The sequence below is a fragment of the Hoplias malabaricus genome, chromosome 9, assembly GCF_029633855.1.
Source record: "Hoplias malabaricus isolate fHopMal1 chromosome 9, fHopMal1.hap1, whole genome shotgun sequence".
Lineage (NCBI taxonomy): Eukaryota > Metazoa > Chordata > Actinopteri > Characiformes > Erythrinidae > Hoplias > Hoplias malabaricus.
The window spans coordinates 13,733,887-13,805,975 of record NC_089808.1 but is presented as its reverse complement, the minus strand read 5'-3'; the positions used below and the strand labels follow the sequence as shown (position 1 = coordinate 13,805,975).

The following is a 72,089-nucleotide window of genomic DNA, read 5'->3' as shown; positions in this document are numbered from 1 at the left end:
CCTTTCCAATATCGAACCGACATGAAATTTCTTTCTTTCTCTCTCTCTACTTGTTTACTTCCTTCTCTGAATTAAACTAGCCTCTATTTCATGTTATCTTACCTGTAATTAAAAGTATTATTATATATAAAAACCTTGAAATATGATAACTTTACTGATGCAGAAACCCCATGTATGAAAATGGATTAAAAAATTCTAAAATTATCTGAAGGTAATTGCTTTTTAATATTTTGACCCGTTTCTGTTGGATAATTCTTTATGAAATTATTATGAAGGGCAGTTACTGTTTACTGTCATTCATTCATCTGTTGCAACCATTTAATTCTAATCAGGGTCATTGTGGGAATCATTTGATGCAGTTGAAATTTGTGCTTTTGATATGTGAAATTAAAGGTCAAATACAGGATTTTCTGATTACTATGATACATTGAAATATTGCATAGCATATCAGTATACATGGCTTTTAGATCAGGTATCAAATTGAAATTGCAGTACTTTTGGGAAAAAAATGGTTTTGTTGAGTTCGTATTAATATCTATCCTCAGTCTTCACTACAAAAAGTGTGAGCAAGCGACAACTAGGGCTGGGCGATATGACCAAAAATTCATATCTCGATATGCCTAAAAGAAATGGAGATATATGATACGATATGACATTATGAAAGCCATAACAAAATACAATGTCAAATTATTAGTGTTTATTTTTAGCACCAAATAGGACATGCTGCATTATCTAACTGTAATTATTAATGTAATTCACCCTTTACCTCACTCATTTGCTCTGATTACTTGCAGAAAAATAAAAATAAACATAGCACAAAAAGTAAGAAAATTTGTGTCTGGTTGATTATTTCTTTGTTGTAACAGTACTTCTTGCCAATAAACCTTATACCATTACTGTTAATTTCTCTTTTAAATGATGCTACATTTGTAAGAAACATGCTTTTGTGAGATGAGCAGTAGAGCTGAGTATGTGGATTGCGACAGTGAAAAATTTGTCAAATACTCACTGCCAGTGCCAAACAGCTTATTTTGTGTAATGGTGTGATGTGGCATCTCCTTCACTTGAAAAATGAGGTTTATCGTCATTGCAAGCAATCTCAATGCAGAAAAAGATATTGAGATGAAATTCTACAACCAGTGGCAATCCCATATCTCCACAGTCTGGGACCAAACTCTAACCTCCAAAATGACAACACTTGCCCCCACAGAGCGGTGTTTATCAGAGACTACCTCCAGAATTTGGTAGTGGAGAGGATGGAATTGGCCTGCTAGCTCCTGACCTCAACCCCAATGAACACTTGTGGGATCAGCTTGGGCGTGCTGTTCATGCCACAGTGACCAACACAACCATATGTGTGACCAGCAGTGTGTAACCAGGATGGTGACCATCATGAAGAGAAAGTCCTGGGCTGTTTTGGCTGTTTATGGTTCTTCCACACGCTACTGAAGCTCCTATTTGTTAAAAGAATACATTGTTAAATTGCCAATATGTCTTGTTTCTTCAAACTTCAGTCAGCCAGTCACAACTCACCAAACGAGTCAATGGCAGAATAAACTCTTTGGCATTGGCAGAGAGGATTGGGCTAATGTTTCATTGGCACAACCCACATACTCATTTCTACTGCTCATCCCACAAATGCATGTTCCTTATAAATGTGGCACCATTTCAAAGGGAAATTAACATGATTCCAACAGTATAAGATTTATTGCCAAGAAACATTGTTACAACAAAGATATAATCTACCAAACAAAAATATCCTTATTTTTGTGCTATGTTTAGTTTTAAAAAATGTCTTGCCCATGATGTCATCTGATCTTCCCCTTACTGTATCCTCTTGTGTACAAAATTTTTATTGCAACTTTTTTGTACTTTTATTTCCACATGCTATGTTACTAACTGTGGATTTTTTATTTTTATAGACGCCTTATTGGTAAAAATTCCCAGGGGTGGTAAACGTAGAGAGCAACCAAGAAGTCCTGGACCATGCATCTGTGTGTATCCTTGCTTTAAAGAAACTGATGGACTTTGAATTAAATTTTATTTACAAACCGGATTCCAAAAAAGTTGGGCCACTAAACAAATTGTGAATAAAGACTGAATGCAATGATGTGGAGATGGCAAATGTCAATATTTTATTTTTAATAGAACACAGATGACAGATCAAAAGTTTAATCTGAGTAAATGTAACATTTAAAAAAAATATATGTTCATTCAAAATTTCACAGTGTCAACAAATCCCAACAAAGTTGGGACAAGTAGCAATAAGTGGCAAAAAGGAGGAAATTGAGCATATAACGAACAGCTGGAAGACCAATTAACAATAATTAGGTCAATTGACAACCTGATTGGGTATAAAAAGAGCTTCTCATGGTGTCAGTGTCTCTCTGAAGCCAAGATGGTAAGAGGATCACCAATTCCACCATTGTTGCGCAGAAAGATGTTTGCTGTGCAGCGATACCAGAATGGTGTTACCCAGTGTAAAAAAGCAAAGATTTTTAAGTTATCATCAACCGTGCATAACATCATCAAAAGATTCAGAGAATCTGGAACAATTGCTGTGCATAAGGGTCAAGGCCGTAAAACTCTACTAGATGCTTGTGATCTCCGGGCCCTTAAACATCACTGCACCTTGAACAGGAATGCCACTGTCAAGGAAATAAAAGAATGGGCTCAGAAATACTTCCAGAGAGCATTGTCAGTGAACACAATCCACCGTGCCATCCGCCGTTGCCAGCTGAAACTCTACAGTGCAAAGAGGAAGCCATTTCTAAGCAAGCTCCACAAGCTCAGACATTTGCACTGGGCCAGGGGTCTTTTAAAATGGAGTGTGGCAAAATGGAAGACTGTTCTGTGGTCAGATGAGTCACGATTTGAAGTTCTTTATGGAACACTGGGACGCCATGTCATCCGGACCAGAGGACAGGATAACCCAAGTTGTTATCAACGCTCCGTTCAGAAGCCTGCATCACTGATGGTATGGGGTTGCATGAGTGCTTGTGGCATGGGCAGCTTGCGTGTCTGAAAAGGCACCATTAATGCAGAGAACTATGTTCAGGTTCAAAACATATGCTCAAAACATATGCTCCCATCTAGACGTCATCTCTTTCAGGGAAGACCCTGCATTTTTCAACAAGATAATGCCAGACCACATTCTGCAGCAATCACATCATCATGGCTACGTAGGAGAAGGATCCGGGTACTGAAATGGCCAGCCTGCAGTCCAGATCTTTCACCTATAGAGAGCATTTGGCGCATCATAAAGAGGAAGGTGTGACAAAGAAGGCCCAAGAGGCCTGTATTAGACATGAATGGGAGAGCATTCCTATTTCTAAACTTGAGAAACTGGTCTCCTCTGTCCCCAGACATCTTTTGAGTGTTGTAAGAAGAAGGGGGGATGCCACACAGTGGTAAAAAATGGCCTTGTCCCAACTTTTTTGGGATTTGTTGATGCCATGAAATTTTGAAACAACACATTTTTCCCTTACAAATGATACATTATCTCAGTTTAAACTTTTGATCTGTGATTTGTGTTATATTCTGAATAAAATATTAGATGTTGGCACCTCCAAATCATTGCATTCAGTTTTTATTCACAATTTGTTTAGTGTCCCAACTTTTTTGGAATCCAGTTTGTATTTAAAGGGTCATGTTCAACACAAAACTGACTCTAAGTCAGTAACATGTTGGGTTCACTGATGATATTTGAAATACAAATTTTAGCAATCCAGATTACATATTTTTTATTACATTTTTCATGATGTTTTACGGTCACTATTTGTGTTGTCTGGTAAGATCAAAATTCATGTGATATAACGTTATGTTTTACTATAAAGATTTGGGCACCTTTCTTGTAATTCATCAAGGCAATAATGTAATTGGATATTGTGAAGTATTTTTGGTTAGAAAAAAAAGCAAATATCATAAGGGGCAAAAATATTAAGTTCAAGTAAAAACATAAATGATTTGAACATGTTATGTAGTACTTGAAATTTGTCCACATTTTGCATATATTCAGTTTTAATAAAGCGTGTTACTGATTTTAATTCTGAATGTAGATTTGGACTTCTTTTGTGTATGTTATGGTTATAGTATTTTTAAAGTATTCATGCTTGGCAGACTTGATTTTTTTTTATTTAATAGTAACACTAATCTTAATACAAAAATATTACGTGCTGGTATTGTTCAGTATATATAAAGAATTGAATGTAATTTAGATACTGTTTGTAATTAGTGTTCCTCTGTAAAAAGGTATTGTTTCTGAAAAAGGCAGTAAATGGCTGGCAATTCTGCTGAAAATATTACTGTACATTTAAATATTTAGAGTAAAACATTGTATTATGCAATTACAGTAGTATTCTGTAAATTTTAAATACAATCTTGTTCCTGTACAAATGCAGTAATTGGCTGGAAACTCTGTTGCCAGGTGTTTACTGTAAATCCCAATATTTACAGTTAAGTTTTATTCATTTACAGTAGTATTTTGTAAAGTTGAAATACATTAATGTTCCTGTAAATATACAGTAATTGTCTGGGAGCTCAGCTGACAGTTATTTACTGTAAATCAGTTTTTACAGTAAAGTATTGTATTATTTAATTACAGTAGTATGCTGTAAATGTGAAATACGGTAGTGTTGAGGCTCTATGTCACACCAGTGTTGGGTTTAGACGTCGACCCGATTTTCATTACAACTAAAACAACATTGGAGCTTGACGTCACCCGAATGTTAATTTTTGAGTAATATCTTACTTTGATTACTAACCATAATTCAATGTCTAAACTACATTGAGTCTTGATGTCACACCAATGTTGGGATTTGACGTCAACCCAAATTTTCATTTCCAACTAAAAATCAACATCTATACAACATTGGAGCATGACATCATCCTGACGTTAAATTTTGAGTAATATCTGACTTTGATTACTAACCATACTTCAACGTCTAACCAATGTTGGTTCTTGATGTCACATCAATGTTGGGTTTAGATGTCAACCCGTGTTTCATTTCCAACTAAAAATCAACATCTACACAACATTGGAGTTTGACGTCATCCTGACGTTAATTTTTGAGTAATATCTGACTTTGATTACTAACCATATTTCAACGTCTAACCAACGTTGAGTCTTGACGTCACATCAATGTTGGGTTTAGACGTCAACCCGATTTTCATTTCCAACTAGAAATCAACATCTACACAACGTTGGAGTTTGACGTCATCCTGACGTTAATTTTTGAGTAATATCTGACTTTGATTACTAACCATATTTCAACGTCTAACCAACGTTGAGTCTTGACGTCACATCAATGTTGGGTTTAGACGTCAACCCGATTTTCATTTCCAACTAAAAATCAACATCTACACAACGTTGGAGTTTGACGTCATCCTGACGTTAATTTTTGAGTAATATCTGACTTTGATTACTAACCATATTTCAACGTCTAACCAACGTTGAGTCTTGACGTCACATCAATGTTGGGTTTAGACGTCAACCCGATTTTCATTTCCAACTAAAAATCAACATCTACACAACGTTGGAGTTTGACGTCATCCTGACGTTAATTTTTGAGTAATATCTGACTTTGATTACTAACCATATTTCAACGTCTAACCAACGTTGAGTCTTGACGTCACATCAATGTTGGGTTTAGACGTCAACCCGATTTTCATTTCCAACTAAAAATCAACATCTACACAACGTTGGAGTTTGACGTCATCCTGACGTTAATTTTTGAGTAATATCTGACTTTGATTTCTAACTATATTTCAACGTCTAACCAACGTTGAGTCTTGACGTCACATCAATGTTGGGTTTAGACGTCAACCCGATTTTCATTTCCAACTAAAAATCAACATCTACACAACGTTGGAGTTTGACGTCATCCTGACGTTAATTTTTGAGTAATATCTGACTTTGATTACTAACCATATTTCAACGTCTAACCAACGTTGAGTCTTGACGTCACATTAATGTTGAGTTTAGACGTCAACCCGATTTTCATTTCCAACTAAAAATCAACATCTACACAACGTTGGAGTTTGACGTCATCCTGACGTTAATTTTTGAGTAATATCTGACTTTGATTACTAACCATATTTCAACGTCTAACCAACGTTGAGTCTTGACGTCACATTAATGTTGAGTTTAGACGTCAACCCGATTTTCATTTCCAACTAAAAATCAACGTCTGTCCAACGTTGAAAATTGTTGTCAAGGCAACATCGGGCTATGACGTCAACCCGATTTCATTTCCAACAAAAATTCAACGTCTGTCCAACGTTGAAGCTTGTTGTCAAGGCAACGTTGGGTTTAGACGTCAACCCGATTTTCATTTCCAACTAAAACTCAACGTCTGTCCAACGTTAGAGACCAACGCCTTTCTGACGTCAAATTGACGTCCTGTGCCTGCTGGCATTATGCATTCCTCGCGAGAGCCCTCCACCTCTGTGCACCTCATGTTGGTAGGTGGATTGGCGACTCAAAAGTGTCCGTAGGTGTGAGTGTGTGAGTGAATGTGTGTGTGTGTCTGTGTTGCCCTGTGAAGGACTGGCGCCCCCTCCAGGGTGTATTCCCGCCTTGCGCCCAATGATTCCAGGTAGGCTCTGGACCCACCGCGACCCTGAATTGGATAAGCGGTTACAGATAATTACACACACCCCGCTCTGAGTCAGGGGGAATATTTGTATTCCAATAAGATAATATTGCCTACATTCATTCATTCATTCATTCATTATCTGTAACCACTTATCCAATTCAGGGTCGCGGTGGGTCCAGAGCCTACCTGGAATCATTGGGCGCAAGGCGGGAATACACCCTGGAGGGGGCGCCAGTCCTTCACAAGGCATATTGGCTACATAATAAAACCAATATATCTCTCATAATATACAGTGGACAGTGTATCTTTGGTGGTACTCTAACCATTATAAGCACAGCAATCAATAGAAAAGCAAGTATGACCACAATTGGTGTCTAATGCTTAAAGTGTGCTAATCTGGCTAAAGTTAGCAGGTGCTAGCACTCGCCTTTGTTCATCAGTAATTCTTGAAACCTGGTTAAAACACTGTCCTCAACAAAGCTTGGGGTCTTACAACACAAAGTGTAAATCTAGTGATTTAATTCACACACAATTCTAGCCGCACAACCCTGGCTCACTGCTCAGTAATGCTCAAAACATGATTATAACATGTTTTGTGAGTGAGTGGAAGAATTTTGAACTGAATGCGTTGGGAAACAGAAAGCCAATGGAGTTTCTGAAAATCAGGTGTTATGTGTTTGCGTGGGCTAGTGTGAGTATGGAGATGAGCAGCTGAGTTCTGAATATACTGAAGTTTATTTAGGATTTTGTCAATTTTGGGTGTAATGAATACATGGATCAAAGTTTCCACCACGATTTTGGATGTCTATGAATGGAAGCACCTTGTCATGACAAATGGTGAGTTGAAAATTTTTTGTGGATTTTGTAAGGGATTTTGGACCATCAATGATCATGTCAGATTTTGCAAAATTTAATTTGAGAATGTGTGTGTGTGTGTGTATGTATAATAGAAAGATAGACAGAAAATGCTTATGCTTGTACCCTCAAAGTCTGTATTAATCCATAGCTTTTATAACACCTGTTATACATGCTGATGTGCACTCTGTCTCTCTCACTGTGTATGTGTGTGAATGCATAGTAAAAGTGATCAAGAAGAGGAGGGCTTTTGTTGTAAGGTCACTGGTTCAATCTCCACAATCAGCAGGAATAGCCATGACTGATCTGCCCTTGAGCAAGTAAACTAACGCCCAAAATGGTCACAGAGGTGTGTATTGTTTGTGTGTTCAGTGCCAGGAATGGGTTAAATTCAGAGGTCAAATTTCATTGACTGTTGTTCAATGGCCAAAACCCAAGATTACTTATTACACAATGTGTGAACAACTAACCATATATGAGCAGAATATAAATGTCAAATATAAACAATTGTTATGTGTTACAATTTTTATGGCCAATGTTCAACTATAATTAGTTAATTCTGACGTTTAATAATGATTAACAGTCCAGTTAAATAATTGCACTCTTCCAACATTTCACACACTATTTTCTACCTACGATCTCTGAAATCTATCTTATATCTGACATTTTTTTTTTAGCATAGAACCACAGGGTTGATGGAACCCAAACACTGCAGCTGAAACTGGACTTCTGAATCTTCTAACCACATCAAAGACGAGGCTTAACCAGACTTTTTAACAGCTTCTCAAGAATTAACAGTCCCTCTTCACTCTTTACAATATGTCTAACAAACACCAACAGTTAATAAAAGTAATAAATAAATAAATAAATATATAGTCATGTAATAGGTAAAAGCATCTTTCTGACATTTCCCATTAAAATATCCACCTCCATTTCATATGTATTTTAAGTGTAAAGTGTAAAAAATATTTTCAGACAGCAAGCAGATAGCACTTGGCCAAGTAGAACTTGTGTCATATAGTCTGGAAGCTAGGAGAGACAAAGTATCAGTATATTTACTGACTGAATCAGTTTCATTGTCGCTTTAATGAAGAGAAGGGGACTCAATGAGTCTCTCACTTTTACAACTGTTGATCTTGTTCCACCTCTCAGTATGTTAGTAAGGCAGGTGAGAGCTCTATATACTAGCTTTAATATCATTAATGTTTGTGGGCCAGATGGAAATGTACTAATCTGCTTTTTATAAGGGTGGCACGGTGGCGTAACATGTAGTGTTGAACTCCAGGGAGCTCCCTGTGTCTGCATGGGTTTCCTCCAGATGCTTCGGTTTCATGCCACAGTTTAAAAACAGACATTGGTAGGTGGATTGGTGACTCAAAAGTGTCCGTAGGTGTGAGTGAATGTGTGAGTGTGTGTCACCCTGTGAAGGGCTGGCGCACCCTCCATGGTGTGTTCCTGCCTTGCGCCCAGTGTCCTGGCACAAAAAGCACACCCAAGCTGATCCCACAATTGTTCAATGCGGTTGAGGTCAGGACTGCCACTCCATTCTCTCCACTCTGGAGGTATTCCCTGATAAATCCTGCTCTGTGTGGAAGAGCGTTGTCATCTTGGAGGGGAAAGTTCAGTCCCAGAAGGTCAAAATATGGGATTGACACAGGTTGCAGACTTTCATCTTGATATCTCTCTGCATTGAAATTGCCTCCAGTGATGACAAGCCTGGTTTTTCCAGTGAGGGAGATGCCAATCCACACCATCACACAAAATAAGCAGTTTGTCATTGGCAGAGAGGATTTGGCAAATTTTTCATGGGCACAACCCACATACACACACACACACATATATATATATATATATATATATATATATATATATATATATATATATATATATATATATATATATATTCTTTTTTTTTTTTTTTAAATCATGCCATGGCTATGCCAAACCCTATCATGCAAATAAAACATACAAATCAGATCCAGGATCCAGCAAGTTACCTGCTGTTTGATTGGTTGAATTTGGACCCTAACACCAGATGCGGAGGAAAATTCCCTCCACACATATGCACACACACATACACACATGGATATCAGGCAAAAAAAGTTCATGTTTTTTATTAGAAAAAGGTTAAAGATTTTGTTTGTTTGAACCAGAAAGTCTAGCTTCAAAAATACATTTGTCAAGCCATTCTGATCCACAAAGAGGAAAGAGCATTTTAAGATTTAGGAAGTTAATTTTTCTTGCAGTAAATGACCTGGGAATAAACTTCAGCCAGTTTAATCATCTGTTATGTTTCATTGATGTAATTTCTGTCTGAAAATAAAAAGCTTTTTCTCACACACAGAATGCAGAAAGTGACTGAATTTAACACAAATCATCACTAACCACCTGAGCAAACTACACAATCACATACAATATAAAATGCAACATAAAGCATGACATATTTATTACAATTATATCACATATATAACTGACATAAATGAACAGGATAAAGAATGTGTAGTTTGAGACTTTAACAGAAAAGTTAGTAGATAGTGAAAATACCACCTGAGAGTCATTCAGCTCAATCTTCAACAAGTGAATCATTCAGATACATCACAGTATTCTCAAGAGTTACAAAGATAATGAACTGAACATGTGTCAGAATAAAACCTACCTTTACGACAAGAGCAGAGTAATAAAACCACAACCATGAATATGATAGTTGATGTGGCAAAAACAACAATGATTGGACCCAACACATCAATCTCTGTAAAAAAAGAAAGCAAATGTATCATCTAATCTAATTAAAATTATGTGATTCAAGAAAATGCACTATTAGTAGTTTAGATTTAAAGGGAATGTCTACAATTGTGAGGAACTTCAGTTCTCTCTGGTTTGATTACATTCAGAAGCTCTGTGTTTTTTTTAAGTGGAATCTTATGTTTGAGGAGAAAAACAACCATGTTTTGTATGCGGTTGAAGTTTAAGTTGTCTGTAAGTTTTTATTCTGTTAGAATTACCACAGAATTTCGCTTGTAACTCTGGCTGCTAACTTTCATGCAGTTAGCAATCTCTAAAATTTAGAGTGGGTTTCTACTGAATAAGTAAAATAAATTAATATTACCCGCATATGAAGCAGGAATAAAGCAACATGCTCATCTCTTTTTATCATTTTCTATGTTTGTAGGGCTCTTTTTCTGCCATGAGCAGACAGAGTAGAAGCCTAGCATGTCTGACTGAGCAAAATGTGTTTTGTTTTTTACTTTTACTAGAGCGTCATAAACACATTAGGCTAGATTCCAGCACACAATCAGATTGGAGAGCTACCCAGTTCTGAGGAAATATCTTTTGAATTATATAAGTGGTTTTTTTTTTGTTTGTTTGTTTGTTTGTTTCTTTATTACAGTCGTGAACATTGCATTTAATGCAAAGCACATATTTAAGAAAATCATATTGATATGCTTAGGGAATGCCTTTTATTTTTATTTAAAATATTCATGCTTACCTACAAAGTCCAGTTTCGTCCCGTTCCCAAACAGTATCTGTCCACACACAGCCACAGCACAGTAGTAAGTTCCAGCATCAGAGAGACTGAGGTTGGTCTTGGGGAGTTTGTAGACACAGCTCTGTGTAGGAGAATCAGTCTCAGAAGTCCTGCTACACTGACTGTTAGTGTCTCCATGAGTGTAAATGATTCCTGGAGGAGATTCTCCTGATCCATGTCTCAGCCAGTACACACTGTGTTCTCCTGCAGACGCATCTGTGAGGACTGAACACTGCAGAGTTGTGCTGCCTCCCACTTCAACAGAGTCTAATACAGGAGTCTGGAGAACAGTGTAGAGACTTGAAGATGAACCTGAAGAGAAAATATTAACTGATCACTGAATGAGATTGAAATTTAGATTTTTAAAATGTATTTATTTTTTTAAATAAAAAGACTATATTAGACCAGCACCTACCTTTAAGAACTACAACAGTGCAGTCTGACAAGGTAATGTCTCTATAACTGGCGACTGCACAGTAGTATGTAGCTGAATCAGATGGTTCTGCATTTGTGATGTTCAGAATAAAACTGTTTTCTCTTTTAAAAGCATTAAAGCGACTATTGCCAAAGCCATTATAGAACATTTGTAGAGAACCTGAAGAAACAATGGGAAGAGGTTTTTTTCCTGGAGCCTTTTTAAACCATGTGCTCCTTGTTGAACCAGTAGGTGACAAGAACAATTCAGACTCATAGTTTCTCCATAGTGGAAGAACATTGTTCCATTTAGACATTGACTCTTCACATCTGAGCTGCCCCCTACAAAATCATGAAGAGATAAAACTTATGAAGAAACATCCACAATAAAATTAAATAAATAAAATAATGAAAATGAAAGGAAGACATTAGAGTACCTAATGATGCTGAGAACAAAACAAGTGCACACAATCCAATCATCACCGAAATCTAGTGGTATGTCCTGAAAAATATATTTTATTATGTTACATACACCACACTGACAATTATTCTAAAAACAAAATCTGCTGTAACATTTGGAATAAAACCTCAGTCATGACTATTTACACTCTGCCTTAATTTCACATAAAACAGACCAATATACATATTCCACAATGACCTCAGGGTTGAATATGGTACATTTACAGAGAACACAGAAATGAGAAATTTTTAGAAGTCTAAAAAACATCAAAATAAAGGTACAAGTATTTTTTCAGACAGTGATGACATGAAGTTCTGTGTCACTGGAATGTAGATAATTGTGTGAGATCACTTACTGTTTATGAAGGACATCAATAAACATTCGAGACATAGTTAAACTGTGTGTAAAACTTCTACAACAGCAGCTTTATATCACTGTGCTGAAAGCTGATTGGTTCCCATCACATGAGGTAGAAACAGATCCAAACCATTCACAGAAACAGGAATAAAACTAGAAGTGAATATGCTAAACCCTACAGCTCTAGCGCATTAGAAGTTTTGCGATTTGAATATGAAATATATTACACTTTCTCTTCAGATCTTTCAGCCAATAAGAGCAGATCATTAATGAACTAGTAAAATTAAAATACACCCTCACATGTCTGTATTATAATCACACACATACACAACTAACAACTATATTTCCAGAATTTCTGAATTTAGCAGTAAATGAGCATCGTTTAATTTCTGTTATATCTGCTGAACAAACTGTTCTTTCCCCAGGAGCAACACGAACAGGATGAAGTCCTTTGATTCTGGGGTCTCAGATGGATAAAGGTTATTGTATTTGTACTTTTGTAAAGCTGTACCTATAAGAAAAAACATTTTCTTGAGTTATCGTCTTTATTTAACCGAGGTTATTCTCTAATGATTTTTCTTATTATTATTCATTCCTGTATTTATGGTGATGAATAATGTCACAATGTAAGAACAACTATGCGTACGATATAAATCTACAATATAAACAAAATTACTTATTAATAAGTGTTTAAATATCATTCATTAATTCTGACATTTAGTAATGTTTCGGTGTCCAGTAAAACAACTGCCCTCTTCTAACATTTCACACATTTTCTTCACATCTACCTACTTCCTGTGATCTCTATCTGATATCTCACCATTTAACAGCAGCCAGAGGGTTAATGCAACACAGACACTTTAGTTGAAGCTGGACTGAAATTTCTAACCTCATCAAAGACTTAAACAGCTTAAACAGGCCTTCAACGGCTTCTCGGGAAATAAAACTCCCCCACTCTATATAAAAAACACTAATAACTAGCAATAGTTAATTCATTCATTGTCTGAAACCAGTTATCCTGTTCAGGGTGACATTGGTTCCTGAGCCTACCCAGAAACACTGGGTGCAAGGTGGGAACACACCCCGGAGGGAGGGGTGACACACACTTACACATTCACTCACACTTATGGACACTTTTGATTCAACAGTCCAACCAACCAATGTGTTTATTTTTTGACCGTGGGAGGAAACCAGAGCATCTGGAGGAAACCCACGTGGACACAGGGAGAACACACCAAACTCCTCACAGACAGTCACCCGGAGCAGGACTTGAATCCACAACCTCCAGGTCCCTGGAGCACTACCTGCTGCACCTCCTTGCCGCCCACCAATACTTAATAAATAATAAATTAATCAACTGGAAAATAATAAGTAAAAGTGTGAATATATAATACGACCAGCTGAATTTTCTATTAAAATACATTTAAGGTAAAACATTATTTATGTTCAGTCTGTTTTGTCTTCATAATTTACACCCAGAAAAAAGGAAATGAAACCAAAAGGAAATGAGGTTTCATGGGACTTGACCCTGCACACACAGACACACACACTTTACAAAATCTCAAAATGCTTTTAGACAGACACTTAAGAAAATTACAGCATTTGGCAGACTCTTATTCAGGACGACTCACAAAAGTGCTCGGACAGAATGTGTATCCTCGCTCATACAAATATTTTATGAGCCTTATTCCCTCTGACCTCAGACCTAGGAGTCGACTTGATGGATGGCAGGTCGATTAATACCATATTTCTTAAAACTGTCAACCATTTAGTCCACTCTGTACCTAATTCAGAATTTAGTTTTTGCTCTACATGTATTGCTTCTAAATTTAGCCATAACAACAGTAAGAGATATAAAAACAAAGCTTGTCTCCATATTCCATATAAATTATCTATGTAATTTTCAGGAGCCTTGGCTAATGGTAAAGTGAGGTAGTTAAGAAAAGGATGAGTGTACACATTGTGAGTTCTCTGAACTAATCAATAGGCTATGGACCCAGCTTCTAACATACAATCTCAGGCACATATTTTACTGGCCCCAGTTGTGGGGCACACCCTTTTTTCACTACTGGTTTTACCTTCAGTGCTATTAATATCACACCACTGAAAATTGAGTACTGACTCTGGAGCGGTGGCTAAGATACCATGCAGCACCTGTGGTGGATTTAAGTGGGGTGTGGCTTCAAAACAGGCACCTCTTGCAAACATAATGTCCTTTATTCAAACTTTGAGCTGTAAAATACAGGTTGTTACACATCTAGTATCTCACAAACTTTGTGTAATAGATAGTTAATAATGTTAAATCAGTAACCAAACAAATTATATATTAGAAGTCTACATTGCATAAAAATGACAGTTGTACAGATCTCTGCCTGCCTAGTAGAGCTATGCTTATTTAGTTTTCTATTATTGTGAAGATTTTATTTACAATTAAAAACTTTAATGCAGAAGTCTGATAAATCATCTCCTTTTTTGAGCTCAGAGAGATTCACTCACACGGACAATGTATCTGTAAATTCATCTTTACTACCTTCTTGTACACACAATAGATATATGTGGAAGGTACAAATAAGCCCAAATAGTAATCAAAAATATTTCAGACATGATATAACCATTTTGTTTCCATTCTGTGTCAGCTTATCCTCCAGATTTACACCAAGAAAGTAATGGGTAAGGATCAGAAAAGGCCAATTATGGGAGAGTGGGAGATATTAACAGATATTACAGCAGACAGGTTATCAAAAACAGATTGCCTAAAAAGAACAAAGAATTAGAGTTCCAAACATATGAAGAAGGTTGATGTATAAAGCCCTACATGGGCTCTCTCCTGAATACCGGCTTATGTCCTATTATGATCCACCACAATTACTCAGACCACAGAATACTGGCTTTTTAATAGTTCCTAGAATTCAGAAGGCCTCAGCTGGGGGAAGAGCCTTTTCTTATAAAGCACCCCATCTCTGGAATGATCTTCCAGAAAAGGGACTCAGACACAGTCGCAATCTTCAAATCTAGGCTGAAAATTAATTTGTTCAGTTTAGCTTTTTGTAGTTAATGTCCCCCCTTAGATAAAGGTGGCAGATCTAGGGGTCTATGGGCACAGGGAATAATAGTAAATTGAGACGCTGGTGCTGTTGTGCCAGCGCTTGCATGCGATCACACAGGTTTATTGACGGTGGAGTGGAAGGATGCCAGTGTTTCAGACTGCTGCTGCGTCTGTGTGTCCTTCTGGTTCTCTCCTTGTAGTTAAGCCATTATAGTCAGATCTGCCGGAGATAGCCACACATTCTCTGCTTTACATACACACAAACAGAACAAAACTAATTCTGTCTCTCTACCTTTTTCAGAATAAATGATAATGTCTGGCTGGAAGCTGATGGATGACTGACTGTGGAGCTCTCCTGCTACCTACTTCAGACCAGCTGCCCATTCTCCAGCCACCACTCCTAACTTTCAAGGACTCCTATCTATTACTACTACTACTAATAAGAATATCATCATTGCTTACATTATATTTACTATGATTATGTCAGTACACATGAGCATAACAACAGACCTATGTGATGTATAGGGTCCTTTTTTGTCAATAATCTGTAGGCATATTGACCAGATGAGGCTATATCCCTCTGTGTGATCCTTGGTCTGAGGAAGTTTTTCCTTGCCACTGTTGCCCCTGGCTTGCTCACCTGAGGGGGTTTTACATTTCATGTTAAAATTTGTCTTAACTGGAATTCTGTGAAGCTGCTTTGTGACAGCATCAGTTGTATAAAATGCTGTACAAGTAAATTTGATTTGAGTTAACAGAGTTAGTTAGTTAGTTAGTTAGTGTTTATTTTGGTTTTCAAAATGTATATATATAAATAATAATAATAATTACCTAAAAAGAAGACAACAATAATGGTAACAAATATTAAATTAATAAACAAACAAACAAACAAAAAAAACAATTACAAACCAAAAAGGTATAGGCTGAAGCATTATTGTGCCTACCCTTTTAACTTAGCTAATTAACATTCCTTTTACTGCTGTATTTAGATGATACAAAACCACCACGGAAAACAAAACATTAATATATATATATATATATATATATATATATATATATATATATATTTTAACAATAATCATTCCTTGCTTTTATAAGTGCTTACCACCTTATTTTTTTTAACATTTTTTAAATGTTAACCAACGTTTTAACCAATGTTTACCAAGTGAGCTACACATTTTTAGTTCCTTATCAAACTATTCCATAAATTAACCCCCTTAATGGATATACATCTATTTTTTATATTTGTCCTTGCTCTTGTTTTTGTAAACATACCTGTTCCCCTCAGTTCATATTAGCTCTCTTTAATTTCAAACAACTTCTGAACACAGTTAGGAAGTAAATTGTATTGTGCTTTGTACATTATTTGTGCAATATTAAAGTTAACTAGATAACTGAATCAATTATCACACCCAGAAATTTGTTTTCATTTGTTTAGACTTGATTGGTCTAGTTCAGAATATTATAAACTTGGTTTTATTTAAATTCAGTGATAACTTTTTTTGTCACGCCCTGGCCTAGTCTTGTCTATTGTTTCCATGTGCTCACTTGCAACAAACATGGCTCTTTGTTGTTGTTGTCTCCGCCCTAGTCCCACCTTGGTTCCTCCTCTTTGTCAGTGTCATTTGTAATCCTGCCCCCTCGTTATCAGTTTCAGGTGTCCCTTGTCTGTGCTGTGAATATAAGTCCCTTTGTCTCTGTGTATGTTTGTCAGACATTCCACTGTCATTGTGTTGCTCCCTAGTCTGTTTGTCTTGTTTCTTCCTTGTGTCCTCTCTCTCTCTCTCTCTCTCTCTAGTCTGTCTGTCTGTCTCATTGTTCCCTTGATTTGCTTCTCTTCCCTTTGTTTGTAAGTCTGGTATGTCTGTTCCTTCCTTGTTCTTCTCACATTGTCTGTCATTACCATTTAGTCTCTGTGTTCTAGTTTAGTCTGTTTAGTTTTCCATGTTTAGTCTTTTTTAGCTCTCCCTGTTTGGATCTGTTTAGCTCTGTGTTCTAGTTTAGTTTGTTTAGCTCTCTGTATTCAAGTTTAGTCTGTCTAGGTCTCTGTTAGCTCCCTGTGTATTGTCTTTCTGTACATATCTCTCTGTTTGTCTTTTGTTTGAATAAAAAGTCACTGTGTGTCTGCCTCCGTCAGTCTGCCCCGTGATCCTGACATAGTTAATATCAAACCATTTCTTGAATACTCCCAATTCCCTTTCCACTGCCCTCAGAAGCTGTTGCAAACATTTTCCAGAGCAATATAAATTTGTGATATAAGCAAATAAAACAACCTTTAACAATTTAGACACTTTACAGATATCACTTACATAATATATAACAGAAATAATTTAGGTCCTATCACTAAACCTTGTGGGATCTCACAAGCGACCTTCAGAAGTTTTGATTTTATGTTATTTATTTGCACATAATGATATCTGTCATAAAGATAACCCTTGAGCCATGAATATGCTACTCCTCTAATACATTATCTCTCCAGTTTTTTCATTAATAGGTCATGATCAATTGTATCTAGTCTATAAACACCCCCACAGTATATTTCTATGATGACACCCATCACACTCAGGTAGATAAAAAAAAACTTTCAGACCCAGCACCCTGTGAAAATGTTTGGTGTCAACTTGGCAAAGTAAGTCTGCCATGAGTTGAACACTTGAACAAATCAGATTAAAAAAAATTATTAATTAAAAACTACCCGTGAGTTCTGCTTGCATGCAGCTGAAACTTCCCCCAAATCTGAGACATCCCCCAAAGAAGCAGACAACCACCCAGAGTGTAAACAGTGTTAAGTTAAAAAGACATGGTGCACCAAATAAAATATAATTTTTTACCTTGACAGACAGAACACAGAAAAGGGACTGTAAACTAAGAGTAGAACAATGGTTAAAAGTGGCAGTTATGTTAACGAAAGGGGGATGAGTATATTCTGAAACCACAACAAACCTGATCCAAATCTTCAGTTCACTATCAGGTTCTTTATGAGCTGAATCAAGTTTGCTGAGAGAATAACCACCGGGCACTGAGGTGGTTGGCAGTCGCCTGCTCCAGTTGTGTGTGTGTTCACTACCATGGATAGGCAAAATTTCCCTAAGGGGATCAATAAATGTGTTTCCTCTTCTTCTCAGTGGGTGAATAAATGTGTTATGAGGAAGAGGCATCATTGAGTGTATTGTCTTTTATGTTTTCAAAGTAGAAATAGCTGAGTTTAATAAATTATATCTTCACAGGTCTATACTGCTGTCCTCCTGAGCAGCCTGAATCAAGGATTACTCTGGAAGTTCTCTGGAATCACTGTTCTATACAATCATTCAATCATTATGAAATATAAAAGTGTCTAGATAACAACCTATACTTCAAAGATCAGTGAAACTACAAGTGGTAGTGGTGAATGACAACCTTCTTGCTTCTGGGATGATTTTAGTGTCAACTGGATTTAAATTTAAATTTTGCAAATTATTTGTAAATATTTACAGCACTTATCCAGTTCAGGGTCGCAGTGGGTCCATAGCCTTACCCGGAATCACTGGACACAAGGCAGGAATAAACCCTGGAGGGTGCGCCAGCCCTTCACAGGGTGACACACACACACATTTACTCACACCTGTGGTCAATTTTGAGTCACCAATCCACCTACCAACGTGTGTTTTTGGAACATGGAGGAAACCGGAACACCCGGATGAAGGCAAACATTTAGTTCAGCATGCACTTTGTACAGGAACTGGTGTGTTTGACCCTTATGTTTGAGGCTTTTTAAAGTGTTTAAACTCTTATAAAGAGCTGCAGCTCTGTCTTGCTCCAGCAGTGAGCTCTAGTCAAGTTGTTTTCAGCTAAAGATATAGTCTGGGATCAATTGCTTTATCTTACTTCCCAGATGTAGTGTTGGAGAAGTTAAAGCAGAATTTTTAGAGATTGAATTTCATTTTTTTTTTTTTTATTTATGTTTTGATGTTTGAATATTCCTGCATTAATACTCGGGTGGATGACTGTTGAGCTCCTCCTCCATGCTTCAGACCAGCTGCCCACGTTTCAGCAACCACCAAGTGCCTTGGAGCTGCCCACCCCACACTGAAGTTTTCACAGACTCTTAACTATTATTACCGGTAGATTGACCTGAGGAGGATAGATCACCCATTGTGAGCCTTGGTTCCTCCCAAGGTTTCTTCCTCAGCTGAGGGATTTTTTCCTTGCCACTGTCGCCCTTGACTTGCTCTCCTGGGGATTTTTACATCGTTTACATTCTATACATTTTTACATTTCATGTCAAAACTTTGTCTTACCAAAACTCTGTGAAGCTGCTTTGTGACAACATCAGTTGTCAAAAGCGCTATAAAAATGAATTTGATTTGATTTTATTAGATTCATACTGCATTAAAGATTCAGATCTGGACAAGAAAATTCAGAGTTAATTCATTCATTCATTGCTTGTAACCGCATATGCAGTTCAGGCTCACCATGGGTCCAGAGCCTGCCAAAAATCACTGGGCACAGGGCAGCACAATTCAGGGATGCAAAATTCAAATCTTATTGACACCAAATTCATTCCATACTTTTTTTTTTTTAATACAAATTAATTACACCATACATTCATTATATTAAGTATTGTCTTTTTCTACAATCAAGTAAAGAAACATTTATTTTACAGTACTAATGTCCTAGAAAACTGCTGTATTGTTAGACATTTGGACTGTTAAAAGTGTCTTTGGACTCCACCGAATATTAACAACAATATTCAGAAAACTCGATTTTATTTAGGAAATTTGATCTGAGAATAAACCTCTGTGTCTTTAAGCTTCTGTTGTCTTCTCACTCCTCCAGAGGATGATGGTTTATTGGCAAAACTCACAGATGCATAGTTCAACTCTTCTCCACATGGACCCTGCAGAAACACTCTGTATTGAATATGTTTCACTGGTGACAGGCTGAACAAACTCAGAATCAGAAAAAAATATTTCACAGAAGGAAATATAAACCTAACTTTATATTGTAATGCAAGATATATATCTGATTTGTTGTAGATAATTTCTGATGGTCCAGAGAAAATCTACACATTTCAATTTAGTAAAATTAAAATTCAGATTTTCTAATAACAAGCAATTCCATTTTTTTAAATATTTAATTATAAGTATGACAACACATTTACGGTTGGAGTTGGGTTTCCACTGACTTAGCTGAAAAGTTAGTAGAAAGTGAATAAATCACCTGGTTTATTTCTGCTGTTTGAACTTCAGCTGCATCTTCAAGAAAGAACATCATTTAAACATAAAAGTATTGAACAGTTTGTATAAATGAACAATACATTTTCATGTACAAAAAAAAACCTGCCAGACCTGATGCAAAACCTACCTCTATCATGACAGATGTGTAATTTTCTGCACAAAAATAAAACCACAACCATTAATATGATGTTTGACCCGGCTAAAATAATAAGGGCTGGAACCAAAAGACTGGACTTGCACTTATCTGAAATGAGCAGATGAACAGAAATGTGTATCATTATCTGACTAATCAACATGTTTACATAACAATGTTATGACTTCTCCTGACCAAATAAAAAATTGACAATCCAGACTGTGAACAGTGTAAAATTTAAAAACAGGGTGAAGGCACCAAATAAAATTTTCACTCACTTGTAGAGTCCAGTTTAGTCCCGTTCCCAAACAGTATCTGTCCACACACAGCCACAGCACAGTAGTAAGTTCCAGCGTCAGAGAGACTGAGGTTGGTCTTGGGGAGATTGTAGACACAGCTCTGTGTAGGAGAATCAGTCTCAGAACTCCTGCTACACTGACTGTTAGTGTCTCCATGAGTGTAAATGATTCCTGGAGGAGATTCTCCTGATCCATGTCTCAGCCAGTACACACTGTGTTCTCCTGCAGACGCATCTGTGAGGACTGAACACTGCAGAGTTGTGCTGCCTCCCACTTCAACAGAGTCTAATACAGGAGTCTGGAGAACAGTGTAGAAACTTGAAGATGAACCTGAAGAGAAAATATTCACTGATCATTGAATGAGATTGAAATTTAGATTTTTAAAATGTATTTATTATTTTAAATAAAAAGACTATATTAGACCAGGACCTACCTTTAAGGACTACAACAGTGCAGTCTGACAAGGTAATGTCTCTGTAACTGGCGACTGCACAGTAGTATGTAGCTGAATCAGATGGTTCTGCATTTGTGATGTTCAGAATAAAACTATTTTCTTTTTTAAAAGCATTAAAGCGACTATTGCCAAAGCCATTATAGAACGTTTGTAGAGAACCTGAAGAAACAATGGGAAGAGGTTTTTTTCCTGGAGTCTTTTTAAACCATGTGCTCCTTGTTGAACCAGTAGGTGACAAAGAACAATTCAGACTGATAGTTTCTCCATAGTGGAAGAACATTGTTCCATTTAGACATTGACTCTTCACATCTGAGCTGCCCCCTACAAAATCATGAAGAGATAAAACTTATGAAGAAACATCCAGAATAAAATTAAATAAATAAAATAATGAAAATGAAAGGAAGACATTAGAGTACCTAATGATGCTGAGAACAAAACAAGTGCACATAATCCAATCATCACCAAAATCTAGTGGTATGTCCTGAAAAATATATTTTATTATGTTACATACACCACACTGACAATTATTCTAAAAACAAAATCTGCTGTAACATTTGGAATAAAACCTCATATCTCCTATTTTGTTTTTTCAGTCATGACTATTTACACTCTGCCTTAATTTCACATAAAACAGACCAATATACATATTCCACAATGACCTCAGGGTTGAATATGGTACATTTACAGAGAACACAGAAATGAGAGAAGTTTTTCCCTTCTTCCAAAGTTCTAAAGTCTAAAAAACATCAATACAGGCACAAGTATTTATTCAGACAGCGATGACATGAAGTTCTGTGTCACTGGAATGTAGATAATTGTGTGAGATCACTTACTCTGATTTACTCTGATTAAGGCCTGAGATCTGGCAACCCGTTTGGCTGTTTCTGTACCCGTTTGGAAGCTGTTTTGATCGCTCGGGTTTTCCTGTTTACTCGTTTCCATTGTTATTTCTATATTTATATCTGTTTTTATAACCTACTAACCATCCATAGATCTATCTTTTAGATTGTCTCCGCAGGAATATTCATTACAGAGGCACTAAAACTGCCACCGGACCCTGGAGTAACGTTCTTGGTGTAAGTTACTAAAATTCACTAAAAGCGGTAAGTACCTGCAATTCCATGGCTACTACTGGCTGTTTTGCCTGCTCAGAGTGTGGCATGTTTAGTTTAACGCCCTTTTCCACCTCTAGCGATAAATATAGTGGTTGTATTTGTAGTAAGTGTCAGCTAGTTAGCTCTCTGGTGGACAAAGTGGACCAGTTAGAAGTGCGCATCCGGAGCTTATTATTGTTGAGGGATAAACAGCGAGATTCAGTGTTAGCAACTCCGGGTGCCTTAGGGAGAGTTAGCACCCCCACGACTCCGGCGTTAGAGCCCTCACAGCGGGGTGAATGGGTGACGTCTCGGCGTCATAGCCGGAAAGCTAAGGCTGATGCTAACGCTGAGGCCAAAGCTAGCCCACCGGGACACCACGCTCCTCTGATTCGCGTGTCAAACAGGTTTGCCCTGCTCAGCGAAGCACCCGCTGAGGAGCCTGTTAAGAGTGCTCTGGTTATAGGAGACTCTATTGTTCGACACGTGAAATTAGCTACTCCTTTAGGGGCGCCGGCAGTAACAGTTAGCTGTTTATCGGGAGCCAGAGCGCCGGATATTAGTGGCAACCTTAGACTGTTAGCTAATAGGAGATATTCGAGGGTAGTCATTCATGTAGGGGCCAATGATATTCGTCTGCGGCAGTCTGAGGTAACTAAGGGTAATATTAGAGAGGTGATTAAACTGGCCCAGACGATGTCCGATGCCGTAATCTGCTCTGGCCCCATACCAATGCGGCGTGGCGACGAAGCTTACAGCAGACTTTGGGCGTTAAACTGCTGGATGTCCAAGTGGTGTTCCGAAAATCAAGTGGGCTTTATAGACAATTGGTTACGTTTTGAGGGCAAGCCTGGTCTTATAGGTAGGGATGGTATCCACCCCACGCGGGAGGGTGCTGCCTTACTTTCTTGCAGTATAGCACATAGTCTTTTAGTTAGTCAGCAGAGTAGTGTAGATAGCTGCTGACAATCCAGAGCCGGGACCAGGCCGCAGACAGACAGGCTAAACCGACCGTCTGCAAACTGTCTTGAGGCGTCACCCAGGTTCAACTGTATTGAGACTGTGTCTTTCCCCCGAACTAAATGTAAAAGTAGAAAAACAAAATCAGCCTGTTTCAGCAACCTAATCAATATTAAATCATACACAACACCTAGCAGCAACACCTCAGAACTAAAATTTGGGTTACTCAACATAAGATCACTAAACTCAAAAGCACTCATCGTAAATGATATTATAAGTGATCATAAATTCAATGTTTTCTGTCTCACGGAAACGTGGGTTAAACCAAATGAATATTTAGCACTAAATGAAGCCACCCCCCTAGGCTATAATTATGCACATAGCCCAAGAATATCAGGCAAAGGAGGTGGAGTATGTGTAATTTACCAAAATACCCTAGAAATTAGTCTTAAACAATGTGACACCTTCTCTTCTTTTGAGGTTCTCTCCACTATTATTACAAATCCGGTCACAAAAAAGGACGCATTTTTATTATGCAACATTTACAGACCACCAGGGCCTTACTTAGAATTTCTGAAAGAATTCAGCGATTTTGCTACAAACCTAGCGGTGTGCAATCATAAAGTTATAATTGTAGGAGATTTCAATATCCATTTTGAGAAGGAAAGTGACCCACTAAAAAAGGCATTTACCTCAATCTTAGACTCTATTGGTATTACTCAAAATGTAACAGGGCCTACACACTACTGCAGCCACACTTTAGACTTAGTTCTGACACTAGGTCTTAACATTGACAAAATTAATATCTTACCGCAATCCTCAGCAATCTCCGATCATTACTTAATTTCATATGAGCTACGTTTTATCCATAATATATGTAAGAACCCTCGCTATTCTACAAGGCGTATAATAAAACCATCTACCGCCCTACAATTTATAGAAAACCTACCAGAACTATCGACCCCAGTTCCAACTCCATCAGACCCAATGGACCTAGATGTACTAACTGATTACCTAGAAAATACCTGTCGACCTACTTTAGAAAAGGTAGCACCACTTAAACATAAAAGTATAAGACAGAAAAAGCTCGCACCATGGTATAACGATAAGACCCGTACTTTAAAACAAACATTACGAAAACTAGAGCGGAAATGGCGATCAACCAAGCTTGAAGTGTTCCATTCTGCCTGGAAGGACAGCCTTATAGAGTATAGAAATGCCCTCACTAAAGCTCGCTCAGCATATCTGGCCTCGCTGATCTCCCATAATAAAAATAATCCGAGAGCACTGTTTAGTGTGTTTTCTAGAATTACAAAAAATCAAGCAGGTTCTGAACAACTAATTCCAGCAACTCTCACCAGTAAAGATTTTATGGACTTTTTTAATAATAAAATTGAGAATATTAGACAACAAACTCTAGCCACAGGATCAAATCCATCCTGGCTGCCACCTGATGTGAATGAAATAAAACATAATATAACTGTAAAAGAAAGACTTGAAACCTTTTACCCACTCCCACAATTAGAACTAGAGAAGATTATCACCTCCGCAAACTGTACAACTTGCACACTTGATGCAATTCCCACAAAGTTGCTCAAAGAAGTACTACCAGCTATTATTGATCCTCTTTTAACTATAGTAAACTCATCCCTTAGTCTGGGCCATGTACCCAAAGCTTTTAAACTAGCAGTTATTAAACCTATGATCAAGAAACCAAATCTTGATGCTAGTACACTGTCTAATTACAGGCCTATTTCTAATTTGCCATTTCTGTCTAAGATCTTAGAAAAAGCTGTGGCCCAACAACTTAGTTCATATCTACATAAGAATCATATATATGAAAAATTCCAATCTGGATTCAGGCAACATCATAGTACAGAGACAGCTCTAGTCAAGATAACAAATGATCTTCTTCTTGCCTCTGATCAAGGCCACGTATCCCTGTTGGAATCACAGGGACAGCCCTATTATGGTTTAAATCTTACTTAACGGAACGTTATCAATTCGTAAAAGTAAACAATCTAAATTCAAATTATTCTAAAGTAAGATTTGGAATTCCACAAGGCTCTATTTTAGGACCATTATTATTTACATTATACATGTTACCGCTAGGCACAGTTATAAGAAACCATGACATTAACTTTCACTGTTACGCAGACGACACACAATTGTATATTTCAGCCAAGCCCGATGACAAACACAGATTAAAGAAAATAGAGGACTGTGTAAAAGACGTGAAAGGCTGGATGTTGCGTAATTTCCTCCTCCTAAACAGCAACAAAACAGAGGTCCTGCTTTTGGGTCCAAAAGTGACAAGAAATAAATTATCAGACTTAATTTTAAATCTAGCTAACTTTCCAGTTAAACCTGGTTCAGCAGCAAAAAATCTTGGTGTCATAATTGACTCGGATTTATCATTTGATCAACACATAGGTAGTATCACTAGGACAGCTTTTTTACATCTTCGCAATATTGCTAAGATTAGAAATGCCTTATCCCTTCAGGACGCAGAAACATTAGTACATGCCTTTATTACTTCAAGGCTTGACTACTGTAACGCACTACTGTCAGGATGCACCAGCAGCAATTTAAGAAAACTTCAACTAGTTCAAAATGCTGCAGCTAGGGTCCTCACTAAAACTAGAAAATTTGAACATATCAGCCCAGTTTTATCATCACTTCATTGGCTGCCTGTTAAATTCCGCATTGACTACAAAATGTTGTTATTAACATATAAAGCTCTACATGGGCTTGCTCCTGAATATCTTCAAGATACAATGTCCTATTATGAGCCTCCACGTTCACTCAGATCACAGAATACTGGATTTTTAATTGTTCCCAGAATTCAGAAGGCCTCAGCTGGGGGAAGAGCCTTTTCTTATAAAGACCCCAGACTCTGGAATGATCTTCCAGAAAATGTTCGGGACTCAGACACAGTCGCAATCTTCAAATCTAGGCTAAAAACTCATTTGTTTAGTTTATCATTTGGTAGCTAATGCTCCCCCATAGATAAAGGCGGCAGATCCGGGGGGTCCATGGACACAGGGAATTATAGTAAACTGAGATGCTGGTGCTGTCGTCCCGCCGCTTCTCGCGATCACTCAGGTTTGTTGACGGTGGAGCGGAGGGATGCCAGTGTTTCAGGATGCTCCCGTGTCTGTGTGTCCTCCTGGTTCTCTCCTTTTAGTTAATGCTGTCATAGTCAGATCTGCCGGAGTCATTAGCCACACTCTGGAAATTTTCATATTTTCTACTTTACAAACACAAAACAGTTCAAAACTAATTCCATCCCTTTACATCCTTCCGAGTAAACGACTGCCCACCTGTCTGTCTGGACACTGATGGATGACTGTCGAGATCCTCCTCCACGCTTCAGACCAGCTGCCCACACTCCAGCAACCACCAAGTGCCTTGAAGCTGTCCCTACACTGAAGTTCTCATGGACTACTAACTATCATCACCAGTAGATTGACCAGAGGAGGATGGGTCACCCCTTGTGAGCCTTGGTTCCTCCCAAGGTTTCTTCCTCAGCTGGGGGAGTTTTTCCTTGCCACTGTCGCCCCTGGCTTGCTCACTTGAGGGTTTTACATTTGTCTTTACATTTCATGTCAAATCTTGTCTTACTGGAATTCTGTGAAGCTGCTTTGTGACAACATCAGTTGTGAAAAGCGCTATATAAATAAATTTGATTTGATTGATTTGATTTGACTTACTGTTTATGAAGGACGTCAGTAAACATTCGAGACAAAGTTAAACTGTGTGTAAAACTTCTACAACAGCAGCTTTATATCACTGTGCTGAAAGCTGATTGGTTCCCATCACATGAGGTAGAAATAGATCCAGACCATTCACAGAAACAGAAATAAAACTAGAAATGAATATGCTAATCACTACAGCTCTAGGCCTGGTTTGGCCAAAACAATCTCTGCACATTAAAAGTTTAGAGATTTGAATATGAAATATATTACATTTTCTCTTCAGATCTTTCAGCCAATAAGAGCAGTTCATTAATGAACTAGTAAAAGCTTATCTGCACATGAACAAGTACAATTAAAATACACCCTTACATGTCTTTATTATAATCAGTAATGAAAACACACACACACACACACACACACACACACACAGCAGCAACAACAGAAATGTTTCCAATAATTCTAAAATTTCTGAATGAAGCAGTAAGCGAGGATCCTTCAGTTTTGTTAAAGCTAAAGCAGGAGAGAATAAAGTCCTTTGATTGTGGGGTCTCAGGAAGGTTGAGGTTCGATCTTCAGAGCCGACAGGTTGTGACTGAAATGCCCTTGAACAAGGCAACTTACTATGGCGTTAAAATAGGTTCTAAAGTTTTGAGAACCAAAATACAGAATCCATAACCAATAAATGACACTTTTTAATTGAGAAAACTGTTTGTAATTGAGAGTTACAAAAACAGGTTTGTAATGAGAATATTTTTGTATATAATCGTCTACTTTGAGTTTAATATTCTTGAAGTATCCGTTTTCACTTTCATTCCGTCTTTTCTCAGTCTTGCTTTCGCCTCCAGAAGTTTCACTCTTGTGAATTTTGACGGGGGTCGGGATCTAGAAAGTCATTGGCAGCTAAAGTTAAGCAACGCCCACTCAGCCTTTTCTGCACATCCTAACCCTGATTGGAAAATTACTCTAAGCTTCTGTGACGAACTGTGCATTACTAAAAGACATAATCATTAAAAATAGTTGATGTGGCTTATCTGTGTTTGGCGGTCTTCCTTTTTTCAGTCAGGGTAAGATTGGCACGCTCTCGCTGACGTAGCGGGGAGTGCAGAATCTGCTAGGTGGGCGGGTCTTAACTTCAGCAGCCAATGACTGTCTAGATTCCGATCCCCGTCAAAAGTCAAAACCGAGGAACTTCTGCAGGCGAAAGCGAGACTGAGAGAAGCGCAACTGAGAAAAGGCAAAATGAAAGCGAAAACGTGTTCTTCAAGAATAATAAACTCAAAATAGATGATTATATACAGAAATATTCTCGTTCCAAACTGTTTTTATAACTCTCAATATTAATGACAGTTTTCTCAATTATAAAATGACATTTTTTTGTTATGGACTACTTAACGACGAACCTACTTAGACGCCATACCCAACCCCCAACTGATCGATGGGCGGCATGGCCCACCACTTCAGGCATGTGTGCTCACTGCCCCCTAGTGTTCACTATCCATCCATCCATTATCTGTAACCGCTTATCCAATTTAGGGTCGCGGGGGGTCCAGAGCCTACCTGGAATCATTGGGCGCAAGGCGGGAATACACCCTGGAGGGGACGCCAGTCCTTCACAGGGCAACACATACACATTCACTCACACACTCACGGACACTTTCGAGTCGCCAATCCACCTGCAACGTGTGTTTTTGGACTGTGGGAGGAAACCGGAGCACCCGGAGGAAACCCACGCGGACACGGGGAGAACACACCAACTCCTCACAGACAGTCACCCGGAGCGGGAATCGAACCCACAACCTCCAGGCCCCTGGAGCTGTGTGACTGCGACACTACCTGCTGCGCCACCGTGCCGCCCTTAGTGTTCACTAGTGTGTGTGTAATTGTATGTTTCACTGCACAGATTGGGTTAAATGTGGATAATAAATTCCTCTGTGTGAAAGAGGTGGCCAAGTGGTCCTGATTCTGATTAAAAAGCTGCACCTATAAGAAAGAAAACGCAAGAAAATTATTTAATTTATTTCACAGACATATTTCCCAAAAAAAACACAGATCTGATAGAGGCACAGGCCACAGATCTGTGAGACCTGTGCTGTGAGACCGCTACAGACGATCCAGAATGCTGCAGCACGCCTGGTTTTCAACCAGCCTAAAAGAGCACATGTCACACCCCTATTAGCTGAGCTGCATTGGCGACCCTTAGCTGCTCTCATCAAATTTAAATCAATAATGATGGCCTTCAGAGTATTCACTGGTTCTGCTCCCATCTACCTCAATAGACTCTTAAAACCATATGTTAGCGCCCGCCCTCTCCGTTCCTCAAAGGAGCGCCAACTAACACGGCCAACCCCCCGTACAGGTCAGTCGAGGCTATTCTCATCTCTGGTACCACGCTGGTGGAATGAGCTTCCCAGCACTATCAGAGCAACAGAAACCCTCTCCGCATTCAAGAAATCCTTGAAAACCCAGCTCTTCCAAGAGTATCTCTTGCACTGAAAGTCTTTCTTTAATGCACTTATTACTTCCTGGCTTATTGCACTCAATGTAAAGTATTTTGTATAAATTGTGCTGTAGTTTGAATGTTAGATCCTCTTTTGTAAGTCGCTTTGGATAAAAGCATCTGCCAAATGCATAAATGTAAATGTAAATGTAGAGAAACACAGGAGACTTTTGAATTAAAGAACTTTCCTGCTGCTTAGATATTTCCCCTGGGAAAAAGACGAATTTCACATCTCCTTTAGTTTAGCTGAGGTATTGATTAAATCAAAGACTGTGTCAACTCTCATCTCTCCAGTTTCATGTATCATTTTCTCTTGACTCCCAGATTTACACCCTGAAAAAAGAAATTAAACCACTGAGATAAGTTTTCTGGGACTTGACTCTGCATACACAGTCACACACACGCATGCACACACTCTTTACAAAATCTCAAAATACTTTTAGACAGGCACTTAATGAAATGCTTGCGTTTGCCATTTCACACCTCCTTTTTGTTTTCTTTGAAATGACACTTCCATGTAAGGCAAATCCAGTTCAGATTAATTCTTCATCCCCCTCAGAGACAGGCAATAACACTGACAGGGAACCCAAGGTAGCAATTCCTGCCTTGCCCATATCTCCATGTGAGAAAATACATTAATTTCCTGGGAACAGCAGATATAAAATCATAACCCAAATACTATAAACATTTGCAGCACATCATGGGTTACAAATTGTTCTGGTCTAACAGTGTACGGTAGGTAAAGCAAAGAAGCCAAAAAACCCTCCTGCACCTTCTTAAGCTTTCAGCACAGGCCTCATTGGCCTAAACACCACTTCAAACTCTGAATCGTCAGCAGACCCCATGCACAAGGAATCAGGGACCAAGATCACCAAAACTACACCAATGTCCACTCCGAGTTAGAAAAACATAGTTTTAAAAAAAAATGGATGCTATCTGTCAACCATTTATTCCACTCTGTACCTACTCCAGAATTTAGTTTTTGCTCTACAGTTTGCCTCCATATTCCATATAGATTATCCAGGTATTTTTCAGGTATTATTTTTCAGGTATAGATTATCCAGGTATTTTAACATTTTTCATGTTAAAACGAAATAGTTAAGAATAGAATGAGTGTACCCATTGTGAACCCTCTGGACTGATCAAATGGCTGTGGACCCAGCTTCTAACATACAATCTCAGGGACTGGCCCTGGTTGTGTGGGGCCCCCTTTTCTCAATACAGGTTTTACCTTCTGTGCTATTCATATTACACAGCTGAGTACAGACTGTGGAGAAGTGGCTAGAAATAGGTACATCTTGATATCTCATGCAAATATAAAACACAGGTTGTTATACAACTTGTATTTCATAAGCTTGGTGTAATAGCTCAGTAATTTGTTTATTCAATAACCAAACTACCAAAACCTCTAAAACAAACTAACAAAACCTCTCACGCTCACCATCAAACCCTCACATACTCACAATCAAACATCACACTCATCCTCAAACCTTGTCACACTCACAATCAAACCCTCACACACTCACCATCAAACCCTCTCACAGAACATCAAACCTGCACACACTCACAATCAAATGTCACACTCACAATCAAACCCTCAGACTTACCATCAAACCCTCACACACTCACAATCAAACCCTCACACACTCACAATCAAATGTCACATTCACTGGCAAACCTTCTCACTCACAATCAAACCTTCACACTCACCTTCAAACCCTCTCACACTCACCATCAAACCCTCTCAGAAGACTGATCATCACACACACACTCTCTCACACACACTATTAAACTCTCTCACACAACCCATCAGTATGAGTTTGATAGGGAATGAGAGAGACTTTCATGGTAAATGTGTAATAGTTATCGAGATATCGAGATTCTGCACCCAGTGTCAATCCCATATATCCACAGTCTGGGACTGAACTCTATCCTCCAAGATGATAACACTCGCCTCAACAGAGCGGGGTTTATCAGAGACGACCTCTGGAATTCGGGAGTGGAGAGGATGGAATGGCCTGCCAGCGTCCTGACCTCAACCCCATTGAGCACTTGTGGGATCAGCTGGAGCGTGCTGTCCATGCCAGAGTGACCAACACAACCACGTTGGCTGACTTGTGAGAAATGCTGGCTGAAGAATGGGATGCCATCCCACAGTGGCTGTTTATGGGACTTCCACACGCTACTGAGGCTCCTGTTTGTTAAATGAATAAATTGTTAAATTGTTAATCATCCAGTCACCAACCACCAAACGAGTCAATGGCAGAATAAGCTGTTTGGCATTGGCAGAGAGGATTTGGCAAATTTTTCATGGGCGCAACCCTCTACTGCTCATCCCACAAATGCATGTTCCTTACAAATGTGGCATCATTTAAAAGACACGTTAACAGACTTTCCAACGGTATAAGATTTATTGCCAAGAAGCACCATTACAATAAAGAAATAATCTACCAAACACAAATTTCCTATGCATATAAACAGCCTCATTGTTAGACATTTGGATTGTTACAAAGTGTAGTCAGCCTTCACAAAATATTAACAAAAAAGAAAAAAAAAAAGAATTCCATTAGCTTCAGAAATTTCAGTTTTATTTAGGAAATTTGATCTGAGAGTAAACCTCTGTGTCTTTAAGCTTCTGTTGTCTTCTCACTCCTCCAGAGGATGACGGTTTATTGGCAAAACTCACAGATGCATAGTTCAACTCTTCTCCACATGGACCCTGCAGAAACACTCCGTATTTAACGTGTTTCACTGATAACAGGCTGAACAAACTCAGAATCAGAAAACTATTCACAGAAATTGGGAAATATAAACCTAACTTTAAAATGTAATTTATGATATATATCTGACTTTTTGTAGATCATTTCTGTTGGACCAGAGAAAATCTAAACATTTTTTTTAGTAAAATTAAAATTCAGCTTTTTTTCTGATAACAAGCAATTCCATTTTTTTAAATATTTAATTATAAGTATGACAACACATTTACAGTTGGAGTTGGGTTTCCACTGACTTAGCTGAAAAGTTAGTAGAAAGTGAATAAATCACCTGGTTTATTTCTGCTGTTTGAACTTCAGCTGCATCTTCAAGAAAGAACATCATTTAAACATAAAAATACTGAACACTTGTATAAATGAACAATACATTTTCATGCACAAAAAAGAAAAAGCAGGCAACATTTGATACAAAACCTACCTCTATCATGACAGATGTGTAATTTTCTGCACAAAAATAAAACCACAACCATTAATATGATGTTTGACCCGGCTAAAATAATAAGGGCTGGAACCAAAAGACTGGACTTATCTGAAATGAGCAGATGGACAGAAATGTGTATCATTATCTGACTAATCAACATGTTTACATAACAATGTTATGACTTCTCCTGACCAAATAAGAAATTGACAATCCAGACTGTGAACAGTGTAAAGTTTAAAAACAGGGTGAAGGCACCAAATACAATATTCACTCACCTGCAGAGTCCAGTTTAGTCCCGTTCCCAAACAGTATCTGTCCACACACAGCCACAGCACAGTAGTAAGTTCCAGTGTCAGAGAGACTGAGGTTGGTCTTGGGGAGTTTGTAGACACAGCTCTGTGTAGGAGAATCAGTCTCAGAACTCCTGCTACACTGACTGTTAGTGTCTCCATGAGTGTAAATGATTCCTGGAGGAGATTCTCCTGACCCATGTCTCAGCCAGTACACACTGTGTTCTCCTGCAGATGCATCTGTGAGGACTGAACACTGCAGAGTTGTGCTGCCTCCCACTTCAACAGAGTCTAATACAGGAGTCTGGAGAACAGTGTAGAGACTTGAAGATGAACCTGAAGAGAACATATTCACTGGTAGTAACTGGGTTCTGGGTTTAAAACTGATGGTATTTATATAAACAGACTGCATTAGACTAGAATATACCTTTAAGAACTACAACTGTGCAGTCTGATAATGCAATGTCTGAATAACCGGCGACTGCACAGTAGTATGTAGCTGAATCAGATGGTTCTGCATTTGTGATGTTCAGAATAAAACTGTTTTCTTTTTTAAAAGCATTAAAGCGACTATTTCCAAAGCCATTATAGAATGTTTGTGGAGGACCTGAAGAAACAATAGGAAGAGGTTTTTTTCCTGGAGTCTTTTTAAACCACGTACTCCCTGTTGAACCAGTAGGTGACAAAGAACAATTCAGACTGATAGTTTCTCCATAGTGGAAGAACATTGTTCCATTTAGACATTGACTCTTCACATCTGAGCTGCCCCCTACAAAATCATGAAGAGATCAAAATTATGAAGAAACATCCACAATAAAATTAAATAAATAAAATACTAAAAAATTTAAGAAAAACTTTAGGATACCTAATGACGCTGAGAACAAAACAAGTGCACACAATCCAATCATCACCAAAATCTAGTGGTATGTCCTGTAAAAATAAATGCTCATTGTGTTACATACACCACACTGACAATTATTCTGAAAAGAAAATCCACTGTCGCATTTGGAAAAAAAAAACTCATATCCCCTTTTTACTATTTTTCTATCATGACAATTTACACTAAGCCTTAATTTCAACAGAAACTGACCAATATACATATTCCACAATGACCTCAGGATTAAAAATATGGTATGTTTAATAACAGAGAAATGTGTGGTTTTTAACTTGTTCCATAAAGGTTATTTAAAAGAGCTCAATAAAGACACAATTATTTATTCAGACAGAGATGACATGCAGTTCTGTGTCACTGGAATGTAGATAATTCTGTGAGATCACTTACTGTTTTTGAAGGACGTCAGTAAACATTTGAGACATAGTTAAACTGTGTGTAAAACTTCTACAACAGCAGCTTTATATCACTGTGCTGAAAGCTGATTGGTTCCCATCACATGAGGTAGAAATAGATGCAGACCACTCACAGAAACAGGAATAAAACTAGAAATGAATATGCTAATCACTACAGCTCTAGACCTGGTTTGGCCAAAACAATCTCCGCACATTAGAAGTTTTGAGATTTGAATATTAAATATATCACACTTTCTCTTCAGATCTTTTTTATTATTCAGACCATGTTATTAGTGAACTAGTAAAAGCTTAACCGCACATGAACAAGTAAAATGAAAATACCATCCATCCATCCATTATCTGTAACCGCTTATCCAATTCAGGGTCACGGTGGGTCCAGAGCCTACCTGGAATCATTGGGCGCAAGGCGGGAATAAATCAAATCAAATCAAATTTATTTATATAGCGCTTTTCACAACTGATGTTGTCACAAAGCAGCTTCACAGAATTCCAGTAAGACAAAGATTTGACATGAATTGTAAAAACAAATGTAAAACCCTCAAGTGAGCAAGCCAGGGGCGACAGTAGCAAGGAAAAACTCCCCCAGCTGAGGAAGAAACCTTGGGAGGAACCAAGGCTCACAAGGGGTGACCCATCCTCCTCTGGTCAATCTACTGGTGATGATAGTTAGTAGTCCATGAGAACTTCAGTGTAGGGACAGCTTCAAGGCACTTGGTGGTTGCTGGAGCGTGGGCAGCTGGTCTGAAGCGTGGAGGAGGATCTCGACAGTCATCCATCAGTGTCCAGACAGACAGGTGGGCAGTCGTTTACTCGGAAAGATGTAAAGGGATGGAATTAGTTTTGAACTGTTTTGTGTTTGTAAAGTAGAAAATATGAAAATTTCCAGAGTGTGGCTAATGACTCCGGCAGATCTGACTATGACAGCATTAACTAAAAGGAGAGAACCAGGAGGACACACAGACACGGGAGCATCCTGAAACACTGGCATCCCTCCGCTCCACCGTCAACAAACCTGAGTGATCGCGAGAAGCGGCGGGACGACAGCACCAGCGTCTCAGTTTACTATAATTCCCTGTGTCCATGGACCCCCCGGATCTGCCGCCTTTATCTATGGGGGAGCATTAGCTACCAAATAATAAACTAAACAAATGAGTTTTTAGCCTACATTTGAAGATTGTGACTGTGTCTGAGTCCCGAACATTTTCTGGAAGATCATTCCAGAGTTGGGGGGCTTTATAAGAAAAGGCTCTTCCCCCAGCTGAGGCCTTCTGAATTCTGGGAACATTTAAAAATCCAGTATTCTGTGATCTGAGTAAACGTGGAGGCTCATAATAGGAAATTGTATCTTGAAGATATTCAGGAGCAAGCCCATGTAGAGCTTTATATGTTAATAACAAAATTTTGTAGTCAATGCGGAATTTAACAGGCAGCCAATGAAGTGATGATAAAACTGGGCTGATATGTTCAAATTTTCTAGTTTTAGTGAGGACCCTAGCTGCAGCATTTTGAACTAGTTGAAGTTTTCTTAAATTGCTGCTGGTGCATCCTGACAGTAGTGCGTTACAGTAGTCAAGCCTTGAAGTAATAAAGGCATGTACTAATGTTTCTGCGTCCTGGAGGGATAAGGCATTTCTAATCTTAGCAATATTGCGAAGATGTAAAAAAGCTGTCCTAGTGATACTACCTATGTGTTGATCAAATGATAAATCCGGGTCAATTATGACACCAAGATTTTTTGCTGCTGAACCAGGTTTAACTGGAAAGTTAGCTAGATTTAAAATTAAGTCTGATAATTTATTTCTTGTCACTTTTGGACCCAAAAGCAGGACCTCTGTTTTGTTGCTGTTTAGAAGGAGGAAGTTACGCAACATCCAGCCTTTCACGTCTTTTACACAGTCCTCTATTTTCTTTAATCTGTGTTTGTCATCGGGCTTGGCTGAAATATACAATTGTGTGTCGTCTGCGTAACAGTGAAAGTTAATGTCATGGTTTCTTATAACTGTGCCTAGCGGTAACATGTATAATGTAAATAATAATGGTCCTAAAATAGAGCCTTGTGGAATTCCAAATCTTACTTTAGAATAATTTGAATTTAGATTGTTTACTTTTACGAATTGATAACGTTCCGTTAAGTAAGATTTGAACCATAATAGGGCTGTCCCTGTGATTCCAACCATGTTTTCTAACCTTTCTATGAGAATATTGTGGTCTATTGTATCGAAGGCTGCGCTTAGGTCAAGAAGCACCAACAGGGATACGTGGCCTTGATCAGAGGCAAGAAGAAGATCATTTGTTATCTTGACTAGAGCTGTCTCTGTACTATGATGTTGCCTGAATCCAGATTGGAATTTTTCATATATATGATTCTTATGTAGATATGAACTAAGTTGTTGGGCCACAGCTTTTTCTAAGATCTTAGACAGAAATGGCAAATTAGAAATAGGCCTGTAATTAGACAGTGTACTAGCATCAAGATTTGGTTTCTTGATCATAGGTTTAATAACTGCTAGTTTAAAAGCTTTGGGTACATGGCCCAGACTAAGCGATGAGTTTACTATAGTTAAAAGAGGATCAATAATAGCTGGTAGTACTTCTTTGAGCAACTTTGTGGGAATTGCATCAAGTGTGCAAGTTGTACAGTTTGCGGAGGTGATAATCTTCTCTAGTTCTAATTGTGGGAGTGGGTAAAAGGTTTCAAGTCTTTCTTTTACAGTTATATTATGTTTTATTTCATTCACATCAGGTGGCAGCCAGGATGGATTTGATCCTGTGGCTAGAGTTTGTTGTCTAATATTCTCAATTTTATTATTAAAAAAGTCCATAAAATCTTTACTGGTGAGAGTTGCTGGAATTAGTTGTTCAGAACCTGCTTGATTTTTTGTAATTCTAGAAAACACACTAAACAGTGCTCTCGGATTATTTTTATTATGGGAGATCAGCGAGGCCAGATATGCTGAGCGAGCTTTAGTGAGGGCATTTCTATACTCTATAAGGCTGTCCTTCCAGGCAGAATGGAACACTTCAAGCTTGGTTGATCGCCATTTCCGCTCTAGTTTTCGTAATGTTTGTTTTAAAGTACGGGTCTTATCATTATACCATGGTGCGAGCTTTTTCTGTCTTATACTTTTATGTTTAAGTGGTGCTACCTTTTCTAAAGTAGATCGACAGGTATTTTCTAGGTAATCAGTTAGTACATCTAGGTCTATTGGGTCTGATGGAGTTGGAACTGGGGTCGATAGTTCTGGTAGGTTTTCTATAAATTGTAGGGCGGTAGATGGTTTTATTATACGCCTTGTAGAATAGCGAGGGTTCTTACATATATTATGGATAAAACGTAGCTCATATGAAATTAAGTAATGATCGGAGATTGCTGAGGATTGCGGTAAGATATTAATTTTGTCAATGTTAAGACCTAGTGTCAGAACTAAGTCTAAAGTGTGGCTGCAGTAGTGTGTAGGCCCTGTTACATTTTGAGTAATACCAATAGAGTCTAAGATTGAGGTAAATGCCTTTTTTAGTGGGTCACTTTCCTTCTCAAAATGGATATTGAAATCTCCTACAATTATAACTTTATGATTGCACACCGCTAGGTTTGTAGCAAAATCGCTGAATTCTTTCAGAAATTCTAAGTAAGGCCCTGGTGGTCTGTAAATGTTGCATAATAAAAATGCGTCCTTTTTTGTGACCGGATTTGTAATAATAGTGGAGAGAACCTCAAAAGAAGAGAAGGTGTCACATTGTTTAAGACTAATTTCTAGGGTATTTTGGTAAATTACACATACTCCACCTCCTTTGCCTGATATTCTTGGGCTATGTGCATAATTATAGCCTAGGGGGGTGGCTTCATTTAGTGCTAAATATTCATTTGGTTTAACCCATGTTTCCGTGAGACAGAAAACATTGAATTTATGATCACTTATAATATAATTTACGATGAGTGCTTTTGAGTTTAGTGATCTTATGTTGAGTAACCCAAATTTTAGTTCTGAGGTGTTGCTGCTAGGTGTTGTGTATGATTTAATATTGATTAGGTTGCTGAAACAGGCTGATTTTGTTTTTCTACTTTTACATTTAGTTCGGGGGAAAGACACAGTCTCAATACAGTTGAACCTGGGTGACGTCTCAAGACAGTTCGCAGACGGTCGGTTTAGCCTGTCTGTCTGCGGCCTGGTCCCGGCTCTGGATTGTCAGCAGCTATCTACACTACTCTGCTGACTAACTAAAAGACTATGTGCTATACTGCAAGAAAGTAAGGCAGCACCCTCCCGCGTGGGGTGGATACCATCCCTACCTATAAGACCAGGCTTGCCCTCAAAACATAGCCAATTGTCTATAAAGCCCACAGGAATACACCCTGGAGGGGACGCCAGTCCTTCACAGGGCAACACACACACTCACACATACGGACACTTTTGAGTCGCCAATCAACCTACCAATGTGTGTTTTTTGGACTGTGGGAGGAAACCAGAGCACCCAGAGGAAACCCCCGCGGACACAGTGAGAACACACCAACTGCTCACAGACAGTCATCCGGAGCGGGAATCGAACCCACAACCTGTGTGACTGCGACACTACCTGCTGCGCCACCGTGCCGCCCAAAATGAAAATACCCTCTCTCATAAAATACCACCCCCTCTTTACTGTGATCTGCTTGAAGTGAACAAACACATGCCCCCATTTCCATAGCTCCTGAATGAAGCAGTATATGAACATTTCAGGAGATAACTGGCTCTGTGTGTGTAGAGTATATAAGTGTGTGGTTAGAGAATGCTGCTTTTGTTAAACCTATAGGTCTGACAAAGAGGAGAAAATCCTTTTGTGGTCTCAGGCAGATAAAAGGTATTCTATTTGGGATTATTCATTCATCATCTGTAACCATTTATCCCCAATAGGGAGACACGAGAGTGCAGCAGGTAGTGTTGCAGTCACACAGCTCCAGGGACCTGGAGGTTGTGGGTTCATGTCCCACAGTCCGGGTGACTGTCTGTGAGGAGTGTGGTGTGTTCTCTCTGTGTCTGTGTGGGTTTCCTCCGGGTGACTGTCTGTGATTGTGAGGTAAATGAAATCAAAGTCTGTGCCAACCATCATCTCTCCTTTATCTCTTGTTTTATTTTCTCTAGTGATTTCTTTATCTTAAGTTTCTTTAATTTATTCTGACATTTATTAGTGATTCAAATTAAGTAGAATACAACATTTCACACATTTTTTCTACCTATTTCCTCTGAACTCTATCTTATATGTGACGGTTAATTTAGCAAAAAAAAAACAAAACACTGTGGTGATGGAGCATGGACAGTTCAGTCAAAGCTGGACTTCTGAATCTTCTAACCACATCAAATATGAGGCTTAAACAGCCCTTTGGGAGGTCATCATGACAAACACTCACTCCTCATTCTATACAAACATCTACCATGAGTTACTGAATCAACTAAATGAATCAACAATCACACAGCAGTTAATGGTGTGCATATTTAACCACAACCAACTCAAAGCATCTTTTATTAACATGTTCCATTCAAATATTCACTTGTATATAACTTTGTGTATATGCTAGTGTTAGATATTTACTAAAAGTGTTTAAAAAGTGATAGTGTGGAACAGTGGGCCGATCTCTGTCTGACTAATAGAGCTATTGTTGTTTAGCTTTCTGCCTTGAATGCCTGGAAAAGGAAAGGTTAAGTGTTGTTATTAACTAAGGAACTGAATCAGTTTCATGCTCACTTTGATTAAGAGAAGGGGACTCCATAAGTGTCCCACTGTAACAGAGCTGTTCATCAGTGTCCAGCTATTAGGTTGCTCATGGGGTGTGGGGGTATGAAAGCTATATTTGCTCCACTTAGGCCATGTATAACTTGTGGGCCTGTTGAACTCAAAGCTAAAGACATTAAGGAGTGCAGTACTAAGATGTCATTAAGGTTTTGAGATGTTTGACCAGTCTATAACTGTCCCTCTAGTGAAAAATCATGTTGCCAGAGTTGTCTGCATGCCATTTAGCAGTAGGTGGCCATGTGCCATTTACTCAATAATTTTGCCCTTGTCAATCTGCTTTAAAACTAGCTGTAACTGTATCCTTAGACTTTGTAATAAAAAATGTCAGACTGAAATCAGACCACTGTGTGAGATGGAATATACAAATTTCACACATTCCACGATATAACTTTTGGAGGAGGGTAGGGAAACCAGTCCCCCCTTAACTTTTCCATGAGTGCTACTAGCTTATCCCCAACTTAAAACAAGCTGGTAGTCTAAACAAGGAAACAGATCTCCACAATGTGATTGTGTAAACAGATAGACATTCCAGTCCCAAGCCTGTTTGTCTAAACTTTAGGCCACAGCTGCCACCACATTTCCTTGAATAGCAGGTTACAGGTCAGCTTTTCAGGGTGAACCCTTGGGTAATTTTCAAATTTCCATTCTGAAATTTCTGTCAGATTGAGATCTGGACTGTTTGCTTTCTAACAAGAGTTAGAACTCCTTGTTCGTTGACAAAAGGCAATATCCTCCTGAAAATGATGCCTTCACATAAACAACAAACCCCATTTTCAGGTAAATAAAATTAAAATGAAATGATGTGCAAATAGCGTGGCACAGTGGCACAGCAGGTAGTGTCGCAGTCACACAGCTCCAGGGACCTGGAGGTTGTGGGTTCGATTCCCTCTCCGGGTGACTGTGTCTGTGAGGAGTTGCTGTGTTCTCCCCGTGTCTGCGTGGGTTTCCTCCAGGTGCTCCGGTTTCCTCCCACAGTCCAAAAACACACGTTGGTAGGTGGATCGGCGACTCAAAAAATTGTCCGTAGGTGTGAATGTGTGTGTGTTGCCCTGTGAAGGACTGGCACCCCCTCCAGGGTGTATTCCTGCCTTGCACCCAATGATTCCAGGTAGGCTCTGGACCTACCATGACCCTGAACTGGATAAGCGCTTACAGATAATGAATGATGTGCAAATAGGTTAAACCCTATATTTAATCTTGGACAGTGGGTAGGTGAAGACCCTGGTTGTGGATTATGAACAGGGGTTGGCTTGCTAAAGCATATTCTATCAGTTTGTAAGGTTAGTTTGTCCCGGGGTCAGTATACATGGAAACATAATGAGGTGCTTAGGGTTTTAGCATGTTTGTTGGACAGGAAAGGCCTAGAGATTAATGCATTGACGAGTATGTAAATATGCTGTAGTAATAAAATGGTTAGGTATGTGTGTGAGGGGGGATGTTTTGTAGAGATGCTGCTGTGGTTGTTGGTGATGTAACACAAAGTTCACATGGAACTGGTGGTACTGGGCATGCTTTAACTGTGCCAGTGGGGCTATGTACAGCCTTAGTCACCAGGGAGATCCAATGTGGATTTATGGATGTTGATGGTAAAGGGTAAGGTAGGACTATAAAGCTGGCTTGGAGGGGGGTGGGTCTGGGATGCCAGACTTCACTGTTGAGACTTCTGGAAGTGTTGTGGGCTTAATTCAGCGAAATACTAACGAGTGGAGGTGCCTATCTGATGAACCCAGTGAAGCTAATGATGCAGTGGGTGGTTTTGGGTGTTTTTTTATTTTCTAAAAACTCTCTGAAGTATCCATTTTATACCCAATGTTTTTTTATAGCATTACACAATTATACAAGCCTTTTGGTTGCCCAGCCAATATCTCTTAGATTCAATATTTGAAATATTGTCTTTGTAATATTAATTAAATATAGGATTAAAATAATTAGCACATCATTGCATTTTGTTTTTATTTATATTTGCCACAGTGTCCCAACTTTTCTGGAAACAGGGTATGAACTGTTGGATGGGAAAGATATTTTATAAATAATATTCATATTTCATGTTAATATCTATGTTGCTGTAAAGTAAATTTGTTTTTTATTGTCATTGTACAATGTACCTCAACATTTACCAGATCAGTGGCAGTGAAAGCACACATGTACACACACACACACACACATATATACACTAACACTAGGGTCAATTAGCACACTTATACCTAGAGCTTCAGTCAGCCAGCTTAAAAAATTTTCCCTTACTTTTGGTATGAAAACTAGGCATTCTCCTGGACTCAAACATCTTTATTACACTTCTGTAAAATTGCCAATATAAGACCATTTTTCTTTCTGCTGCAGTAACATCATTCATTGTTAGCTGCTTGAATTTTTGCAACTCACTTCCTGCTGGTTTCTAGTACAGAACTCTGTCACTCGTCTCATCACCTGCACCAGGTCTCATCATCATCACATCCATTAATGACTGTCCACGGCTGCTTGTGTTCTATTGCTTAAAGGCCACCAATAGATTAAATATTATATAAACTAAATAAGTTGAGTGATATTTTACAAATGCATTCTAATTTTAGTCTCTTTGTTTAAATGTTATTAAGTTAAATGTTATTGCTTTAAATTTCAGTTTTCAATATAAAATATTTCCTACTGCAACTATTGCTTGGTTTCATCAATGAATGGAATATGCATTTATGAAGTAATCTGCCTTGTACCTATATAAACGGCTAGTTTCTTTTCTAGACGACTGCAATATAAAAAATAGCAAATAAGGTGCGGGTATGTGCACTCTAGCCTTTGCGTCTATGTATATCTCACTTTTTTTAAGTAGGATAATTTTAATCAACTTAAACTTTAATCAACTATCACTGACATCTTAAAATTTAAATAACGCTTCTCAGAATGCCAGCTACTGGAAAATTCTATGTCAAAGATCCTCACAGACATGTGGGGTCCTTAAAAAAAAAAAAAAAATTCCAACCAATCACAATCATTCAACAAAAGTCGAATGTAAGGTGCATGGTCTCTCTTGCTACCTAGAGGTGAACATTCATTGCTTTCTTGCTTTCATTACAGGAACAATGATCTCAGCTTATGCCACTTTTTGCCTTGTTGTAATTGGTGAGTCATAAATTTAATTTATCATACAGTTATCACAAAAATATGGTAATTAATTTGCTTTATATATTAACAACTTGGTTTATTAAATAGCCATTTATTAATCACTTTTTTCAGTGAAAACATTTGACACTGATGAGCTTCAAGTGCAGTCAGTAAATTATGGAGAAAACGTGACTGTAAAATGTGATCAGCAGTTCATCAAAGGCAAGCAGCTGAATTTAGCCTGGTATAAGCAGAGCCTTGGAAAGCTGCCTCAATTGGTTGGGAGAGTGTCAGAGAATGGGATTGTAAGATTAGCGCGACCATTTACAGACCGCTTCACAGTGACTGAAAATGAAGAAATATTTGATCTGAATATTATTAAGACGGTGGAAGGGGATGCAGGAATATATTTCTGTGTGAAAGCAAAGGGGAGTTTCACAGTATTTGGATCTGGGACACTTCTGCTTTTTTCAGGTAACAATTCTATTCAGGTAACAATGAGGTTTCTTTTTTATATATATATATATATATAGGTTTTGCTTTGAAAGACTCAATTCAAGTTTCAGTTAATCCCAATTCAAATGCTTACACTGGTTCCAAATTAATAACAAATGTCACATCTGCATTATTTTTTATACTCATTTTAATTGTTAACATAAATAATGACAGTGGAAATTAGAGTCAAGTTTTGAATAAAAATGTTTTGCAAAGATTTTTACTTTTTTTATTTTCTTTATCAAATAAATACATTTATTACTGTTTTAAGATGAAAAGCCCAAAAAGCATGATCTGACTGAAGTAGATGTAAAGAGCGGGGAGTCCATCACACTTCAGTGTTCAGTACAGATGATTGCTCTGAGCTGTTCAGGAGAACACAGTGTGTACTGGCTGAGACATGGATCAGGAGAATCTCCTCCAGGAATCATTTACACTCATGGAGACACTAACAGTCAGTGTAGCAGGAGTTCTGAGACTGATTCTCCTACACAGAGCTGTGTCTACAAACTCCCCAAGACCAACCTCAGTCTCTCTGATGCTGGAACTTACTACTGTGCTGTGGCTGTGTGTGGACAGATACTGTTTGGGAACGGGACTAAACTCAACGTTACAGGTAAACCATTTTAATAGAGCTTCATTCTGTATAAAAAGGTAATTATGTCATTAATTTCTGAAGAAATTTTCATATGTACTTAATGACATATACTAAAATCAGAATGTGTACTGGATATATATGGCCTATTAATGACTGATTAATGTATTATTTTAACACATTGGGATTAATAAAATCTTTTTAATTTCATTTTCTGGATGAGCTCATGTCCACACACATTTGTTTTTGCAATATATGTATTATATGATTTTATCATTTTAGGATATATTACTTGGATTGTTGCTACTTTGACAGTATTCAACGTGATTTCTGTTTTTGTGATTGTGGTTCTGGCTGTTCTGCTCCATAAGAACCAACAAACAGGTCAGTTTCCATTTGACCCTGTAATATATTCTTTTGTGCAGTAAGAGTTTAATAAAATCTCCAACAAACTGTCAACAATGAAAAGTAACCAAACATTATGATTTTTAGGTTCTTTCAATTATCATCCAGGTCATGCAAATAAGGTCTGCATTATTTACTGATATACTGATTTACGTTTATAATTCAATTAATGTTCTAATCATTAATAAAATAACATTTAATACTGTTGTATTCAAGAATACCATTTTGCCACTGATGTTTAGTTTACAGTATGAAAATGCATGGCTTGTAATACTCCCTGTCAGGCTGAAGAGAAAGATGCCTTGAACTATGCAGCTCTGAATTTTGCTAAGAAACCACCTCCCTCCAGAACATCCAGAGTTAAGGAAACTCAAGACATTTATTCACAGGTCAAGTATGAAAGCTAACTAGAAACTGATTACAATGTAATTTTTTATTACTTAATAAAATCTTTCTAGACTATATTAAAATTGACTTCAATTATCATTAGCTAACATTTTATCACAGTATGTGACTAAAAACTGAATAATCATAAATAGATTTAAGTCCCAATTATAAAGCTTCATGTGAAAAGCTGTATTTTATATTGAAAAAGCTCATTTTTATGTCTCTCCTACTGGCACTTTCCCTATTGAAACAATATCAAATCAATAGTTTATTACCAGCAAAGAGCAAGACTCCCTCCCTCGGCTGTGATGTGGAGGTTTACCCGTCTCTCTGACCAAATGTTTGGTTAAATTACAAGAAGTGTATGGTAAAAACCCCATGATGTTATTACATTATATGTCTTACATAGTATCAAAAGAGCTTAAAAGCATTGATGATAATTGTGAAGAAATATTTAGTTTCTTATATGTATATTTATTTTATTTTTTGTGAGTTATTTTATATTTAAAAGCCATTATAGTACTTTAAGAAAAATGTAATTGTAGTGCTAGAATATACTCTCTCTGTGCTAATGTTAACTCTATCCCCACCTGCAAAAATAAACACTGACTTTTCAAAACATTCTGCTTTTTACATGTTCCTAGTTTTCTTTTTTTTCTTTTTTTTTTATTATGTAATATAAATGCTATGAAATATAAATGTCTGTATTGTTTATTTTTTGCATGCATTGTGTTCCTCTGCATTGGGTCTTTTTCAGGTATATAAAATAATGAATTATTTTAGTAAGTATTTATATCAATATATCAACACATTAAAATAGACAAATACAGAGAAACCGGAGCACTCGGAGGAAACCCACACGGACACGGGGAGAACACACCAACTCCCCCAGTCACCCAGAGCAGGAATCAAACCCACAACATCCAGGTCCCTGGAGCTGTGTGACTGCGACACTACCGGCTGTGCCACCTTTCACCCCCTTCTTCAAATGGTCAAGAGCCATACAAAGCTACCCCAGGGCATCCATTACTTGTGTACGTCGATGTGTACGTTTGAGTGGGAATGGTGTGAGTGGATTACACATAGCAGCATTACTGGACTCATTGTCCACTCTATTAGACACCAAACCTGTAAATCCAACCTGTACAGTGAAAATGTCAGAGGCAAGATCTCATCTGTTGCTGCACAGTTGGTTTTGTTCATCTACTAGTCCTTCATCAGGACCCTGTTGGCTGGATATTTTTAGCTGGTGGACTATTCTCAGTCCAGCAGCGAAAGAGCATTAAAGGAACTAAATGTTTTAACTGTCAGACTACAAGGTGCTCCTGCTTGGTTCAAGGTGCTACAGCTGCCTAATGGTTAGAGGGCCAGGCTTGGTACTGGAAAGTTGCTGGCTCATTCCTCAGGAATTTTGGGAATGGCTGATGTGCACTTGAGCAAGGCTCCTAAACCCCCAAAGACAATGGTTGCATATGTTATTATCTAGAGTATTTATTCCAATGCATAAAACAACTGCTGTTTTTTTTCTGCAATGTGACCTAGTATCAGAACCCATCACAGAATGCCTCACAGCTATAATACACCACATTAATGAGAGTCTTGAGTCTGTAACACTGTAAAACAATCAGTGAAGAATAAACTCATGATTCAAACTTCCAAAGAGCTGTGCATATTTTACTTTCAATGTACAAACAGCACAGTTCTAAAAAGAATGTAAGCACTCCAGACCATTCATTCATTGTCTGCAACTGCTTATCTAGTTCAGCGTCGCGGTGGGTCCAGAGCCTACCTGGAATCATTGGACACAAGGCAGGAACACACCCTGGAGGGGGCGCCAGTCCTTCACAGGGCGACACAAACACACTCACAACTATGGACACTTTTGAGTCACCATTTCACCTACCAATATGTGTTTTTGGACCATGGGAGCATGGGGGGGGAAACTGGAGCACCCGGAGGAAACACACACAAACACAGGGAGAACACACCATGCTCCTCACAGACAGTCACCCGGTGCAGGACTTAATCTCACAACCTCCAGGTCCCTGGAGCGGTGTGGCTACCTGTGTCTCTGCCGTGCCGCCCCCTCATTTTAATCATATCAGTATAAAAGTAAGCAACAGAGGTTTTAGCCATTATTTGATCTTGCGCGCTGCTCTGGCTCTTTCCCGAGGATGAGTTCTGCCCCTTCGGCATATGACCCTCTAAAGCGAAAGGATGACCTACAGATAACCTGTGCTGTTGGTGAACATGCTACTGTAAGTCCTCCCTTAGCACATTAGCATTTTGAGAAATTGTTCTAATACCAAATTTCTGTTTCTCCCTCAGGAACATTAGGAAAGCCTTGCAGACTAACTGAGCTATCTTTGTGGCTAACACACTGGCACACTCGCCTCGCAGTAGCCTCTCACACTGCTCGGTCCAAAACAGCACCCCAAGGCTCCCGTGAGCTCTGCCCAAGCTCCTTGAAACTCCAGCTGTAAATACACTAGTGCTCAGGAGGCTTTTCCTTGCAGCACCACACAGAGATGTGCCACTGATTCAGCGACCACCCATGCACAGGGGCACCATCCCAATTCTGACACCAATCTTTTGGCCTTGGAGGTGGGTAACTGAGACAGAGCCATACTGTGACCAAGGAACTTTTACTGAGCCCTTGAAAGGGCACAGGTCAGAAAGGGAAGTGAGGGAAGAGGCAGTATATTGGCTTGATGTATAGTGAGATGCAGGGGCATCTCATGCTAGCAGACTCCCTTCTGGCTGACACTGAGACCACAACAACACATTCAACACCAATAACAACCACAGACACACCTAAACTGTGTCTGTCTAAACCTCTAAACTTTAAACAGGTGGAGCAGCGGTGCACTCTGGGAGCTCCCCCATGAGTTCCAGCCCTACCCCGTCTCTGAAAACCACCAAAATATTGACAAGGCTTCTGAATGAAGAACTGTTTGGGAACTGAAAGAGCTGACACTTACTATTGAACTCTCATGTTTCTCACAAAAAAAAGCCCAAATCTTTATCACTACTGCAGCAGCAGAGACATTTTAACCACTTTTAATTCAACCTGCAGCTGACAAGGTCTCACTGGCTGAGCCTTGCATAACATGTTCACCCGATTCCCTCAAGCCCAGATGAACAAGAATCTCCTGTTAATCTGGAAAATCTCTTGTAACAGCAGCATCAGTGATTATAGCAGCAGTAGTAGTGGAGTTGCCCACTTTTCTTGGGCTAGTTCCTCCTTTCAAAACAAAGCTACTGATGCTTTGAACGTTTATACAGTTATTTTGAGGTACCTCAAACCTGCCCAGCCCTCATCCTGCCCTAGCTATGCCCCTGACAGCAAGTCTAATTAATTTTCTTCTATAGTTAGGCTGTGCTTCAAACCATCCTTGAATCAGATATGTACAAGGATGTAAATGTCTTATCAGGACTAATAAAAGAAGTACAAAAATAGGGGGAAGAGATAAAGATAGAGTCTCATCAAAGTTGAGAGAGGCTTCAAATGACTAAGCACAGCACCTCATCGGTAAAGCAGGAGGAAGTGTTGTGTAGGTTTGAACACACAGAGCGGCTTCTGAAACTGGTTCGGTGGTTTAAAAGCCATGGCTTGTCAAGACCACATTTATTTTCACACCTTTTTCTTCTGTGTACCTGGGGCCTTACAAACAACATCTCTTGCTGTGTCTGACCTGAGTGAACTAACAATTTATCAGACCTCTAAAGTAGGCATTTTTGTTTAAATATTGAATTTAACTCTACCAAATCTGATCTTCGACAGGCACCTGCTAAATGACAGACTCTCTGTACAGGTCTGCAGATTATATGAAGGCCCTTCTTCTGTTTATCATCATATTTTATTAACACTAGGCCATTGACCTTGTTCAGGCCTAACACACAACACACAGCAAGCTGCTGGATAAAAGCAGCAGCGTTATATCTATATAAGGCAATGGAGCAAGAGGCTTGACAGAGGAGGTGGAGACAGTGAGGGGCTTGTTGTTTCCTGTGGAGAGGAGAACAGGAAGAGGCAGCTCAGAGCACAGAGAGATGAGCTGGGGTACACTTCAGCGCATCAATACGACCATTCAGGTTTACACACCACACATCCACATCAACGAAACACACTCTAATCAGTTATAAACACACTCCACTATAAACACACGCCATGAGAGATGCCACTAACATTCTCCGTGCCATGTTAGTAACATCAGTCAAATTATATAAAAGCGAGGCTGGAATTAAAATAAAAATCTTTTTCCAGAAAAAATCGTCTCCAGTGAATTTGAAAAATGTATTTAAAAAAACACAATGATTATATTATGTTATATATGGATGAATAACAGCATCATACAGATTAAATCACATCCCAAAATCATGATAAACCATTTAAAATACGAATACACTAATCAGCCACAATATTAAAACCAATGAAAAGTGAAGTCAATAACAATGATTTTCTTGTTTAAGTGGGACCTGACAAGGGGTGGTATACATCAGTCAGATTTTGAAATTGATGTTGGAAAACGTGCGAGTGTACGGCCTGAGCGACTCTGACAGCGGCTTAGTTCTGATGGTTATAATGTTGTGGTCAGAGCATCTCCAAAAGGCAGGTCTTGTAAAAAGGCCCATGAGCATGTCGCTAATTCACCTGCTGTTTTTATTATTTATTTTTTTATAATTTTGATAAATAATAAATACTGCACCCTGGGAACACTCAAACATAATCATATTCTGACAACAAAAAACCTGCCGTTTGGAAATGCTCTGACCACAACATTATAACCATCAGAACTAAGCCGCTGTCAGAGTCGCTCAGGCCGTACGCTCGCACGTTTTCCATATATATATATATATATAAAATAAATGACTAAAAAATAAATACAAAAATTATATATATATTTTATATTAAATACTTTAATAATTTAAATAATAATAATTTTAATAATTTTAAATTTAAATTAAATAATCAAATTTTTAAATTGAGATTTTATTTGTTGCTCTGAGGCCGAAACGACAGTATATATTCTGTCACAGCTTAAATAAATTTGAGGTTTTATATGTGCGCTGCCCTCACCCTTGGTTTGTATTTTTTGTGACAATATTCATGCTGTTACTGAACAATTTTATATTGTTTTGTGAAAGAAAAATTGAGTGAACCTACTCACTCAGTTCATGTGAGATATTTTAGACATAGGAATAAAATTATGAATGACAGTTTTAATATATTTCTATAATAACACACCCAAAATAATAATAATAATAATAATAAATAAATAAAATATTATTTAATTTTAAATACAATTATCAATATACTATTCAAATTGTAGTTATTTGTTGATCAAAATAGCATTAGATTTTTAATTATTAGATTAGAATAAAATTCAAGATTTAATTGTGATTCACAATATAAAATATTGGATTATCAAAATAATATTCTGATGTTAATCTTGCTGTGAATACAAATGAAACATGACAGTATGAATCTGTCCGGGAATGATTTTAAATAGCTTTGTGAAATATTTTATTGCCGTGAATGTAAGTCCAGTAGAACGTGAGAGTTCGCATGTATTTTTTACTCTTTAAAGATAAAAGGCAATGGGCAGCTCTGTGTCTGCAGAGTGGTGCGTGCATGTCCTCATTAGGACACACCCTGGTTTGAGTGTTTCCACCCACAACACTGACCATCTCAGCTCGGTTTTTACCATGGTTTGATGCATCTAAACCACATGATGCACTTTGCCATGTTTCCAGTCACCAGACTGAAAAGCACCTTCTTTATACTAACTGAAAACAACAAGCAACGTCACAAACACTGAAACACTTGATAGAGACGACTGATTAATATTCATCTTCAATAAACATCCATAACTATGTTAGTATGTTCTAAAACATACTGTAGTATTTAAAGTTGTATCCTTAAATTAACTTTCCTTCTATCAGATGATCACTGCTAGCGTCACAATTCTTTAAACTACTTTCCCCTTTTTATCCTCATATCAATATATCAACCACTCACCAGTCACAGCATTACAAACACCTGTAAATACTGCTGTGTCCAGTATTGTCCAGTAACTGTAATGTATATTAGACAGATTGTGTGGACTATAGTCACTATTGGAACAAGTTTTTTTTTGTTTGTTTTTTTTTAAACAGTGTCTAAAAATCAGTTTAGTTTCGCTATGTGTGGTCAATTGTCCTTCTCTTATAAAGTTGTGGATCAATTTTGAATTGTATTATAGATATTAAACACGGAGAGAAATGGTATGATCACACTCTAGAGCAGCTGCACGTGCTTAAGGTCATCATGACCAATGCCCTTCATAGTTGAGCTGTGTAGCACTAGAACTGTCACTGTCTCTCTCACAGCTGAATGCAATCAAATCCTAATAGAATAAGTTCTTGGGCGAAGCCTTAGCAGAAGAGTGGAGGCCATTACTGCATGTTTTAATTTCAGAAGCAGATGTCCACAACCCTGTGGTTATATAGCGCATCACGTTTTTTTTATATCAAGCTGAGGGTGTGAACTAAAATGGAAAAAGCAGTGAGATGGCTCTGTGGTTTTTACACCTCTACAGATCTTCAGAAAATCTCTCACTGAACTCAGAGTGAAAATTGTGAAACACAGCTTCGTAGTTCACACAGCTCTAATCTGTAAAACACAATCCTTAAAATGGGTGATAATTGATCAATTATATTTCATAATTTAATATTGATAAATAATGCAAAACAATCTTCATAACTTATTGTTGATTAAGAACATCATGGAACATAATATATCCACACCCTTGCACCTACCTATACCTATACATTCCATTACATCATAAGGTGTCAGACCTGAAATTTAAAATAGAGGACCCCTGTCCAGATTATTATGATGTGCTTTGCATCTCTCACCAATAGTATCTAAGTGCAGCGTTGCATGCCACTTTTAATTCTTTTACAAGAACGCCCCTCTAGAGGCGCACTTCAGAACTGCAGCCAGACGTCAGCTTAATGACACAGTACAAGTCCAAATTTTGCCGACAACTCTGATAATGAGAATCATTTATTTCTCATTAGAGAAAGATCACATCAAGTTGTGCAACGTTCAGATTTGCACACAAAGCTTGTATAATCTGCAAATAGATGCTTGGGGGAGGAAATAAAAAAAATGGAAGGCTCTGGTTCAGCTGCAGATGAACCCAACGTCAACATGCCCAATGTAAAGCATGAACTAGAGGCATATAAACCACCCAGCATTGAGTTGTAATGCAGAGCAGTATTCTCTGTAGTGGTTGAACTTCATTTAACACCATTGGGATGACTAGGGGGTAGTTTGTGATTCAAAACTCAACATAAAGAGGCAACTAGGCGTTCTAGGGTTGAGGGCTGAAAACTCACCACTGGCTGTGTCTGTGAGTAGTGTGTGTTCTTCCTGTGTCTGTGTGGACTGGTGCCCTGACAGGCTTCAGACTCTCCATAACCTTGAAATGGATAAAACCGCTGCAGGAAATTAAAGAATCAATTAATTTTATAAGGTTATGTTTCTAATGTTTTGCTAACCCTCTTCATAAAAAAGTTAAAGACATTTATTTAATTCTGACAAACTTACAAAATAAAGGTTTTCAATGGTTTCTCTGACCAGCTAGATTGCCTTTTGATGACACCATCAGCAAACTCCAACTGCGATTGGGGTGAACAAGGAGTTAAAAGTTTATTGAATATTCAAGTTACACTGAAAGTTGCCTCTATCAGCAGGAGGCTATAAAATGAGCACACCAAGGGCTCAGTCAGTTCAAAAAGAACATTTCTCATTTGTAAAGTATTTAGGTCTTTGCTCATGTACAAGAATTTTGAAAAGATTCGGGAAACTCGAGAAACCTGGGTCTCAATAAGAAAAGGTCAGACACTACTGATGTGAGTAACTTTTGAGCCCTGAGATGACTGCATAAGAAAATATCATGCTACATCCTGCATCAAAATTTAATAATAGTTTAGCCATGTAGGATCAGGAATAATTAGGAAAAATGTTTTCATTTGACAATCTTCTGCTGCATCTAGAAATGCAACATGAAACTGTATTGCAGAAGGTGAAATCTATATCTCAGTTCTATGCAGAGTCATCTCTCTGGGCCTACATTTATCAAGTGTTGACTTTGGTCAGAGTCGTCCATGTCAAGTTTTTAGTGCTAAGGACCCATTATGTGATATATATCCATATATATATATTTGGATTTTGCAGAGAATTATTTCAAATAAGCAACCAATTCTTATTTTAGTTGAATTTGTAATGAAAGCTGTTTACCAATAATTACACAATAAGAATCACACTGAAATCAGGGGGAGCATAACCTTTGGGGATCCTAGCAGCCTTGAGGGGGGAGATTTCAGCACCATGGACAGGGCATATAGTTTTGTACAATCACACAGAGATGGAGATTAAAAATGTTTAAATACAGTTCTTAATATGCCTCTTTTTAATGGGATTTCTGCTACTTTAAAGTGCACATATTGCTTAAGTTGTACACAGTTGGTATAATTTTCATAGAACATCACCACTAAATTGGGGTGTTCTGGAATAGCTCCACATGAGGTTAAAGTCACCATGCTCTAAGTGTCAACTAAAGAGGTAAAGCCTTCCAAAACTGGAATGTAGAGAAGCGGATATCTTCCCAGAAGGGTAGTGAAAGGTTTCAATGAAAAATTTGGAGAGAATGAGGAGCTTAATTAAAGAGGTGAAGACAGTAAGAGGCTTCAGTAAAGAGGTGTAAGTCAGTGAGGGTCTTCAGTAAAGAGGTGGAGTCACTGAGGTACATCAGCAAAGAGGTGGAGACAGCACGGGGCTTGTCATTTCCTGTGGAGAGTGGAACAGGAAGCAGCAGCTCAGAACACACAGAGACAAGCTGGAGTAAACTTCAGCGCATCAACACACCACAATACCATCACATTTACAAACCACACACAATGTTTTTGGTTTATTTAAAAAAAAACATAACTATTTTTTAATTTATTTATTTATTTAAATTTTAAGTTTAAAATAAAATGTTATAAAATATTAATGAAATATATCTTATTTTATTAAAAGTGTGATGCATTATTCACAATGGGGGTTTGATTTCCCACCCAGGCTAATAACTGACCAAGCATGAATATGATGCAAATAAACCACAGACCCCCATAATCTTAATCATAATTAAACAACATAATTAAAAAGCCTGAATGCATCTGACTGTGTGTGGGTGTGTGTCTTGGTTTGACAGGTTGCTTTTGGTCTATAAAAATGACCCTCTACTGCTTTTTCACAGCTTCTGTGCTGCAAAACCACAAGGGCGCTCTTCTCACCAAAGACTTGATTTTCCATTACCACAGACAAAAATACCCTACCCTATTTACTTCTGACCGATCACTCTTCTTATGACTAAACACTGTCAAAGCCGTTGTTTAAACTGAAATACACTTATGTGTCATTTCTAAGGTCCAGTACATTTAACGGCTTTGGAATAAAGTTCCAAAAGTTGCTTTATTGCAATGAGAGAGAAAGAGGTTGGACAAATACAAGGCAGTGGAGGGTTTGTTATTAAAAGGCACATAGCAGACATTTAAAAAAAAAATCTGTATTCTACCACAAAGTGCACACAATTCTAGCATTTGAGGTAACGAACATCAACCAAAATTAAGTTTCCAGTCTGGCAGATTTTTGTTTGAAGACTAATTGACAGTAGGTGCTGTAGTGTGCAAAGCTTTTAAGCTTTTTTTTTACATAAATACATTATATTGAATAATTTGTGTTAAACAGAGCTAGCTGGAAAAACAACGTTCTGTAATAAACTAATGCTTAAAAAAACAGCCAGCCCCATGTGAGGGACGCATAAACCGGTTCATTCAGGAAAGGAAACCAATTCTAATCTTATTTGAGTTTAAAAAAATATTACCTTTAATAAACAAGTTCAGACGTTCAGCTCTAAAATAAAACAAAACAGAAAAAGACGTTTACTAAAGCAAACTCAGAAATGAGCACAAGGTCGAGAGGTCAAAGCATGGCATGTCCTCTGTGGTGTAACCGCTGCTGACTTGGTTCTAAGATCACTACCACCCTCTGCTGCTGAAAACTGGAAAATCAATGTGAAAGAGACTGAAAAAATAAAGTGAAGAATGCTTTGCAGCTTTGTGGGTTTTGCCACTGAAAGTGACAGACTCCAGCATGAGTAAGCCTGCAATGACAATGCAAACTCAAAGCCTACACTTCACTTGTGTTTTAACCCTTTCATGCCTGCCTATCATTCTGTGGGATGTTGTATTCATTTTTAAATGTAAAAATAAGCAAAAGAAAAAAAAAATCAGATAAATTTATTCACATATCTAGAGTTGTTCTAGGGCATGAGCATGGGCAATAATACAGCCTTACTTTCTGTAATAGACACTTTCAAATCTACTTTTATATTGCTCCCACCCCCTCCTCAATTTAGTCACTGTAAATTCCACCCTTTAGCCCCCCAATGTCTAGCTCATGTGCAACCAGCTGACACATTCTGTGGAACAGACACAAATAACAACAAAAATTAATGGTTCAACATGCTTGGAGAAGAACACCTAATACCTATTTCTGTTATGTTCACTAACAGACATCTGGCTACCATTATGGTGAATGGTAAGAGAGACAGAGGGTAAACCAACCCACCAGAGAGAGCACAAGGCCATGACATTGTGTGACAATGGCTGTGGCATTGTGTCACCACTGATATATATATATATATATATATATATATATATATATATATATATATATATATATATATATATATATATATAATATGAATATGCATGTACAACAACATTACGGAAAATTCTATTTTGGAATCTCTACATAGTCTCTGCACATGGGCTACAAATATTACTCTATATGGAAATTCACCTAAAACAATGTCAGTTAATATTAATTAAGTCTTTTCTCTCATCATAAACACGTTCTTATTTAGTTGTAAAATATTTACAGCTGGCCACAAGTTCTTTCTGTAATTTACATTCATATTTTTTTCTCTGAATTAACTATGGTGCAGAGAGGTGCTCATGCATCTGCTGCTGAAATTGCTGCTCATGTTTGTTTGCGGAGGCCGGGGCTAGGTGCTAACTGCAAGCCGCTGAGCTTTGCCTGCGGTTAACCTGTAGGTGTTAAAATGGAATGGAAAGAACCAACAGACCACCCCTCCGTAGCTTTCGCATCTCTGTGGTCAGAAGTTTCCAGAAGTTTCACATGAGAAACAAGACAGGTATCAACTGCTGCTTCACTAAATAACACGGAGCAGTGGCCTGTGAGCTAAACTGGGTTGTTGTTTTCATTGTGGTAACTCACTACCTGTTTTTTATTGCCTTGTTGTTTTTGTTGAAGTAAAGGAACCTCCAAACAGGAAAAATATTAAAAAGTTAATATCATAACCTTTAATTTCAGTCAATTTTAAAGTATTTCTATTCATACAATTTTCATAAACTATTCTCAGAATGTAAAAGGAAGCTGCTATCTCCAAAGGGTGATAAAACAGAAATTATGAGTTATGAACTTTAGAAAAATTTGTGACATACTATGAAAAATATGGTGGCTTGCAAGATAAATACATGTTTACATGTGACTGATCCATCTTGCAACAAGAAAAGAGAGCACTATTGGTCCTAAATAAAATTGTAGCACTCATACTGCACACACACAGATATAGAGCTGTTAAAAATAATATGAGAATACAACAAGGACATTAGGTACATGTCAAATCTAAGGATACAGTCCAAGACTAGTTTAGATTAAATTATTTTAAATAGCGATTCACCACTCACACTGAAATATTTTCTTCAAGGAAAAGCTTAAAGCCCCAGTCACACTTGGGTTCTGCATTTAGCTTTGCCTTGCAAAACAGCCAAGGCCAAAAATCAGCACTGTAAATAGTTTTTCCACATTATTTCAGCAGGTTGAAATAAGGACTGTGACACTTGCTTGTGTTGTATTTTGTAAATTGCACAAAAAATTGTATAATAGTTCCATTCTTGAAACCGCAACAGTCAGCGATGTCCCAATGTTGGCTCAGATGGAGCAGAGACTGTATGGACATCTAAGGTCACACTGTCAGAGCAGCAGTGCTATGAGTCAGGGATGTGAATTCATGTGTCAAAGCTCACCAAAGTTGAACTCAACATGAAACTTTGCAGACAAAAATATATTCACATGGAATTGGTGTGCACATACCTTCTCTTTGAAATGAATGGGGTATCATATGCAAAAAAATCACAGACACAAACCCAGTGTGACCATGTTTCAATCAAAGTCCAAGAAACTGCTATTCAGTTTTTTAAGTTTGACTGACTCCTCATCGAGGCCAAACACCTTGGGTGCAGTTTCAAATCTGTTAAACTGAAAATAATATGCACCCAACCAGTACAGATGGTCACCAGGGCCACAGCAGTTCTAGTAAACACAAAAGATGGCAAGTCTTAAATATAACTCATAACATTACAGATGGTAGTGATGTGTTAGTGTGTTGTGCTTAAATTTCTGAACACTGTTCTCACACACTGTCGACTCTGTTATACACATACCTCACTGATCCACCTTTTAGATTTGGCACAGTTTGAGTACTGTTCTTAGACCAGCAGTGATTCTGAGGTTTTTAAAAACACCACAGCAGACATGAGGGGGCCCTGACCCTTGAAGAACAGGGTGAAAAGGGACCTACAAATTATACAGAGCAGCAGACAGACTACAGTCTGTCATCAGTTAAAAAGGGCAAATATGTGGTCAGTGGAGTTGTTAAAATTAATAAAAATACTACCAACATCATGGAATGTATGGCATTAATCATGTTATAATACAAGGGCAGCACGGTGGCGCAGCAGGTAGTGTCACTGTCACACAGCTCAAACTGAGGAGTTTTGTGTGTTCTCTCTGTGTCTGTGTGGGTTTCCTTCGGGTGCTCCACTTTTCTCTTGTGGATTAAAACACACATTGGATGGTGGAATGGCTACTCAACAGTGTCCATGGGTGTGAATGGGATTGGCACCAATCCAGGGTGTGCTCTAGCCTTGAGCCTAGTGATTCCGGGAAGGCTCCAGATCCATCACGACCCTGAACCTGTTACAGACAATGAATGACAATTGAAAGACAATTTTAAAATGACATTTCTAGTTTCTCATTATACTATTGACACATATATTAATCTGTATCAAATTCAGAGCCGTACAAATACAAATACTTTTTTTTGTGGACTGCTTTATTTCTGCACCAGTTTCAGTTTAACCAACTTAGTCTCTGATACCTGGCCCCTCCTATCAACATACTTTCTGTGGCCCTTTGGCTATAATCTGTTCTCACTGCTTTGTCATTATTATAGTGCTGTTCTGCTATTATACTTACAAACATAGCTCATACTGCAAGAAAAACATGACCAAGAGTCAAAAATACTCCAACGTAAATAAAGCCAGTTATATGTTTGAGTGCTGTTTGAAACTGAAAAAAAAAAAAAAAAACAGCACTGATAATGAATTTCTGTTTACCAGTGGGAAATCTGGAATTCTACATAATACATGTGTTTCTGAGAGGTGAACCACATGGAAGAATGTATATTTTACCTTTTCTTTTGGAAAAAAATGAAAAAAATAAAAGTGTGAAAATTAAGAAAATGCTGAACTCCACTTTTTTGCCACAAAAAATGGGGATGGTAATGGAGATTTATGCATTTTCCATGTATTTACTATTGAACTATTTAGTGTATACAGTGGTCCCTCACTTATCGCGGGTGTTACGTACCAGGACCACCTGCAAAAAGTGAAAATCCGCGAAGTAGGGACGCTATATTTATTTTAATATTTATACATTATTTTAGTAGTTGTACACTATTAATTACACTATTTTAAGAGTGGAGAGGTGTAGCTGAGCACGAACAACTGGGATACAGAGCAGTATTCTCATGTGTTGTTTACAATCTCACGTCGGCAAGTAGCGCTACAAGCGACTGTATATTAATTATATATTAATTATATACATTAATAACTTTACATTAAGATTTATTGAAAAACCCGCAAAACAGTCCATGAAAAGCGAACCGCAAAGTAGCGAGGTACCACTGTACAACATTCTCATGAGCACTTTTACTTTTTAAGTGTGTATTGGTTGGAGCTGTGACAGTGGTAAAATCTCATTCAACAACTTCTCTGAATTTCTAAGTTAAAGGTTGCAGCAGTAATATTCTGGTGTTTACCAAATGCCTGCACGTATCTCCTCCATCACTGAACGTGGATGAGAAAATTCAAATAAGCAGCCAACTTCATCCTCCAGCAACTGTGTTGTCTCGGCCTTGACTGTTCTTCATAAAACTTCTTTTATCTGTGGAATGTAGTGATGATATTAAAACACACCTGAATCAAACCACGGAAATCCTTTGGTTACTACGAAGAAAAAAAATATCAATAGAACAGTCAAGGACTTGCATCACCACAACATCCTTTGGCTGATGAGTTGTGACCAATTCACAGAAGTGATGTTATTTGCGGTACTTCACACCCTCTCCTGTTCGATGACATAAAAGCGACATCACTGAGCCACTGGATGTGGTTTTCTTAAAGACACATTTTTGGAAGCTTGTGATAAGGTTTGCATCCGTGACAGGGTGGAGTTGGTAGGCACCAGACAGGGCTCCCAATTTGTAATAAAGTTGCAATGAAGACTGAACTGGTATCTTCCAATAATAAACAAAGCAGCAGTAAGATGCATGTATATTATCTTTCTATCATTTATTCCCAATGCATTTAAGGAAATCATATGCTTTTAAAGATAGTGGATTTCATCAGCTTCCAGGTCTGAGCCCAGCTCACACAGAGCACAATATTCGTAAACTGCAACTCAGAGGGCACTTGTACAGTTGGAGATCAAACAGACAGTGGCTTGTTTGTGTTTGGTTAGTATAACAGCTGAACGGACCTTGAATGCTGACAGTACTCATCAAATGACTTGACATGTCTATATCATTGTTCCCTAACACAATTCATAGAGCCCTGTTTGCATTCTTTTTCAATATAAAGCTACTAATTCAGGTACAGACAGACCTGATCATTAACTAATAATAGAGTGAGATTAAGAGAAAAGTGTGCAGTGATTTTGGGCCTTCAGAAAATGATCACTCACTCCCATTGGTCTTGAAGTTGTGACAGCAATGGTCCTACAATGTAGTTGCTTGGGGAAACACAGCCCTGTGTTGAGAGCTTTTTGTCAGATCACTGGCAAGTAGATAATAGTATCAGTAATGAAATCAGTATTAAGGTGGCAGACCCAGAAAGAGCTACTTTTAGGGAAGCGATAACGTGTTTTCCCCAATACAATGACAGTCCTGAAACTTACACAGGGGATTTTTAAAAGCATTACAAATGCTCGTTGTCACAGGGGCGTGATGAGAGGACTTACGGAGGCGGACACACTCGCTACAACACAGATGATTTATTATATAGATAACACAATAAACGAACTTAACAAGAAACATGAAATAACATAGAAAAAGAGCACGAAACAACACTATAGGACTGGGGCATGAAACAGGCAAGAGACCGAACAAGAACGAGAAACGAGAAACGCGCTAGAGGGTAAACACGAATGGGGCATGAAAGGAGCAAGAGAGACGAGCAAGAACAAGGACGAAAACACAACAAAACATAACAAAACAAATGACCGATCACGGGAAGTGACAACACTGGAACTTATATATGTGAACAAACAAGAGACACCTGACACAGATAATGAGGGAAAATGACGAGGAAGCAGAAACAAGGTGGAGCTAGGGCGGAGATATGAACAATGACAGACAGACATAGCCACATGGAAGGGGAAAACAAACAAGAAAGTGCCAAGATATGACAGACGCCCCCCCCAAGACGCGCAACTCCCGGAGCGCGAAAAACTAGACTCCCCAGGAGCTGGCGCAGGAGGGGCCAGAAGAAACAAAACAAAGAGTGAAACTACAATACTCAGGACAAGACAGGAAATGGAGATGGGAACAAGGGGCTAGAACGTAACGGATAATGGACAAAATTAGAAACAGGAGACGGGACTCGTGACAAGACAGGGTGCTGTAACTTAGACTGGACAGAAGGTTTAAATGGTGACTGAACATGAGACCGGACAGGACTAACAGGGGACTGGACTATTCTGGAAATAGGGGGACAGACACTGGACTGGAACATAGACTGGACAGGTGCTGAAACGGAGGATCTATACTGGGAGTGGACAGGGGACTGGACTTGAGGCAAGGGAACTGGGACCATGACCTTAACAGGGACTGACACGAATACAGTGACAGGGACTGGGACAGAAACCAAAACAGACACAGGCACAGGGACAAGAAGAGAAACAGGAACCAGGACAGGAACAGATACAGGAACAAAAACAACAGGTGGGTGGTACCCAGGACTGGCATGTGTCTGTGGAGAAGTCTGATGAACCAGCCTGGGTACAGTTCTGGGAATCGACCCCGAAGTCCTTGGGGCCGTCCTACGGGTACAACCAAGAGCGGCCGTATCCACAGTCACAGGGGCAGACACGGCCGTAGCCACAGTCACAGGGGCAGACACGGCCGTAGCCACAGTCACAGGTGTAGAAACGGCCGTAGCCACAGTCTCAGGTTCAAAAGTGGCCGAAGCCAAAGTCACGGAGAAAGGAGCGGCTGAGGGAGCCACGCTCAAGGAGACAGGAGCGGCTGAGGGAGCAGCGCTCAAGGAGGCAGGAGTGGCTGAGGGAGCCGCACTCACGGAGACAGGAAGCCCTGCGACGACGTCCACGGAGACAGGGGAAGCAGCGACGACGTCCACGGAGGCAGGAGGATCTGCGACGACATCCACGGAGGCAGAGGAATCTGCGACGTCGTCCACGGAGGCAGGAGGATCTGTGACGACATCCACGGAGGCAGAGGAATCTGCGACGTCGTCCACGGAGGCAGAAGGACTTGCGATGACGTCCACGGAGGCAGAGGAATCTGTGACGTCGTCCATGGAAGCAGGAGAGGCGGGCGTCGCGCTCACGAAGACAGGAGAGGCGGACGCCGCCTTCAAGGAGACCTCCAGGCATGCCATGAGGCTTGTAAGCTTCTCCTGGAGGTCAGGAGGGAGTGCAGAGCGGTGCTTGGGAACTGGGGGCCTAGCGACGACGTCCATGGAAACAGGAGGCCCTGCAGCGATGTCATCCACGGAGACAGGAGAGGCGGGCGCCGCACTCACGAAGACAGGAGCGGCTGGAGGAGCCGCGCTTACGGAGACTGGAGCGGCCGTTGGCGCCGCTCTCACGGGAACAGAAGCGGCCGTTGGCGCCGCGCTCTCGGAGACAGGAGCGGCCATTGGCGCTGCTCTCACGGGAACAGAAGCGGCCGGAGACGCCGCTCTCACAGGAACAGAAGTGGCCGAAGACGCCGCTCTCACAGGAACAGAAGTGGCTGGAGGCGCCGCGTTCACGAGGACAGGCGCGGCCGGAGACGCCGCACTCACGAAGACAGGCGCGGCCGGACGCCCGCGCTCAAGAGGACAGGAGCGGCCGCAGGCGCCGCTCTTCCAGGAACAGGAGCGCCCGGAGGCGCCGCTCTCACAGGAACAGGAGCTGAGACGTCCAACGAGGCAGGTGCTCGTGCTGCTCGCCGAGCACGAGTTGTGGATTTAGCGGGTTTAGGGGCACTGATGGGCGCACTCTCGAGGGACTTCTTTGACCGTAGTTCCCCCGGAGATGCGCCCCTGTTAGCCTCATCTCCCATGTCCTGTGATTTGAGGCTAACAGCCCCTACCCATAACCCCCCCCAAAAATCCCCCCGGAGCTGAGGGTGTTATCCGCTAGCAAGGGGGAGACTCCAGCCCACCTCTTTCCGTGGCTCCTACGGTTCCCGTTGGAGCAATCCATCGATTCACGAATCGAGTCCTCTGTTATGGGGAAAGGAACCGCGCCGGGCATGAGCTGGAGCCATCGACTCCTCTTAAAGCCTCCTCCACCGGATCTTTGGGGCCTGTGCGAAACAGAGTCCGGCGAATAGCACATCTCTTAAAAGAGTAGTCCGTGCTAGCTGTGTTGGCTGCGTCCTTGTGTTGATCGGTCATTCTGTCACAGGGGCGTGATGAGAGGACTTACGGAGGCGGACACACTCGCTACAACACAGATGATTTATTATATAGATAACACAATAAACGAACTTAACGAGAAACATGAAATAACATAGAAAAAGAGCACGAAACAACACTATAGGACTGGGGCATGAAACAGGCAAGAGACCGAACAAGAACGAGAAACGAGAAACGCGCTAGAGGGTAAACACGAATGGGGCATGAAAGGAGCAAGAGAGACGAGCAAGAACAAGGACGAAAACACAACAAAACATAACAAAACAAATGACCGATCACGGGAAGTGACAACACTGGAACTTATATATGTGAACAAACAAGAGACACCTGACACAGATAATGAGGGAAAATGACGAGGAAGCGGAAACAAGGTGGAGCTAGGGCGGAGATATGAACAATGACAGACAGACATAGCCACATGGAAGGGGAAAACAAACAAGAAAGTGCCAAGATATGACACTCGTGAGAATGGTGGACTTCGAAAAACACCAGCAAGAGCTGGATGGAGCACCAGGGAATGAAAAAACACAAAACAGTCCCAAACCAATAATTCATTTTGTGCAAGCACTTATCCAGTTCAGGGTTAGGGTGGGTCCGGAGCCCACCTGGAATCACTGAATGCAATGTGGGGACACACCCTGGAGGGGGCAGCAGATATATACACTGTGTGTTTTTGTGGGAATGTGGGAGGAAAGCAGAGCACCTGAAGGAAATACATGCAGAAACGGGGAGAACATGACAAACCGTGCTTAACGTTACTGCAGTTAATGTGGATTCCAAAGCTCACATTTCACTTTGGAGAATGGTTTGAGATGTCACCAGCCTCATCATTTTTGGGTGGTGAGCGAGGGGCTGCTGTAGTAATTCAAAAGCTACACCATGGACCTAATAGCAAGTAGAGCTGAGTAGAGTCAAGTAGAGCAGGTGCCATACAGTGGAAATCATTATTACACACCTAAAGCAAAGCAACCACAAACAACACAACATGAAATTTTAACTGCAGTATCTCAAAAACAATCTGTTTTAAAATATTCTGAAACTTGTTAATATTAGTGAATAATCTGGCAATCCAATATATTTCTGAATATATTGCTGAAAATAATTTTTTAAAAGATTCTAAAAGGCCTCAGAAAGCTAGCGTGAAATTGACTAAACTATAAAGAATTAGGTCAAATTATCAGTGGAAAAAGCTCATAAGGTGATAGTTTCTGTTAGTGATATACAACAGCCAATGAGGCTTGACAGACATCATCTATATCGCACTTTAAAAAAAACACCCCAAAACACTGAGCTCTCTCACACACTTCTGGCAAGCAGTATGTAAGGAGTGTCCTGTGTTTACAAGGATTTTCAGACATGATTGTGGTCATTTTGAGTTTTATGATACTTCTACAAACAGGTAAGCAAATTTATAACAATATATTTAATAACATATGACATATATACACGCAATTATTGAGAAATATAAACAAGAACACCTGGATGAAAAGATAAATCTGACAGTGACTGTTTTCCCTCAGACATCGTCTCATGTGTCTCAGTAGTTCAGTCTGAAACGCTGAGGACATTTGTTCCAGGTGGGACCATAACTTTAAACTGCAAAATCGAAGAATTTCACGAGAACTATTTCTCCTGGTTCAGACAGTCTCTGGGAGAGGCACCAACTTGCATCGTCACTCTTTACTCTGGAAGTGCGCCTGTATTTCATGGGGACTTTTTGCATGAAAAAAGGTTTACAGCAGACAAAAAAGGAACAGGGTTTAATTTAACAATTACAGATACAAGGGAAGCAGACTCTGGATTATATTACTGTGCTGCTCGGGATTACGACCTTGTTATTTTCAGTAAAGGAGTATTTCTCGAATCTCAAGGTTAGTCTCACTTTATGATTTTGCCAATTTTATACAACACGCTCCTCTAGAAGCTACTAATTTTAGGTGTTTGTTTAATTTTATCCAATTTCTCTCTCTAGGACCAAAATTAAAATCCAATAATTATCATTTTACTGATCTGACACCAATAGACCAGACCGAGGACAGTGTGAAATTAAAGGAATCGCATCACTCAGGAGGCTCCGTGACTCTGCAGTGTACAGTGCTGAGTGAAAGCTGTTCAGGAGATCACAGTGTCTACTGGTTCAGACACACACCAGGAGAATCTCCTCCAGGAATCATTTACACTCATGGAGACACTAACAGTCAGTGTAACAGGAGTTCTGAGAGTGATTCTCCTACACAGAGCTGTGTCTACAAACTCCCCAAGACCAACCTCAATATCTCTGATGCTGGAACTTACTACTGTGCTGTGGCTGTGTGTGGACAGATACTGTTTGGAAATGGGAGGAAGCTGGAATTGACTGGTGAGCAGTAGGTCCATTTAGACTCAAAACATATAATACATTGTTGTACAAAAGCCCATGTATATAACGAGAGAGTTCTTTATTTTAGATCCAAATCCAGACACCAATCCCAACTGGAAGATCATAGCCTTGGTATCATCAAATATACTGTGTTTGATCATCATTGCTGTCCTCTTGTTTGCCAGAACAAAGAAAAGGAATATCAGCATGTCAGGTAAGTCAATGACTGGTTTATAGATCATATTACATACCAACACCTCCAAATCCAGAAAGGTATAAAAGAGGTTTTAGCCACTCTATATGTCCAAGCTCTTTGGGAAACTTCCATCTAAATAGGTGCAGTAATTAATACTTAAAAAGTACAGAGTTGTCAAATACGTAAAAAAAAAAAATGTGTACGGAACCTATGTAATATCCTGCCATTAAGTTGATGTCATAACAAGTGTGACATAAATTAAAGCTAAGAATCTGCCACAAAACGTAATAATGAATTATAGTAAACAATGTGCCACATTGGTGGGTAAATGCAGTGTCACTACCACACAGCTCCAGGGTCTTCTCCCCCCACACACTCCACACTAGCAAGTGACAAGTCGCTTACATTGCTCTAAGTTTGTCTCTTGTGGGTATGTTTGGGGACACTCATCACGTGTGGGTGTGTACAAAGGTCCAAGCTTCACAGTTCTACACTTCAAATCGTCCCTGTAAATGTGCAAAGACACATCATTAAAAAAGAGCAAAAGGAGAAACAGCAGTTATGAGCTTCTTTTCAACATTTAAAACCCACACTGTTGAGAACAGGAATGAAAAGGTAGTTCTGACGCTGGGAACTTCTGACCACCGCATCTGTGATTAGGCCTGGGATTTATTGGTGATGATTGTTGAAAATGTGGCTGTACATAACTCACTTGAATAAAATTGAGAAACTCAATTTGCTGCTTGTCAGTGTGTCACTTGCCACCTGTTGAATTTATTATTTATAAAAAAATAATTAAACATTGAATGCATGTTATTCATTCATTCATTCATCATCTGTAACCAGTTCAGGGTCGCGGTGGGTCCAGAGCCTACCTGGAATCATTGGGCACAAGGCAGGAATACACCCTGGAGGGGGCGCCAGTCCTTCACAGGGCAACACAGACACACACACACACACACATTCACTTTTGAGTCGCCAATCCACCTACTAACGTGTGTTTTTTTGGACTGTGGGAGGAAACCGGAGCACCCAGAGGAAACCCACGCAGACACGGAGAACACACCAACTCCTCACAGACAGTCACCCGGAGCGGGAATTGAACCCACAACCTCCAGGTCCCTGGAGCTGTGTGACTGCGACACTACCTGCTGCACCACCGTGCCGCCCCATGTTATATTAATATTTTTATATGTTGATATATGTTTGAAAATAGCCAATTCCAAATAGGTTGGCCCTTATGTCAAGCATGGTCATTGGTAACAAATTCGTATGGAGATAATTACAAGATATTTTAATATATTTGTTATATATATATATATATATATTTTTTTACAGGTGAAACAGCGCAATCACATTCATCATCTGCTCCTATGACCTCTTCTGTGAAAGATGTGAAAACATTAATAAAAAAATCATTATTTTCTTTAGCTACAGATAATTTACACAGTATGATATATGCATATGCAGAGATATTATATATGATATATATGTTCACATTTTGTATCAAAGCATTGAAATGTTTGACAATTAATCTAATAAGAGCACAACTGTTTGCTTTCAGAATGTGGAAAAAGGAGAGCTGAGTTACGCTGCAATTAGTTTCCATTCAAGGAAATCCAAGAGGCGAGAGACACAGACAGGCACCGGCACTAATGTCATATACACCTCTGTCAACGGGCTGAACTGAACATGGGAACAATTCTAATTCTTTATTTATTAGTTATAAATAAAAGTAAAGTTTGTCCATTTTATCAGCTTTATTTAACATAGAGGTGCACTTAGCAGTTCACAGCAGTGCTGTGTTTGATGTCACTTCTGTACTGAATAGTCCACCAAGCAACATCCAGCCAACAGCATCCACTCTCCATTGATGGAGGACTAGAGGATGACCTACAAAAAGTTGTGAAGCAAAAAATGAGCTACTGTCTCTGTCTACATCTACAAGGTGGACTAACAAGGCAGGTGTGTCTAATACAGTGGAAAGTGAGTGGGCACAGTGTTTACATACTGCTCTGTTGTGGCTGTATTATAGCCCGAGTCATTTTTTGGCCAGGCACTATTTATGCCTTATGTGTGTTTCTTTTTATGTTTGTGTGTGTGTGTGTGTGTGTGTGTGTGTATGACAATATCTATACACAAATATCACATTTAAAATTAATTAATGAATAAAGTTTTTGTTTGCTTGTTTGTTTGTTTGTTTTAAATACAGTGGAACACACTGTTGTGACTTGCTTAATGCCTACACCAAATGTAAATGTGATTATATCATGATTTATACCAAATTTATTAAGGAAATAAAAACTTTTTTTTCTAATGACCGTAAGTGGTTATTCTTTTCAAAATATGTCTGAGTGTATGATATCCCGAGATGGACTGGCATCCTGTGTTACTTCCTTTCACTCAAAATTTCCAAAAATTATGATCAGTATCAAATGGTTAATAAAGATGATCACTGAAAATAAAAAGAAAGTGTCATCTCCGCTTGTTAGTTTGTACTATACATCATATACTGTATTATTGTTGTTGATTTTATATGATTTTATATCTACAATTCATTGCTAATACACAAACAGTGTTAATGATAACACTACATTTAGATTTTGGTTTTCAGTTTCTGACTAGGTATTATGATGGTAATACCTAGTCAGATTGCAGTCAGATTGCTGACACAACCCTGATGTGACCTGATGTGACCTGCTAGCGTTTTCACTGTTCTTGGTTTAGGTTTTTGCCTTGTGTTCCTGTGTGTCTTCCTTTGCCACGCCCTGCACCTGAGGCATGTTAGGCAGTGACTACACTCTTTTCATCCATGCTCCAGCATGAGTCACACACATTTGCTTGTCCATCAGGAAAAAAATGGAGCCAATTAAGAGCCCAACAAACATTTGTCCCTTGAGGCCTATACTGTCATGAGCTGGGCCTGGCAATGATGATGATGCTACTAGTTTTGATTCAGTGTCTCTATGAAATGTTCAATGTTATATTACCAAGCTAAAAGTGGTCTATGTCTTTCCCAGACTGGGTTCACTGCTTAATGGGAGGCCTACACTGGACAGCATATTTTAGTTTAGAGAACATTCATTCATTCATCTTCTGTAACCACATGCTCTTCAGGGTCGCAGTGAGTCTTGTAGTGTCACCATGCTAATCACTCTGAACAATATATAACTAGCACAAGTCAGTGTGCAGTCCAGTAAAGTCCTACGATTCCTTCAGGATGCACCACAGTGGTGAGAAGATTCCAATCCATAGCAATTCCTCATGGAAACAAAGTTCTCAGTCCTCCTTAATACTGCTACGCTGCTGCAGTTAACTCACACACTCCTTTTCTATATCACTGAGTTTCCAGAAAGCCTGACTCACTCTAATATCCATAGTCTCAGACACCTGCCTGAAGATAAAGTAAATCACTGGACTGTGAGCACTGCTGCTAATCACAGTAGCTTTGAGGTAGCACTTCAGCTGTAGAAACGACCTTGCTCTAAGCCCAGAACAAAGCCAACACTGAAGTATTAGCACTCACTAAACACTTCCTCTATTTGCAGGGGCGGGGTGATAGGCTGGGATATTAAAGGGTTAAAGGGTCACCCCTCCCTAAAATTTTTGAACATGGGTTTCTGGCCAATCGTGATAAGATGCATGTAGAAATATCACAGTCCCACCACAATATTTTCCATTAAACCAAGGGCAGTTTGAAAGCAAAACAGGAGGGTCATCTTTCAAACAAATGAAATATGTCTGGAGTATTCTATCTAACTTTTCTGGCTCTGACCCAGTGTAAGTATTATATATCTACTGTATATCTGTCTAATACCTATGAGGTACAAACAAATCTGAAATAATAAAGGATGAGAATGAAATGAGAAATGTTGGAGTATGGTTAATAATTCTTAATTTAGTATTTTATGATATAACTTTAAAATAGCATTTGATTATCCTCTTAAGGTGGATGCAATGCTGAACATTTTCTACCAGAGCTGGAGTCAACAGTGAAGGTCCAGACTGGACTTCACACCAGTTTTGCGTGCAGCCCCCAGGAAAGTGAGCACTTCTATTTAATGTGGATCAAATTTCCTCTGAACCAAGCTCCAGTGTGTATAGCAGCAGTTAAAAGATTTGCAAGTGATGTGGCAATGTGTGAACAATTTCAAAACCAGTCCAGAATCACAGCCACATGGAATAAAAAGACCTTCAATCTGACATTTTCATCAGTGGAACCTACCGATGTTGCAACATACTACTGTGGATCATATGATTTTGGAGAGCTCATTTTTGAAAATGGGACTAAGCTGATCCTTGAAGAACACAATGAGGGTGAGTATGAAGCTGGATCTAAACGTGAACACAGAAAGAACAAACCTGTCACTATCAGAAACAATATTTTTAGAAATTGCAAAAATATAATCTATATTTTTTTTTAGCTGTCATACCATGTATCTATTTAATACATAGATACACAGTAAATACACCAGTGTTAAATCAAGACTATTAGTGATAACTTAAAACTGAGAGTGTTAAATTATTACACTAACAGTGTTAATTTAACACTAATAGTGTTGATTTAACACTGGTGAATTAACTGTGTAAATAGACTAAATAGATCTATCCATGGATCTATTTCTACATATAAGAGGATTGAAAAACAAATCAAACAAAATTGTATATCTATAATTCTTCAGCTAAATTGTGTCTTTGGAATCCACTAATTTTTAATAGATTCTAATAATTAATAAATTTTTTGAGTTACAATTATTTTATTACTGATATCTATCCCTTTTACAACAGTTTCACCAAACACTCCAGTCAAAGACAATGAAGAGAAAGACGGTGGGTGTGACTGTGTCATTAGTTTATAACATTCAATAATATTAATTTGTCATGAAATAAATGCCACTCTATTTTTATTCGTGGTCTAAATATCATAATGATCTTAATTCTATAGCTTAATTCAATCTAGGTTTTTATACAATGCAGTCAAAAACATTTAACTACTCTAATATTGGTTTTAGTTTTCCTATTTGTCATTTTATGATTTGAGATCCAGTAATAGAATACAAGAAGACATACAAAAGATTTTGCTACTTATTTAAATGACAAATGTCTGCACATGCTGTGTTTATTTGGGCTGCCCTTGTCTCTTTCAAATATTTAATCAATTTTGAAGATCTGAAACAAATAAATTTGACAGATATGAAAAAAATCCTGTTTTGTGTACAACACGTCATTATGTTTAAAATTCTTTAATGTTGAATTTAAAACTGTGAAATAACTTACAGAATGGACAAGTAACTGCTCAGGGCTTCAAATAAATGACAGTTTTCTTGTTTTTGTGACACTAGGGAAAATGCGTGTATCTGAAATCCTAGTGGTGGTGCTAGCAGTGACTCATGTAGCATGGATATTTCTAATCATTTGGCTTTGTCACTTTCTAAGGAAGAAAAGAGCAGGTAAGGACCACTGCCTAAAATGCTGAATTACAGAAGCAACAAATATCTCTATATATCCATAATTGTAAAAAGACCTGTTTGATGAATAGGAAAAACTCTTTTTAACCATGTTTAACATAACAGACTATATAAATACATAATATATAATAAACTAATATTTTGTATGTATAGTCAACATACATTTATTTAATGTGGATTTTATTTTTGGATAATTTCTTGCAGGTGAAAGTGTTGAAGCCAAGAGTGCAGCTGACAAAGTAAGTGTTGGTTAAGTTTGTGTGTGTGTGTGTGAGTGAAGGCGTTCAAAGTCATGGTACCATTATATAGTGACCATAAAGACTGACTTCACATATAAACAAAAACACAAACAAAAGACTGTTCTCCCACCGTATAAACAGTTTTGTTCAGAACTGGTTTCAGAGTCTGTTCCTTTTTAATGGAAATTAGCCACTGTTCCCCTGACCTGAGTGCCAAGGAGCACAAGCAAGAAACAAAAACTCTAGTTAGTTAAAGTACCAGTGGCTGCAGTGAGACAAAATGAAAGATAATAATAAAAAATATAGATTTTTTTAAATAAGACAAAATGTATTGGGGAGATTCAGCACCAGCTTCTTGACGTCACAACATAATGGCAGAAATTCCACCTTCCAAGTAGTCTTACTTTTGTTTGAGATGAGGCATTACACCACTGTGTCATCAGCAAATTTCACAATAGGGTTAAAGCTATGAGCGTCTGTGCTTAAAAAGTGCTGAAATATTTCAGCTCCATAGCAGTCAATATGTGTCTGTCAATACTCATCCAGAGTTGCTGCATTGAGCCTCCTCTTTTCACTG

At 38.7% G+C, this 72,089-nt stretch overlaps 2 protein-coding genes, 1 long non-coding RNA gene and 1 pseudogene across 3 annotated transcripts in view; all 4 read left to right on the top strand.

Moving 5' to 3' along the window:
* The window catches only part of LOC136706983 (uncharacterized), a 5,834-nt gene extending 1,808 nt beyond the window's left edge, over positions 1-4,026 (top strand). Inside the window, exon 4 of the long non-coding RNA XR_010804188.1 lies at positions 1,923-4,026. This is a non-coding gene — a long non-coding RNA (uncharacterized lncRNA). The remainder of the gene's footprint in view (positions 1-1,922) is intronic.
* An 18,196-nt stretch (positions 4,027-22,222) lies between these two features.
* On the top strand, positions 22,223-24,920 carry LOC136706982 (uncharacterized). Its single transcript, XM_066680776.1, has one exon. It carries the CDS (start codon positions 22,478-22,480, stop codon positions 23,414-23,416), a length of 939 nt encoding a protein of 312 aa, XP_066536873.1. The 5' UTR covers positions 22,223-22,477; the 3' UTR covers positions 23,417-24,920.
* Positions 24,921-43,241: 18,321 nt separating this feature from the next.
* LOC136706619 (uncharacterized) lies at positions 43,242-45,165 on the top strand (annotated as a pseudogene).
* Positions 45,166-64,606: 19,441 nt separating this feature from the next.
* Positions 64,607-67,495, top strand: LOC136707326 (uncharacterized). The gene is made up of 5 exons (XM_066681319.1): positions 64,607-64,649; positions 64,771-65,121; positions 65,274-65,609; positions 65,795-65,823; positions 67,370-67,495. The coding sequence occupies exons 1-5, from the start codon at positions 64,607-64,609 to the stop codon at positions 67,493-67,495; spliced, it is 885 nt and encodes a 294-aa protein (XP_066537416.1).
* The last annotated feature ends 4,594 nt before the right edge of the window (positions 67,496-72,089 follow it).

What these genes read in the sequence shown, in the direction of transcription:
- LOC136707326 (XM_066681319.1), top strand. Translation starts at nt 64,607, where the DNA reads ATGATTGTGGTCATTTTGAGTTTTATGATACTTCTACAAACAG. An exon ending in AGTATTTCTCGAATCTCAAG is followed by an intron (nt 65,122 to 65,273) that starts GTTAGTCTCACT and finishes TGACACCAATAG; the next exon opens with ACCAGACCGAGGACAGTGTG. An exon ending in AAGGAATATCAGCATGTCAG is followed by an intron (nt 65,824 to 67,369) that starts GTAAGTCAATGA and finishes GTTTGCTTTCAG; the next exon opens with AATGTGGAAAAAGGAGAGCT.
- LOC136706982 (XM_066680776.1), top strand. Translation starts at nt 22,478, where the DNA reads ATGGCTACTACTGGCTGTTTTGCCTGCTCAGAGTGTGGCATGTTTAGT.